Source organism: Python bivittatus, unplaced genomic scaffold (genome assembly GCF_059951505.1).
Source record: "Python bivittatus isolate LINGU-HERP-01145 unplaced genomic scaffold, Pbiv_v1 ctg000190_np1212, whole genome shotgun sequence".
Classification (NCBI taxonomy): Eukaryota; Metazoa; Chordata; class Lepidosauria; order Squamata; family Pythonidae; genus Python; species Python bivittatus.
In genome coordinates, this window is record NW_028277042.1 from 13562745 (window position 1) to 13634833 (window position 72089).

Genomic DNA, 72089 nt, shown 5'->3' on the forward strand with positions numbered 1-72089 from the left:
ATTTCTTTCAAAATGTCCTAGGTTTCATAAATATGCACATATTCAGTAATTAGCACTTGTAAATTTTGGTAATAATCACAATTTCAGTTCTTAAAAGTTTAAATTAACACATCTGGAAGCTGTGTTTGCAACTTGATCATGAAGATGAATCTTAACATTTTCACAGGTGCTTTATCTTTTCCTAGGAATATATTAGAAATACACTGCCTAAATTAGAGGCTAGTTTTGAAGGGGTGGGGTTAGTTCTTGTCCCATAAAACATTGAATTCAATACTGTATATTTATGTTCTGGCATCACTTAATTCCATAATGACGAATCATAACCAAAGACAGCTCCAGTCCTTGACAGATGGAACCATTCATGATCCTCCATCCTAAACAAATGATGTGTACATTGTTGTGTTCCACAAAACAAAATGTAATTAAAAAATTACTGAACATTTGCCATCATGGCTGTTTACAAGTCTCCTTAAAACATATTTTCTTTTAACAGAGTCACCTCTGTAATGCACATTTATTTAAAACGCAACCATCTCTAATATGTTACAGCATTTCGTAAGTTTCTTTACAAACTTACAGTTCCTTTGTGAGAATTTTTGAGCAGGGAAGAACGGACAGAGTAGGCTTCTGGTACAAATCAGGATGTCTGAAATGACAAACGTGCATCGCGACTTTGCTACTTGCATCACGACATTGGGTGCAAAAACGTAAGTCATGTGGCTTGTGTTCCAATGTTGCAACCCACATTTTGTCATTTGCTTCCCTCTTCCTCCCTTTGGGCCTATGATGGGCCCTTGTGGAGATCCATTTTGACAGATTGCACCATTTAATTCCCAATGAAATACACAGTGGATTTCTCTTCTATCCCTAATGTCTGGTAGCTGCTATTGCAGCTGCTTTTAGTACAAGACTTACAATCCAAACCCTTCACAGGTCTCCAATGTCACACTACCAAAAGCTAGTAGAAAATCACTGATCTTGAATGGCATTTTTTCCCATGTTTTAGAAGTAGGGAGGTAGTAAAATAGGTGTGTAAAGACCCTCCCCATTCTCTCCCCCCACTCCAAATACTGGGTGCTCCATCTGGTGATATCTCTGCCTTACCAACCACCAATCCTTGCAGCCTTTATAGGCAAAAAAGGGAAGGGTTGATCCAAACAAAGCATCGTAACATCCACAGAATTTTTTCCATATAATCAGGGTTTTAAATCAATGTCTGGATTATCCCATCAGGTCAATTTGGCATGATGGAAAAAATATATATAAAAATGATTTTTTTTTTCCAGAAAGAGTGTGCCACCATCTTTGAATTGATGTAACAGTGTCAGGAGGTATGTCTTATCTATTATATTAAAAACTCCAAATAATCCAGTTAATTGAAGAGGCTCAGCATAAATGTCCCAAAGGGTCCAGGATGCAGAAGTCATTGTGAACAAAGCCATCCAAAACTTGGTACTAGTCAAAACACATGCATCATGGTATCATTCAACAGTTGGAAACCAAAGCTCCTGCTTTTATACTGACAACTACATCTTTTTCAAAGGTATCTTCAGAGCTGAAATGCTTCAAACTTGGCTCCATCTGGTTCTCAGTGATGGTGTGCTTGCTCCTAATTAACTTTGCTTCAGCATGCTTTTCTTCCTGGTCTACTGAACCCAAGAAACATTTGTAAACCTGGCAAATATGTTCAAATGTCATCCTAGTAGCTAAGGGCATTTGACTGGCAACCAGTTAAGTCTTTCTTCAGTGGGGGAATAATCCCTAAACAAAACTTCTTTGGTGCAGAAAAAAGGGGCAGAAGTCCAAGTTTCCATGTTATACCTGAGGTGTGAATCTTGGAGAAATGGAGACGGCATTCCCGCTCTTCTGTTTCTTGGGCCATCTATTGAAAGTTGAGGTTGGCCATTCCCAATCATTTGATAGCAAACATATTGCATTTGCAAGGGCAATTTAAATCTGCCTTTAGATCCCTCAGCTCTACAGCCTTTGCATTACCCACTTCATTGGACTCCAATTAGGTGGGAATGAGTGGTGTGAAGTGATTTACCAGCGGGAATCATTCATGGCTGTATCACAGTTAATTATTAAGTCAAATGAATTGCAAGGAAAGCTAAACGCTGTCAGTGGGATTGCTCGTGGGTGGGTGAAGGGTGTGTAGGGTTCAAACTCACTATTGACCTAAGGATATTCAGTTGACTGTGGAAAAATAGAAACCCCATTTTTTTGGTTTTTTTCTTTTTTCTTTTGCAGCCTAGGTAGGCATACTTTGTATAAGGGTTAGGTCTTTTCACAACTCTGCTGCGGAGGTGAGCAGATGGCAAGCTTATGAAATCTACTTTCTCTTTTTACTAGAACATGGAGCTTCTGTGACTACAGCCTGCTGCAAAAACTCCATGCTTTGAATTGAAATATGTTGAGCCTAGGAATTGGTTTTGAGGGCTAATATCTGTAGTTCAGTTTTTCTGTAGTTACTTCCAAGCAGTATAATTTATGGGTGGGGGTAGGGAGATGGATGGGAGGAAGGTTGGTAGAACAGAATCATGTTGTTGTTGCAATTTATACAGAATTAGGAGTCTGAAATAATTTCCAGTCTGCAGTCTCCAGTCTGGATTATTCAACCAGAAAATCCAGATTTATCTTCTTCCCCTGCCTGGTCTACTGAAGAAATCCTATTATCATGGATTATTGTCTTGTCTGTGCATTGGATGGTCTAAGAAGACCTATAGCCCTTCTGTTCAGCATTTTTCATATGCCAACCTTCCCCCATCTAGATATGTTGGGTTTCAGCCCCCATCATCCCCTGCCATCATCTCCATTGTATCTGAAGGTCACCAAGCTGGTGCCTTTCTCCTCCCACCAACAAGCTAATTCATGAGCTGTACATGAACACAAAGACTATAATCTCAGCAAGCCCCGTTCAGGGAATGAAGTAATTTCAAATTTCAAGTTTTACTGCATTCTCCCTTCTCGCACACAGCTGTCAAATGTTGTGTGGTGTCCAGGTAAACAACTCCTGTACTCCCAGTGTCATGACTTAATTGGCTTTTGGGTTGTTTGCAACAAATCAGATAGCTCTTTTCTCTCTCTCTGCCTATCTGTAAAAGCCACTGGCAGTGGTGGTAGCAACAGCAGATGATTGCCAAATCGAGCGAGACACGGACTGTGGAACACTTGGCCTTTTCACGGCACTGCGCTTCTGCTGTGGTCTCCACCGCTCCGCACTGCAGTGATGAAGTTTTAAATTATCCCTGGGTAATGATCCCAAAACTTGCTTGAATCACCCATGCACATTTACGATCGTGTTGACAAACCCTGTTTCTGCAGAAGAGGAAACTAATGGAATATGCTTTTCTTTGCTGGAAGTTTTGGGTTTTATGGATTTTGGACTGCCATGAAGGAAAAGAGGAACCCAGCTGTGGATCTTTTAATTTTTTTTTTAATGGATGAATAAAGCCACTGCAGGCTTTTTATATGCAATGTTTGATATTTTGGGGGGAGAACCTAGAATTGCTGCCAGTGATGTCTTTGAAGGCTATAGCTGTACTGATGCCTATTTACTTAGTTGTACACCTCTGTTTAATTTTTAAGAACATTTCCCCCTACATATCTTAAAACAAAACACATCTTGCCTGAAAAATGCATTGAACACTGTGAGATTTACTTTTACTTTGCACCACAATGTGCATGATATCATCATGGCATCTACCGGACACCTGTGACTATCCATCCACCTTAATCCAGCACGGTCCCATCAGAGTGTTATTACACTGTGTTATTGCATTCATAGAGTGTACACCTTCTCTCAGGTTGAGAACTTATTAATTTATACAATTTATAGGCTGCCTGACTCCCAATGACTTTGGATGATTTACAATTAAAAAATGAAAAATCACAAAAGACGAAAAGGAATAATGAACAGCTTCCAAAACAGCATATAACCAAAGAAAATCCCTCCAACAGGGACTCAGCCTTCACTCTGCCCTAGACCCTGGGAGAATAGCCAGGTCCTTAATAGCTTCCTGAATGTCATCAGGGTGGAGCCATCCGGATCTCGGGAGGATGTCATTCCAGAGAGCAGGGGCAGCACAAGAGAAGTTGGGTCTCTTTTCCTCATCTTCCTGGGTCCCACAAGATGAGGAAACGGAAGATGTCTTCATGTGACCAGACATGCCTTGACTGTCATTAAATACTTCTCCATAATAGTCCTCAAAATGTTCATCTGCCCACCCATTTGGACAATGCACTTTGTTACCTAACTGTAAAACACATACATAGCAAAAAGATCTAGAATAAGAGACCATCATGCTGCAGAACATTATATTGCCATATCAAGGGCCAATCTCCACTAGTGTTGGCTGCTTGGAAAGGTTCAAAATGTTGAAATGCTCAGCATGACTCACAATTCCAATCGAGCAATACCTGTTCTCTTCCAACCTCATGTTTTATGGGCATACACCATGTAGGGCATCTTCTAGAGGTTGGTCTTGTACGGTTCTTCTCCATTAGGCCAGATATTTAGCATGGTCTGGCTGTGACTTCTGTCTAATTTACCACCTTATTGTTTTTCTCTGAAGATCTTTTGGGACTTCTTCAGTTTTTGGGTTTTCTCTCTCTTGTACAGGATCCCATGGCTTTGACTACCTGCATAAAAATGGTCACACTCTGAAGAGGGGAAATTGAAAGAATGATGTCTTTTGCTTTCCTTGCTCACATTCTCTTTGGCATCTGAATATGTCTTGTCTCTGCAGAAAGCTTCTGGCCTCCTTGTTTTCCAACAGGGTGATCAATAGTCACTACCAGCACTGCTTGTTCTGGATCATTGCCTGCTTTAGTTATTACTCTGTCTGACTTCAAATTGAGACAAACACACCATGGGCAGAATCTGCTAAGCATTATTTGTCTGCAGTTCTCCATAATCTGAACTGAAATGCTGGCATAAGGGAAGAGCTTCGTTTGCATACTTCTGGATAAGTAGAGGTGGGGGATGTGGAAGAGCTGAGTGTGAATTTGCAATCTGAAGGGGAAAATGCCTTAAAAATTTGAATACCTATGAAAAATTGGGGGTAGGGTTGCAGAGCTTATTATTATAATACATCTATCACTTGCTCTGTCTGCTGGCAGGCAGCTGAGTGAGCTCCTACTGCCTAAGGCGACAATAAAATATGAAAATAATTAAATAATGGGTATTGGTAGTTAACTACTTCTAAAATTGCATCTATACATATAAATGATTGAATAGAAATTTATATAAAGTTGTCTTCTTTCTTGTTACCTTTCTTGATAGTCACTAAGGGCAGTGGGGTCTACTCTGGAGCAAACATGCATAGAACTGTATTCAAAGTTTTACTGATTTCAGTGGGAGAGTGTTAACTGCCTGCTCAGTTCTCCTTCTGCAGTCAGTGGGATAAAAAAGTACTTCAATTTGCTAGAAATGTCCCCATTACTTTTTACCTTGCTGAAGATGGTCTTATAATTTCAAATGTGTGCTCTGCACTTGTGAATTAATATTCCCCCAGTTAAGCTTCACTAATCTGTCTTGGCTAGAAGCATTAATTAAGACATTAACTTTTTTGATCCCATCATATTTTGCAATTTCTGTTTTTTAATTAAATAATAAATCCTGGGAGACTTGCAATAGCAATGCTTGAATTTCTGGGACAGTGAATAATGAACTTTGCCAAATTCTGCTCGCCCCTCTCATTAAAGCAGCCCCTCTATGTCTTTTTTCAAGTTTCCCTGTAATCTTGAAAAAAGACATGGCTGCTTTAATGAGTTGATGTATTTAATTTGACTCTTAAAGCAGCCATGTTTGTTTTTCATTAATACTGCAAAGAAGCTTTTAAATTAATTTTATTTCCACTTTGAAAATGTTCATATGTTATGTGTCTTCAACTGCCGCTTTAGTTTAAATGTAAAGTTGTATTTTTTAAATGAAGGCATGAACGGTGGCATATACATTCTAAAATAATAAAATAAAGTAAAATAAAATAAAATAAAATAATAAAATAAAATAAAATAAGCTTATTGCATTTTGGATGAAATGCTGCATAGAGCTCAGCTAGGTGCCAAAGAGCTGATGTCATGATATTTTAATAATAGTAATACTAATAACAGTAAGTAATTGTAGAAGTTTTCTTGACAACAGTAGAGAAATGGTTCACTGTTGCTTTCTTCTTGGAAATTTTCCAAATTCAGGCCACAGACCTGATATTCCTGGTGGTCTCTCACCTAAGTACTAAGCAGACACAATCCTGCTTAGCTTCTGAGCCCACCTGGCGTTAGCCCAGTGCTGCCATTTTCTGAAACATTATTTTCTTAATACACACCCTTCTTCATCAAGGAAGCTATTGCATGTCCTGTCATGTTCTCTAATCCAGCACTGGGCTCCATGACAGGGCTTCCAATTTCTTCCTACATGGTAGTAATCATTCGTCACCCCCAATGGACTCTTTAAAGATTCCACTACTCCATTGGTAGATTCAAAAGTATTTATGAATGGCAGGTATCATGAGTTGGTCAGTGAGTGGTTTGGTGGTGGTGAGGAGATACCAGAAGACCCAAAGCTCTTTTAAAACCATGCACAGAAGAGAATGTTCAGTTCTAATATTGTGAGACTCTGTAATAATAAGGCCAATTAAATCTTCTGAAGGAGCAAAATTTACCCCAAAGGTCTGACAATTAAAACTGAAAGCAGAAACCCTCTATTTTTTGCCCTTTGTACAAAAGGAAACTTGGATGCTCATAGTTTGTGCCCATGCATGAGTCCAATGAAATGATCCAGTCAAAGATGAAGGGCTATAGGATACAATGGGTGTTTTGCCTGATCCATCAGGGCCTTACATTCTTACCTGCTTTGGCAAGGATTTGATGCTAGGATGACCCAGTATAACATTCAGTGGGATACAGCCATTACAGTCTCTTCCTCCAGTTTGGTACCTATTGGCTGAGAATACTTGGTCTTGCAATCCCAACACACCTGATGGTGCCAGTTTGGAGAAGATTGAGTAAGCATGTCAGATTGGAGCTGAGAGCCTCCAGTCCAGATCCCCTCCACTTGGTCACAAAATTCCATTTTTAACACAGTGGGCAATCTTAGGCCAAGCATTCTGTCTTTATCCTCACCTATCTCATAGAGTTGTTGCATGGATTAAATCTAATATTTTCTAATTTAATATTACCAACATTGATTAGCTGTGGCTCTTCAGAGCTTCAGATAGGAAGCCCTCACCCAATTAATTAGGCCCAATTCTTTAGACTAGACATGTTCAGATAACACCAAGGGTAGAAACCTTCATTGCTTCCACTTTTGCATGGCGCTTCAGCCTTCTCCATGTTCTCTTTTTGACACTGACAATTGTATTCTCCGCATTACTTAGTTGAATTCTGATGTGATTATTGTTGACTTTTTTTCACACACACACACATACACATGTCCGTTCATTGCCTTGGATTTATACCTCCTCATCCTTCTGCTCTACTAATGTGATTAACAGCTGCAGTGGGGGGTGAGGGTAGGAGTGGAATAGAGCCCCCCCCATGATTACATATGGCTTCCTAGCACACACACAAAGCCTTTTAATTGATGTCAAATCCTTATGCAGATAATTGATTCTGTGACTAATATGTGGAACGTAAATGCAGAGAGAAAATAGAAACTCAAGGACAATTTATTCAGTTCATACCATGTGATTCTTTTCAGAAGATGCAGATCAAATCAGTGTTTATCCAGAATCTGTAATTTGGAAGGGTAGAATTGGATGGAGAGGACCAAGGACCTCGGGAGACAGTCCTGTTGCTAGAAATAAATAAATAAACAAATAAAAACCCCAACATCTTTTCTGCTAAGATTTTAAGGACATGGCAAAAGGTTTGCCTTCACATCTCTCCTCACTTTTTGGCTGAAGCACAGGGCTTGCAAGCTAATACTCATTTATAAATAAACCCCATTGAACTTAATGTGGCTTTTCTTGGAGTTGATCCTTGGATGCAAAGACCCATGGGAAGACATCCCAGAGACCTTAAAATAATTGGAACTTCTTTGAAGGATAGAGAGTTCTGGTCTTGGAGATAGATCTCTAAGAGTTCTGGCTTCTGCTTCCTTCCAGCCTAGAAGTCTCAGTCCTACAAGGTAGACTACAACAGGAAATTGACTCCACAGGATTACTAGAACAATACTTTGTGGAGATAGGCTATAGTAACAGAATCTTGAAAGTTGACTTGTGTTTTACCTTCCCTACCTCTTCTACCCCACTGAATCAGGAGGAACCATCCTGAGCCTCTTCCTAATACTTTCTCCTTTCCCAGGGCTTAAGGAATGCTTCTGGCCTTCTTGTTTCTGTAACAGCTTCTGAATCTTCTCTTCAAGGCCATCTCCATGGCTCTAAACCAGAAACTGGTTTTCTTGATGGGGAAAGAGAGTCAAAAGAGGTGCTAGGAAAGGCTATGGACATGCTGAATCCTAGACCACTTCTCCCAACCCCAGGTTTCAACTGTCTCTGACCCTTCCCCCTCAAAGCCAACCTGCACTTGCTATGGTAAGGGGTTTGAAAATAAGAAAAGCATCCAGGAAGGAATAGAGGATCCATGCCTCAAATTCTCTAAAGCAGTGTTTCTCAACCTTGGCAATTTGAAGCCTGGCTGGCTGGGGAATTCTGGGACTCGAAGTCCACACATCTTCAAGTTGCCAAGGTTGAGAAACAGCATTCTAAAGTAACAGCATTCTGAAAAGGGAGCAAGGGTTGTCCTGCTTGATAACAGCAGATGTAGAATAAACTGGGCCCAGGACCAAACTGGAACCTAGTGACTGGAGGCTGGGCTTTTATTAGAATTTGGGGGATGGGGTAGTATTTTTGGGCTCACTCTATTGCAGGGGAGAGATGAAAGATTATTTAATGCTATTATTATTTCCGCTTCTGCAGTCTTCCTGATGTCTTCATTTCTTAATAGGAAACGATTCCATGGAAGGACTTCATTCTCAAGGTCTTTCCTTGGGATTTACTATACATACTGTACACCTTCATCACTTTGTAATTAAAGTACCAGAACCCTGACTGCCCCTCCCATGAGCTATCCTTTTGAAAGTGTTTTTGAAAGCCGCTCTTTTTCACCCAATTGAACAAGAATAATTGAAAAATAAAATTTGGACTGTTTTTGGCCTAGGCTTTCTAAAGTGCAGGACCTTCTTTAGTTTTTCCCATTCTGTTCTGTCATGTACATTGCTGGTAAAGAAGTAAGAGAGCGAAAAATTCCTGTTCCACTTGAAGAGATGGTTCCATGCTGAAGATTACCCACAAAGAAATGCCTAATATTTTGTTCTTACATTCTGCAGCCAAAGCTTTCCAGAGGCAGTTGTCTGGAACACAGGTTGACGAGAGGATGCCGAGCAAGATGGATTGTAATTCTGATGCAACTTCCCAGGTTCTACACATGATCCAAATTCAATGGTTCAGCTCACAATGTGGATCAGTTGGAGCTAGGTCTGTGAGTTCCCTGTGTCTTTTATAGGAGCCAGTACCACAGTAACTGCCACCTTCAAATCACTTTGTTTGTAGCCACAATCCAATAGCTTACCCACTGTAGGGCAGTAGCCCTGAGACTTCCTTAATTAAAGGCATTATCAGGGAATATTAAAGGGATTCAAAAATATAGAAGTGGTTTCTGCCAGTGACTCTTTGGTTTCAAACACGACCTGTTAAAATAGCATTCAGGGATGAATGACTTGATGAGGGTTGGGAGTACTAGGTATCTTTAATAAAAGAGTAAAAATCATGCTTTTGAAACTGAAACCACTCTATCAGCTGGGTAGGATCCATTCATTCTGTTCTCATGATGCAGCAGTCAAATGGGGAACAGTTACATACCTTGTAGGAAGATCAAATACTATTAGCCACAAAGATCCGCATAGTCAAAGCTATGGTTTTTCCAGTAGTAATGTATGGCTGTGAGAGCTGGACCATAAAGAAGGCTGAGCACCGAAGAATTGATGCCTTTGAACTGTGGTGCTGGAGAAGACTCTTAAGAGTCCCCTGGACTGCTAGGAGGTCAAACCAGTCAATCTTAAAGGAAATCAACCCTGATTGCTCATTGGAAGGACTGATAATGAAGCTCAAGCTCAGATACTTTGGTCACCTAATGCGAAGAGAGATCTCTTTGGAGAAGACCCTGATGCTGGGAAAGATTGAAGGCAAAAGGAGAAGAGGACGGCAGAGGATGAGATGGTTAGATAGCATCACCGAAGCAATGAGCATGAAACTGAGCAAACTCAGGGAGGCAGTGAAGAACAGGAAGGCCTGGCGCAATATGGTTCACGGGGTCACGAAGAGTCAGACACGACTTAACGACTGAACAACAACAACAAAAATATGAAAGATAGTCCAAGATAATTTGGAACAGAAAATGCAAATAGCAAGCTACTGCACAGCTCAGTAACTAGTTGTTATGGGTCAAAAACAACCTCCTGAGGGATATCATCTATTTCTACAATGACCAATCCAGATGTTGAACCAAATTCCTGCCTTATTGAGCCATATTCAGCCTGCGCCCTTGGGAGCTCTCCATGGTTCTTACCTCCCATCCCTGATTTATTACACTTTGCCCAAGAATAACTACTCTGTTTTTTCAGATTATTTATTTTATACCCACTGCAACCACCTGTATTTCTCTTTCCTGCCTCCATCCCCTTCTTTATAGCTGCCCTTGGGTTCCTGATACATTAGACAACATGTTTGTTGTCACAGTTATTTTGTTCTAAATAGATACTTAGTTTCTGTTCGCTTTTCATGTGACATTCTTTGAAATAATGGCACCATCAAGCCTATAGTAATAACATGGAACTTGTATATTTAAAGCTCAGTGTTGTTTTGCTGCAGAAAAAAAATAAGTGTGGATTTGTAACTTTGCACATGTCTGACTAGCTGTCTCTGTTACATGCTTTTTTCCCACAAATGAACAAGAAAGAAGGGAGGTTACTACAGTGAGCATCTGTGGGGCTCCCACATACGTTGTTCCCAGGTTCTGACTAAGGCCCTGCCTCCACCATCTCTGGGACTTTCATCTATAGCCCCTCAGTTGCAGGAACCAGATGTTGTAGGCTCAGATCTAGATGCCCCAAAGGAGGGAGACCTATGGCCTTTAGTGGAGGGTTCTATGAGATGGCAGGAAAGGCACAGGGACTGAGTCAGTCACTCAGAAAACATGCAGCTACGTAACCCCAATCTATGAGCAACTAGTAGTCTGAAGTATTGTCGAAGGCTTTCACGGCCGGCATACGATGGCTGGTGTGGGTCTTCCGGGCTGTGTGGCCGTGGTCTTGAAGTCTTGTTTCCTAACGTTTCACCAGGACCTGTGACCGGCATCTTCAGAGTGCAGGAGCACAGACAGGAGCAGTTCTCTCTGTGCCCAGGGTGAAGTGACCCTTCTGTGGGTATTTATAGAGATCTGGGGGAAGGGGGATTGGGGGTGTGGGTGGGGTTGGGTTACTGAGTGGCTGCTTGTTTTGGTGTCAGCATCTGTGTGTATCTTCCTGGGGATTAAAAACCCTGCCTAATCCCCAGGAAGATACACACAGATGCTGACACCAAAACAAGCAGCCACTCAGTAACCCATCCCCCCTTCCCCCCCCCAGATCTCTATAAATACCCACAGAAGGGTCACTTCACCCTGGGCACAGAGAGAACTGCTCCTGTCTGTGCTCCTGCACTCTGAAGATGCCGGTCACAGGTGCTGGCAAAACGTTAGGAAACAAGACTTCAAGACCATGGCCACACAGCCCGGAAGACCCACACCAGCCATAGTAGTCTGAAGCCTTCCTCACTGAGTTCATAGTCACATTGCTGGAAGGAATGCATATGGTGGAATTTGCTCCTTGGCCACCATATAGCATTCCTTCCAGCAATGTGACTATGAACTCAGTAAGGAAGACTTCAGACTACTAGTTGCTCATAGATTGGGGTTACCGTAAAGAGCAATAATCTTTCAGTGAAAGAATCTGGGAATCAGAGGAACTTTCTGACTTTGAGCTATCAGCCAGTGAAACATGTGGCCACATGAAGTAGTCAGTTCTTCTTCACTAGAGGTCTTCAGACAAGTTGGATAGAGACAAACTACAGATGCTGTAGTAGATACAGGAGTGAGCAGGTAGTCCCTTGAAACTTTATGATTCCATGTGCATGAGGACTATAGCAGTCTTCTCCAAGCTAATACCTCCAGATATGTTGGAACTAGGATCCTCAGAATTCCTAGCAGTATGAGCAAGAGTTGTGAATCCCAATGGATCTTTAAAGCAAGATTGGGAAAAGCTGTGAAAGGCACGCACAAAATCTTTCTCTCTTTCTTTCTCTGTGTTTCCATAGAAGGAGGAAAAATCCTGCAGTAATTTTTGTTTTCTAGGAAACCCAATATCACAGGATGAAAAGATGGAATTTCACATCTTGGTAAAAAAACATTATTTCAAAATCTCTTTTTTTTTATTATTCAACTGTTATTCAGCAATATACAATACAGTTTATAAACAAATGTCTTACCTTGTTTCCAATCTTTTATTTTTTTTCTATTTAAAAATAAATATTATTGACAGTGAATATTCATCACGGTAAGATGTGCCTTTTTTTTTTTAAATCAATGTTTTCAAAAGAAATAATTTAATTTAAACGAGGAGAGTGGAGGGAGAGGCAATGATAATAATAATAATAATCCTAACCACAATTATCTACTAAAAAAGGACCTTTCTTTAGAAGAGCTTTGCCCCCTTTCCCACTTTACATGTTGTCATAAAAGCAACTGTTCAACAGTTCGTGCAAAATTAATTATCAGAGGAAAGATTTTAAAAAGGAAACAACTGCAAAAGGGAAAGAGAAAATTATAGCTACCTTGTGTGGAATAGGGCACTGATGCCACAGGGTCTTAAAACTAAATTTATCATGTCAGTGACAAACCTTTTATGTAATGTCCCCAAAAATATGCTTTACCCCTCCCCTGTAGGATGTGGCATGCTTCCTTTCCAGTCTCTCTCTGTCCATCACTTAAGACTGTAGTTCTGGTTGAGAGCTGTTGTCTTCACTTTGTTCTAAACATGGTCTCATCCATTTGGCTGAGGATTATTGGATAAAAAAGTCCATCAGTGGTTTAATAATAAGTGTACAAGCTTATGCAGCATGAAGAGGAACGTACAGAAGAATGAGTGGGTAGCATAAATAGGTTCTGTACCTAGGGGAAAAAAGAGAGAAAGAAGGAAAAGTAAAATATCAGAGAAGGGAGGGATGGAAAAGCAAGGTTTAATTTTGGCAAACATTTGGAAGTCATTGGCATAGCACTTAGGACAGAATTATTGGTCACAGACCTTGTTGTGGTTTAGAAGGGATAGAAACGGAGATGATAGGGATAGAGATATGTAAAATAGTGATGGCGTGTGTAGGAAAAAAACCACACAATAAAAAATAGAGATGGCAAGATAGTGTATTCAGCCTAAAAACAAAGTTATAAAATATATATCTCATAATGTGGAGTCTAGAGATAGAAATGATTCAAAATGAAGAACTGTGCAGCGATCCAGGGAGAGTCAACCGTTTTGGGGACAGAGAGCATAGCTGGAATGGTAAGAATTTGGGATGGGCCCACCCATTCATAAAATGCACGTGTCTGTATGTACAGTATGTACAGGAGCTTTGATTACAGCTCATTTAGCGACCACAATTGGGACCAACTCAGTTGTTAAGTGAAGCGGTCGTTTAATGAAACCACAACTGTGCTTATGATCTGACTTCAGTTTTCCTTTGCTTTACAGACCTGCAAAGATTGTAAATGTGAGAATTGGTTGCAAAGTTATTTTTTCATCACCATTGATACTGCAAATGGTTGCTAAACGAGGCAGTCGCTAAACGAGAACTACCTGTATTCACAAAATTGCTACCTTAGTGGGCAGGACCAGTCAAAAAAATCCATGTGCCAAAAGGCACCAATACTTTCTAAAACATGCCACACATCACAAATTCCTCCTTGTTGTCTCTGTCCTTCCCTCTAGAGAGGAGGGTTTAGTTCCAAACAAAGCCATTTTTATTTCTTGAGAATGCCTCCACGGCAGATGCAGGGCTCAGATGGATTCTTCAAATCAAGATGATGTGAGTGGTGCTTTGCTTTGCAGCATGCCAGCTTCCCCTTTAATTTTTATTTGTTAATTAAAATAATCTTTTCAAAGCAAGAATGGAAGTCAGGTGGGGCAAGCAAAGTCAGGTGATCCAATGTGGACTGCACTGCCTGCCACTACATCCAATAAAAAGAGGTAGGTGAGATCTGAGAAGATCCTCCATACAACCTTCTGAGCTTCTGCAAAAGGGAAGCAGCAGGTCATCTGATGGAGTCAAGGTCTACAATATATAGTCTGCAAAACCATATAGGACCACTAGATGGCAGAAAAGAGACACAAAAACTCCAACTTGGTTGATTCTCCAGATCTTTTTCCAGTCCACACTAGTAAACCCAGTGGGGCAGAAAATCAGTTCCTAAGAGCCTCTGATTCTTACTCCCACCCTTAAAATTTTGAAGGAAAAAAAACCTGGATTTAAAAAAAATAAATATACATAAATAAAATAAAATGAGGGTGAATTCTAACCTTGCCCCCACTCCACAAACCCAACTGATAGGATTGTGGCTTTTTAAAATATATAGGACTGGGTTGGCACTGAGGTTCCAGGAAAATAAAAGACAAAGTGGCTTAATTCCAGCATTTCTTGATTAATAGGATGTGAACCAATGTTGTTTTTGGCCACAGGGAGCAAGATTCACCTTGACACTTTTCATTATAGGACGATAATACATTTTCTGGATAGGCTATACATATACCAAGTTAAAAACAAATAAACTCATATGGGATAAATAAATCTCGACATAGGGCCTTGAGGACAATTAAATAATGTGTGAGTCAGTAAGCACAAAATACAGAATGCTGGACAAGATAAGTCTTTGGCTGATGCAGTACGACTCTTATTTATTGATTACATTCCTTGGGGCAACATACATGGCTCTTTTCCTTTCCAACTTTCATTCTCTGTCCTCCTGTGAAATCAGACTGTGAAAATATGATTAGTCTAAACTGCACCATGAATTTCACTGCTGAGTGAGGATTTGAACCCAGATCTTTCCAGCCTTAATTAGTTCTACAGTACTCCATATTTTCTGCTTCTACATCCCATTCATCTCTTAGATGAAGTGTGCTTAGTGGTTATGTTTGGAAAAGACCTTCTTCCAAGAGCAAGGCATCTTTTCTTTCTTTCTTTTTCGGGGGCCAGACTGGATAGCAAGATTAAACATATCATATGTAGGATGCAAGCATGTAGATCAATGTTTCTCAACTTTGGCAACTTTAAGATGAATGGACTTCAACTCCCAGAATTCCCCAGCCAGCCATGCTGGCTGGGGAATTCTGGGAGTTGAAGTCCACTCATCTTAAAGTTGCTAAGGTTGAGAAACACTGATCTAGATGGCCCCTAGATGCGAGTCAAAGTTTTGAGTTTTTTGAATCTCTTTGCTCTTTGTTCTTGAGATTTTTATAGCCCAGAGGAGGTATGCCTAAAGAAGATGTATCAAAATATTTGATGGACAAAATCTGATGTAGGCAACCCGTGCCTTTTAGATTTTCTGGACTACAACTTGTAGAATCCCTGCTCAATAACTCTGTTGACTGGGGCTTGTGGGATCTGTAGCCTCAAACATCTGGAGCCTTGCCAACCCCTTTGCTGGCTGGTGGCCATTGTTCTGTTCCAGCCCAAAGCAGTTTTCTATATTCCAGGACGTGGATGACTTTAGAATTAAGAAGAAGTCTCGGCTTTTCCTTGGTTCATAGTTCAGCTCAGCTCAAGGGAAAAAAATAGCAAATAATATACTCCCCCTCCTGTTGCTGTCTTTGAAAGTTTTCATTTATAAAAAACATTCTGTCAATCGATATCACTCAGCCCCAAGTCTGCTGCTCCACTATTAGATTTCAGTGCAATCCAATTTGCAGCACTTTGAAAAGTTTTCCAAGAAGCCCCTGGCAAGAATACGACTGACCTCCTTTGCTCATGGGCAATTTTTAATTAAAAGCTTTGCATAATGTTTTGTACCGGCTTGCCCTTCGCTGGCTTGGCTGTGTGTTACCAAGAGAATCAGAGGATTTGTGTGAGCTTCCAGACCTCTTTTCTTGTTTTTCTTGTTTTTTAAAGCAAACCAGCACCAGGGTAGATCCTCACCTATTGCTTCTTTAAACCAGAAGGCCGCAAAGAAAAGACATGGAAAGTAGCTCCAAGTCATCTCTCTTTAACCACCCATTTTTGGTTGCAAGCAATGTCATAAGTCAGGAAATACAGCAGTTTTTTGCACCAGCAGACATTTAAGATGGATTTAGTATTAGGTCTAAAGGGAGAGACTAAGTGAATCTTGACTAGGATGGAAGGAGAGAACATGAAATGACCTCTGAGGTCCTCTTCCTCACCCTTGGCAAACTCAACAACAGCCCCGCTTATTTTAAATAGCTGGGCACTACAGTGAAGATCAACCAGAATCCACAAGGATGGTTAGTTGGCTGTGGTCTAAAGTCATTTCAATGCTTTGCTACAAGTGTCAAGACTATTATGATGGAGATTCATGCTGTACATTGTTGAATACTGGAACATCAGTAAGTGATCTGATTTCCAAGAACCTGTCCAAGCTATTCACTAAATATAAGTCACCTCTAAAAGGCAGATCAAGCGAGAGTACATTTCTACAGAAAGCTATGCGCTGCTTCACACCAGCACTCAGTGACTGCGGCAATATTATGGATTGAGATTCACTAGATGAGCAGTGTAGAGAAACTTTCCTCGCTCGTGTATCAGAGATGGTGCTGCTGTAAAATAGGAAGATGGATATCTGTAATGAGACCCTCCATGCGCTGCTTTACACATCATGAGAAACCATGGTTTGCTTGGAGTTTGGCTTAGGATGCTATATGAACCTAACTATTATGGTTTCTAAACCAGGAGTTATGGCTTCAAATTATGTGTGAATTAAGCAGTTGTGGCTTGCTGAACAACACATGGTTAAGCAAGCCATGGATTAATACAGTATATGTGAACTCAGGAAAAGGGTTTGACTTCCATCCATTTGTGTCCAGTAGAAGCCATAATGATGTCATGCATGTCATGATGATATGAATTGTGTAATTTGCATCAGTCACAGATGACATCCAAGATGTAATTCATATCACTTGTGCAATGGGCATGATGTCAATTCTCTCTCAGGGATCCCCATACTTCTCTCCAAGCCTAAATTCTTGTAGTAATAGTGCTAATGCATCCATACATATTGGGGCTTATGTGCGACTCTAATCCAGCAAGATTCTGGATTGTTGTCTGTACCCAAGCTCTTTTCCCCCTATAAATATCTGCACTGTATGCAAAGATTTCTGTTTTCAAGTAAATGTCTCAGATGTGACACTGGGGGACCATAGAGATTTTAGCAAGAACTGCAGGATTTATTTACTAAATCCAGTTAAAAAATAGGTAATGTGTTCTATCCCGGCGGAATGCCTGCAATACAATGCATCTCAAGTAAATAAGTTAGTAAACAAGTATCATTGTAACCATAATGGCCTAATAGAGCCCTGCAAAGCATACCAAGGAGGTGCTTCAAAGCACATTGCCATGAACAAAGTGCTCATCCCTGAAGTGTCGAGGCATCCGTGTCCTCCACCACAACTGCTCTGAAGATTTCCCCAAGGTGTCTCTGCCTGTTGATGCAAAACCTCTTCAGTTGACTAGCAGTCCCCATGGAAGTGCTGTTGTGCTTGCACTCATATCCACACTGAGAGAAACTGCAAGAACTCGCAAAGCATGTGCCTCTTTCAGTGCTTCAAGGAGAGATGCTTTGCTCATAGCAGCGCACTTTGCAAAACACTGTCCAAAGATTTGTACTAACTGACTGATAAGGCCAGATCTGATGCACGCTTGAGGAACTGCAGTGTTTGCACCAGAATAAGCGTTGGTAGGCATGTGCTGTCAAACCCATTGTGATTAATGGCCCTTGTGTATTGGAATTTGAATAATTTACTATATTTCTTTTGATGAATTGAGCCATCAATTCACCACTCTCAAACAACCTCTCTAACTACTCTGCAGAATTTCACATAGGTAAACAGAAAGCAGTTAGGGCTCCCCTAGGATGACCACAAATAGTCCACAGCTGGGAAAGACTCAGGGCACTGTGGTGGAGCTCATGGCTCTGCTTGTGGGAGGATTCAGGTCTCTTTCTCATCTCTAGGTAGGGCTTGGAAGGATGTAAAAGTCTGGGGGAGCAACTGCCAATCAGTGTTGGCAATAGTGAGATTTCTAGCTCTGCCAAATTAGATAAAGACCAACATTAGCACAAGCATAGTCTCATAAATCCATCATCGTGAACCTTCATTAAATGGTATGTTATAAAGAAATGGACAGAAGAGCATTATACAACCTTTTTTGCTCTTTAAGGACTGATCTAAGTGATGTATTGACTAAGGAGACAGGGAATTGAAGCAATTACCTTTGTCCCATCTGCTCAGTACAATTCTCTCTCTTCTCTCTCTCTGTGGGTACCTTGACATAACAGCTTTAATTAATTATACTTGGATCTAGTTTAAATGACAGCTTCCTGCCCACTTAGTAGTTGACAATATTGTCCATGAAGTGAGAATGGCTCAATAAGATGTTCCAGGCTGTTTTGTTGAACCAAAAGACCTAATCTCCACAGATTTCCCAGCTGTGGTTAGAAACCAGTTCACATTTGCAGTGTGGTTGTATCGTTTTTACTTATCCAGAGATTTCACCAGGATCTGATTAGGATTTACTAACATGAGTAAGGGAGTGGGTTTCAAGCAACATCTCTGATTTTCACTTCTAATGCTTGCTTGAATGTGAAACCATCATGCATTTAGGAATCCTGGCATAGCAGAACTTGTCAAGATGCAGACAATTTATCTGTTCTGATGCAACTCTGTGTGGAATCTGTTACAGACCTCTGTTGACCATCAGAAGGTCAGAGGTATTGGAAATTACAGATTTATTAACAAAAGTAAGAAGGAGAAGCATACAAAGCTCCTTCTTACTTGTGTTAATAAATCTCATGGATGCACAGCATTTTTTTTTCAGATTGAAGGCCTCCCTTGGCTTTTGAGCGGTGTGCTGAGGGCTCCACTCCAAAATATTAGTGGGGCTAGGATGAAGAAATGGCAACCAAGGACAAAACTGTGATTTCCTTTCACTTACATTAAAACATAACCAAAATGAAATCAAATGAATTAGAGGCAGTCTACCTATTTAACGATGTTCTTATCCTGTCACACCACAATGGTATTTGATTCACTAGCAAATTTTAGAAAGATTTGTGAGCTCCATCACAGACAGGTGGACTCTACAGCTTTTGAAGGCTCATCATCACCTCTCTGCATGAACACCAGAATTAAGTGTAAGCATGGAACATCCATCTTTCTATTCTACCAACCTATTCCATCTTCTGATTCAAGATCAACACCTTTCATTAAAGTTTTCTTATATTACTATTCCCTGACCTTGTTTTGTTGTCTTGTTCATGTTCTTCCAGGTTTTCCCCCTCCTCTCCCTCTGCCTGATCTTATCCATCTTGGGAAGGATGATAAACTTACTTCTTGCAGGAAGTATGTCACATCGGTTTTGCACAATCAAACCCTGGGTGTTGCCTGAATGTTAAGTACCTCAAAGTCAGTTAGGATCAGAGGGGCAAATAAGCTCAGTAAAATAAATTTTAAAAATTGGAATGGAAGCATTGGTGCCTTTCACTTGACAATGTGGCCTTTGATGCTGCTTTCATAGTGGGTTTTACTGTAAGTTTATTGTTTGGTGTTTCATGCTTCCTGCAATTATGAGATGATGTTAATTTTGTTTTTAATTGTGTTTTCAATCCATTAATGTGCTTGTTTGGTATTTTATTTTCTTCTGTTGGCAGCTGCACTGAGAACAAATTCTTTGGGGGTAGTAATCATCATCGTCCTCATCATCACCACCACCAGCACCAGCACCAGCACCAGCACCAGCAGCACCACCACCACCACCACCACTCGGCACACCATCACAAAATTTCAGGACTGTAGACCAGACTAGGAAGTTGAAAAACCATCTTGGATGAAACCAAGAACATGTTACATCTGTATTGTTTGCCAGGAAATCTACCCAAGTACATCCTGAGTCAACCCAACTAGAGGGAATTTGGTAATTACACTTCCCAGTGGTTTAGCCCAATATATGTCTGGCCAACATACAAATATTCTGTTTAGAGACAGATCTGATCCCCTAATATTAACCAAGTAACTCTAGAAAACTGGCTATTAGTAGAAGCTCTATCATTATGGAGGGCTACCTTTGATAGGCTGTGTCACCACTCCCCCCCCCCCCAAAAAGCCTTGGATCTTGACTTTTTTTCTGGATCCTAGTAGGAAATCAGTCTTAAGAGGATGCAAGACAATTTTCCAATTTGTCAAAACAACTCTAACCCTCTCATCCAGAGTATGTTCTTCTCCCACCCACGCAGCTACTTTCATGGACTCCATGAAAACTGTAAGTGTTATAAAACATTGGAAAACAAATGTTGGTTCACAACAGATGGCACAAGGAAACTTCAGTAGTATTTCCCCTTCTTGGAGAACAATCTGTTATTTGCCTTGGTGGTACAAAGACAAAGAACTCACTATGTCATTTTTAAATAAGTCAGGTCATGACCTCATTCAGCTTAAAAAACGATTGTATGGAGCATGATAGTTTCAGACAAATTAACTTTTTGGGCCAGTGGCTTGGATTAGAGTTGGACTAGAGGTCTAGATTTAAACTTTATTTGTTTAAATAGCTTTGACCTAATGGAGAAAAACATATGAAGAATTCTGCTGGATTCATTCAAAGCTCTGTTTTGTCCTCTATTCTGTATCCACCACAGCTATCCAAAGCCTTCTTGAAATTCTCTGAACACAACGATGAGACTGTACCCTTCTTTTCAAATACTCCTTTCTGATATATTCCTCCCCAGTGTTCTGTCTCTGATACTGGAAGTAAATATATAGCCATTTTGACTAATGGCTATAGATAACTTTATCCTTCCTAAATTTGTTTAATTACTTTTTGGTCTTTAAATACGGTCTGTGAACTTGCCTATTCTTCAACATGGAATTTGACTAGGCATGTACTATGTTTTCAGATAGTTCACTGTACAGATTTGGAACTTCCTGGACCTATGGGATGATATATATATCAAAGTAAGCATGGTTTGCTTAATCTCAATTTACTAAATGCACCAAGTTGAAGTTGCACAACACACTAAGCCATACTAATATACAAATGGCTGGGTTCACACAACGTGCTATATCAGACTCCAATAAAATATGTTATGGGATTTGCACAGTGTGTGAATCCAGACTATTACTTGGTTCTTCAAGTATAAAAGGGGGCAGGTGAAAAGGTGAAGTTCTTAACAAAAGAACATAAGGAGTGCCCTGCTGGATCAGACCCCTGGCTCATCTAGTCTAGCAGTCTGTTCTCACAGTGGCAAACCCACTGCACAAGTAAGCCCATGAGCCTCTTCTATTATCCAAAGATATCATCATGAAACACAGATGTTAATCTGCTCAAGAGCTTCCCTTCTCAAATGACAACAATTGGCTCCCAGTGAGAAACAGCCCCACCATGCAAAAATAGCAGTAGCTAAGGACTGTTGTGACAATAGCTCCATTGCACTGACACTTTTTCCCCCTTAATCAGTGCAAACTGTACGGGCGTTATTGAAAATAGAAACACACAATTGCTTTGTCACTGCCTCATTTGCAGACATGCAGTGGGATGTATTCATTGTGAACTTCCCACCAAAATCACTCCTTAAATTAAGACCGCATAATCAGCTCATCTTATTTACAATACTGGGCTATCATCGACTTGTAAATAGCGCCCAAGCCATATCTTTTGGAAGCTATCAAAATACCTACTAACTTCCAAAAGGTGCTATACAAATGTTCTACAATCTTATGAATAAAAATGTGAGGAGTGCATAATTTTGCATAAACGTGTACATGATTGCTCAGCTAAACACTTCGAGTTCCAATCTGGAGCTCTATCATCAAGCTTACCTATTGTCAAGGATTAAATACTGGAAACCAACAATTGGTGTTAATTTTCCAGTTTGGGCAATTTTGTAATATGCACATATAGCACCTTTGGTTCGATGGACCACATTAGGATTTAAATATCTCTAGTATCCCTGGAAACAATTATGTCAGTTAGAAAGTAATAGAATGTAATGTCTGATAAAAAAAGATTTGACCCCTTTTCCCACGTGAAATTGACTTTATGGGGAAGCCCAACTTTAAAAATTGGGAAAAAGATGGTGATATGGAAAAATTGGATGGAAGCGGTGATATTGACTTTGGACCAACTGATAGATGATGAAGATGAATTTTTAACATACGCTGTGTTAAGAGACAAATATCATCTATCAGATGTAACCCAATGGCAATATCTACAGCTACAACATTTATTAGCAGCATTTTCAGCTTCTGAGACATCTGAGATGCTAGAATAACTTGTTAAATCTTTTAAAACTAAGAAAAAAAATTATTAGTTTTATAGATATTTGTTATCAATATATCAATTTGATATGCAGATACTAAAAGATGAGTGGAATAAAGAATTAGAGGTTCCTATATTGCCTAGACAATGGGAGAGTGTCTTAGCTTCTATTAACAGAAGTGTCAGTGGACTTCAGATTATGACTTATACAAAAAACATTATTTAGAATTTATTGGACTCCACTATGTTTGTATAGAAAAGGACTGTCAAAAACAGCATTTTGTTGGAGATGTAATAAGGATCATGCTTCTTTAAAACACATGTTTTTACAATGTCCTACACTTATTAAGTTTTGGGAGAAAGTAGTGGACTATATAAATATGACTGTGAGACAAAAGCTAAAATTTTCAGAGGATAATCTTTTTTGAACTATATACCTAGTACATGGAATTTGACAACTGGACAACGTAAATGGATTCTTCGTGCCTTTACTATGGCCAAAAGGCTGATATTGCAGCATTGGAGAGATAAATGTACGGCCTCATTCACTTAATGGATCGAAGACCCGATTGCACTTGCCACCTATGAGTGGATTGCCTACAGATGTAGACTCTGTATGGACAAATATAATGGAATATGGAACCCATAATACTAGGGTAAAGTACTTCATTCTGGTATTCTAGGTTTCCAGGTACAATTCAGAGTGCTGGTTCAGAGGCATCTACAGAAGAGGGGGGGATCCAAAAATCAAGATGGCAGCTGTGACCATGTGATGGAAGCCACAGCCATGTCACATGTGCGTAACTAACTAACTAACTAACTAACTAACTAACTAACTAACTAACGGTTTTGCTCATGTGGTTGCAGCTGTAATCTTGTCTTTTTTACTCCCCTCACTCCCCAAACAAGTCCGCCTGTGTTGGTTTTAACATATGATGGATGTCCTACATGGCTGGGTTCCTAGGTAATACCCATCTACTACATGTTCCCCACTAAAATGTTTTAGTAGCACTCTCCTGCCCCCTGGAATTGAAGGACTGGCAGATGATGCTTTGTTGGTGGTCCCTATGCTTTGGAATAGCCTCCCTCTCAAGGTCAGGTTAGCTCCAGGCCAGGTTATGCGTGCATTTGAAATGATGGCTGTGGTATCTGTCCTTTCCAGCCTCTGGAGCTTTTTACTATTATATTAATAGATAGTTTAAATACTTTTGTTGTCACCATTGTAAGACAGCTTTTGGACCAGTGTTTCTCAACCTTGGCAACTTGAAGATGTGTGGACTTCAACTTGCAGAATTCCCCAGCCAGCAATTCTGGGAGTTGAAGTCCACACATCTTCAAGTTGCCAAGGTTGAGAAACACTGTTTTAGACTGTTTTGTTGGTTTAGATTGGATTGGGTCTGTTTTGTTTCATTTCATGTTTTGAAAGAAGAAATCTTTGGAGGGTACCTCCCACTCCAATCACTGCTATAATTATGTAAGCTATCCTCCACACATCTGGATTAGCAGGAAGGATTCTCAAGTCACTGAGTGACAAGTGCAAAGGGGTAACTGTTATTCTGTAACTGCAAAACTTGAAAAATAGAGTTAGTGAGCATTACAGTTGCCCTCCTGGTGTACGTTTTTATGGATTAGAATCCACTTGGTCTGATGAGTGAAATGTTGTTTTCAGCAATTATCCACCCAACAGGCGCACAGACAAACCTGCAAGGGGAATTTGCAGCAGAAGACTGTGGTTAAAGTGTGTGGAACCAACCACACTCTCTTTTGGTATATTTCATTCTCTCAACTGGCTGCCTCCATCACAATTTTCCGTTTTGACATTCCAAAGATGTTCCCCAGCCTACAAAGCATGTTCACTTCTCAGCAGGTTGGTTTTGGATGGCTTTTCCCCTCTTACTTGAATAATCTTTCTGCACTTCTATACATCCTCTGAACTGATTCTCAGGGGCCTGTTTTGGCAACAATTTCATTGGCATTCATTATTTGAATCTGGAAATAGGGGAGGTTATCTTTCTTCCATTTCATAGCTTTCAAGCTCTACTGCTTAGGCATAAATGGATGTAAAATTATCAACAGTGGGATTCAGACTTTGAAATGCAAGAAGTTCCATCTGTAAAACGCTTTTGCAACCTCACAATTTACAAGGCTTTTCTTTATACCTGTGTTTGTGGGGGTGGGGTGGGGGAGAGGACAAAGAAAGGAAAAAAAGACAGAAATAAATGTGGAGCAATCCCAAAAATGTAAGGAAGAGAAGTCCTTGCTCAATAGATTTAAAGCATCTAAACTCTTTTTCAGGAACAATTCTAGCTGTGTTTTTTTTCAAAGAGAAATCAGAATAGACTTCTAACCCATTTCAAAATAAGGCACTTTGTTTCTCACTGGGAGAACATAATCTGTCTCATCTCCGGGGGGTGGCAGGGGGGTGTGCCTTCAAGTCAGTCTTGATTCCTGGCAACTGCCTGAACAAGTCCCTGCAGTTTTCTTGGCAAGATTTTGGAAATGGTTTGCCATGGCCTCCTACGTAGGGCTGAGAGAGAGTGACTGGCTCAAGTTACCCAGCTGGCTTCGTGCCTAAGGCAAGACTAGAACTCATGGTCTGTCGGTTTCTAGCCTGATGACTTCATCACTACACCAACCTGGCTCTCTTCCGATCTCTGAAGCAGAGTTATAAAATTAAAGGTGTGTTGGACAATAAAAAATCTTACAATTTCATCTTGTTACTGTATGCATCAATGTGTGCCTTTTTACATCAACTGAGAGCAGCATTCCTATGCTAGATGACATCAGTTGCCATTCTCTCTCTCTCTTTTTGGTGTATATAAATTCAAGCCCAGTTAAACCTGTATTTTTCTCATTTTAGGAATTAAGCATTGGTGAACACAATCCCTGATTGGCACTAACTTTCCCAATCAAGAAGTCCTATAGCTAACTCTTTTTTCCTGTAGACTCTAATGACATTTTTATATTCTTCAGTCCAGGAATTAATCAACATCCCATTACAAAAAAACTTGTTCCCTCATTTGACCTTACTGAGATCTAAGGCAGCCCTTAATAGGCCTGGCTTTTAAAACGCTAGTGATGCGTTTAAGAAGTTCCTTTTGCATGTTTATTACCTAGTGACATTTAAAAACCTTATTCTGATTTCATTTATGCTGAATATTCTTTCTGCTATTTTATTACTTAGTGAAAGTAGAATAGCTGCTGGGGCCTTCTATATTGTAAAAATTGCATGGTACCCCTTAGTGTTCTAATTGCCAAAATTAACGAAGTGAATTTTTGTCAAGGTAATGGCTCACCTTCACTAAAGATCAGGGGTGTCTGCAGGGTATGGTCAAAAACATCAAGATGGCAGCCACAACAGCAGGATCAAAGTTCTGCCTATTTTTTTATGTGCGTTTTTGGCCATGCCTTATGGACCCCCCTGCTGAAGACATTGCTATCTTCCTCCACTGAACAGTTGAGTGGGCTAGTTGGCATCCATATATCTTCTTACTGGAACATGCTAAGAGTTGTTCTGCCCGGGCTGTGGAATGTTCTTCAGCTGGGGGGAAGCATGTATGACCTGTGGGTGCCTTCTCTAGCAGTCCTGCAAAAAGTCAGAGATTAAAAATAGGGGATGGGCCAGCTTGAGAGCTAAATGTCATTTAATTGACGTTCCAGTTATTAATTAACTGGATTATTAAATTAATTAATTAACCAGTCCATCCCAGGTGATATCACTGCTTCCCATGCATTTAATGTTCCAGTAATCTTAAACATTTAGAGATGGAATCAGCAGGAGCTATCTTCTCTTTTTACAAGAATTTGAGATGCATTAATCTGAACCTGGTGCAAGAATTCTGAGAGTAGGAACTTTTTGATGGTATCCCTACAACACATACAACATTAATCCCTAATCTTGGGATAACAGAACACAATTTCTGTCTTTGTATAGCATGCTACATGCAAAGAAACACAGCACATTTATACAACATACAAAGGCAATGGCTAGTTTTCCACAACTTTCACACGCTACCCAACCCATTCAAGCCTAGGCAGTTGTACAAACCCAGCCTTTTGGACTATCAAAACTTAGCTCCAGGTTAACTTCAACCCACTCCTGACTACCCATTTTTAATTCTGGGGATATATAATTTGGTCTGGGGTGTAATTTCTGGCTGCTATTGTTAAATAACTGTCTTTACTAATATTTTCAAATTATCCAGAGCTTAGGCCAAGAATTCTGGGTCCAGTTCAGTTCTCTTGATTCAAAAGCCCAATTTCTAAACACCTTAGTTGATTAGAACTAAGGAAATTGGGACTCAGCAATCTTTTGGATTTGATTCCAAAAAGGTCTTTTGAATACTGCTGAGGTGGGACCATAGCACTGGTCTACAAAGGTTTCAAACAGCCAACTCTATTGGCTCTGGAGTTGTTGCAAGATGAATCCCACATAGAACACCAAACTCTAGTCGTCTGGAAAAATTGAACAGCCACTCCTTTGTGTGGAAAACAGATTTTATCACTCGGTGATGGTTCTACCCATTAAAAGGAAGTTGTCTTACAGGTAAGACAATAGCTGGATGGACACCTCATTTTAAGCCTTAATGTGCTTTGTTTGGCTTTGACTCAGTGTAGAAACTCATTTGTAGATTATAGTTTATAGCCTAGCATATTGTCCAAACCCAGGGGATTTTGCTTTATTCTACAAACTATGGTCAACCTAACCATGGGTTAATATGATGTATGAATTCATCCTATTTATCTTTTCGCTCTATAGTGTTCACTATGCCTGGAAAGCATTTTTTCCCATTCACCTATAACTTGATCCTTTTTAAATTAGGAATTTTAGGGTTTGAGGCCTTTTGCACACAAAGCATATTGCTCTGTTTCTAAGCGGAGGTCTCTCTGGCAACATTCAATGGTCGTTCTATAGATTTTGTTTTCAACAATGGGAGACTCCAGGATACATTATGCCATCACACATGCTTCTTCCCTAAAGGATATTAAGTATTCTCTTTTCAAAATCCATAAAAGTAATAAAATTTGGGTTGAATCTAGGTAATGAAACCCACCTTGGACAAATGCATTAAAACAGTTAATGAATTGAATGCTGGGCATATATTTATTGTGCAACTGCCTTTAAATACATTATTCATAGACTTGCTGCTAACAGCATACATTCTGGTAACTCTAAGGGAAAAGGGATAGATAGATAGATATATTTACTAAATCAAATAATTCCCGGGGTGCTCACTGCACTTTAGTGTTTACTGAAGAAACAATATCTATACCAAATTATGCTAATGTATCACAAACTGAAGTGTTTCTGGAAATATAGACCCTTCAAGAAATAATGATGTTACACAAATTCATGCATACCTGTTAAGAGATAATTATATTCTAATTGCTGTCCTGATGAACTACCCTTTCAAATCATGACAAATAGCCATAGAATCAAAGATACAGGAAGCTTCATGTTTAAGCAGAAATGTGAGGTATGATCCTTCTTTCTTTGAGTCACCATCTTCCCATCTTTTGTTTATTTCTTACATTTATACCAGAGCAGCATTTGTGATTGGCCATCAAGACCACAGCCAAACAAGATCTCTAGGGTGGCTGTGCTGATTTCAGAGGTATCTTGAGATCAGTTACATCACAGTGGAACTTAATATCCCATCTAAGGTACCTTCACCTCTTGCAATTCATGAGCTTATGGTCCCAAAAATCCTCTCTGCCATTGGCTGCTTCATTTTTTGCCCAATAGTTAATCCAGGCTTTGTATTAATACAAACTGTGTCCTTTATTTCCAGACAAAAAAACAAAAAACAAAAAACAAAAAACCCACCAGAGATACAGAACAGTGCAGCAGATAGATTAGCTAAAATGAGATTATCTGGGCAGAAGATCTTACCCTAACATGCTATTTTTGCTGCAAATGCTTATGCCCATCTGTTATCTGTTAACATGGCTCTGTGCCGATTACAGTTTGGCTGTTTCATTAAGGCATATGTACTATGTATGTAACCCACAAGCAGTCTGCATAAATAAATCAGTTATGGAGGAAGATGGAGTTTATTGTTATTATCAGCCCTTTAATAATGTCCTGAAAGCTTCTAATGGCCCACACTGTTAAAAACCATGAAGTGCTCCAGTTAAGGTACCAAAGAATATGACAGTGCCACTTTTAGACACCTTAAAATATGTAGCAAAGCTGTCACATGCTTCCATCTTTCAGGCTAGCAAATATGGAGGAAATAGCCAAAAGAGGATAGAAGCTAGACAGATAGTAACAGTGACCTCAAGATTAGTGCTCTGCCTCACGGAAGGTGGTCTAGCAATTGCAGCTGGCCCAGAACGTGGCGAGGCAGGTTATCAATGTTACTTCTTGGTCCTGCCTTATAAACTCTGTGCTGAAATAGTTGTTTGCTTTCTGAAACAAAGCATAAGTAAATAAATAGTTTGAACCCAGGTTACCTGGAGAACCATCTATTCCTCACCCTGTGCTCTCAGATCTTCTACAAGGCATTTCCTGCATGTCTTAGCATGGCTAGGTCTAATATCAACAGCAAATATGGGTTTTGCTTTGTTGGGACTTTCCACTGTTGTGGAATAAACAGTCATCAGGGACTTCCTAATGACAGTTTAAGAAGTGCTTGAAACCTGTTTACCTCTCAGCTCTTTTATTATTTCAGTGTCACTATTTTAGTTAACCTTAGTATGCTTTTAATCTTGTTTTTATAAATGTTTTTATTATCCATTTGAAAGCCATAAAGGATGTCATGGACATCCTGAGGGAGAAGCAAGTGATGTCACATGCCTCAGGATGGCATCGTACAAATGACATAATTGCATAATTCACATCACATCATGGCATGATGACATCTTGAGGCACGTGAGATCATGGCAGCTTCTACTAGATACCCATGGAATGGCTGGTGTATACATTTCCTAAATAAATAAGTAAGAAGCATGGCTTAAGAATTTGGGAACAAAAGACCAGAAACAGAATTTTCAGGATGCAACCACCAAGCAATCAGGTGACTTTGGGGGAGAGTGTCTCAATTCTGCACATCTGCTATAAACTATAGGTGTTTATGTTACTGTCTTCAGAACACACCTCTTCAGCTCCATCTAGAAGCCATCAGAAATTATCTGGCAAAAAGGGCTGCAGGTGAACAAGGAGACATTCCTTGCAGGCAAACACCTCTTGGTTGCCAGCTGAGTTTGAATGTTCATGTGCCATATTGGTCATGGCAAGACTTAACCCAATTGTCCAAGACTCCCTGAATCCTGACTCCAAAGCAGAATTTCTTGAAGGCTGCTACTCATCTAGGATATTTTACCCTGGGAAGTGTGGGCTTCTGCAGAGGAGGCAAGTGACATGATGCCTATCATGACATCATCATGCCTGATGTTCCATATGCCATGTGTGTCAGGATGTGACTGATGCAAATTACTAAATCTACATCATTCTGGCAATAATGTTACGATGCCTGTGATGTTACCATGGCTTCTACCAGATGCCTATATTGAGGAGTCTATTTCAACTTTTACAAATATTTTTCCAATGGAGGTATTACAGTTATGGTTTTGCCTGTGGTCTATCAAGTTACTGGAAATCCTACTTCTACTGTTCAACCACAACGTGTTCTCATACTCTGCATATAGCTTCTATTTTCAACTGCCCACCACACTTCATGATAGAAAAATCTCCTTCAAGAATTGTCAGTGACGCATATTGATGCCTCCTAGTACTGAAATGGCAGACCTGGCTTTGGCTGAGTTAGGGTAGATGGAACAATAAAAACAGATGTGATAATACCAAAAGGAAGGTAACAGATCAATGATCAAACATTTATTTTGGGTATTAAAAACCTCAGTTTAAATGCTTGGCATCTCCAGGTTAGGCTAGGCTGTAAAACATGTAAGTCTTTGGGGGAGAGTGTCTCAAGTTGCTCACTTCTACTTTACAAAAATATTTATTTATTTATTTGTAAAAATGTATACACTACTTACTAGATTCAAGGTGGCTTGCAATAATCTAAATAGGTACACGTCAGGAGATCAGATAAAAGAACAGATCACATTTGCTGTATTTGCAGAAGAGAACCATTTCCACACCCTTTGGGAAAGACAAAATGGTGGGCTCATTCAGACCTTAGGGAGCTGAGTATTGCAAAGAGAGGAAGCTGTTGTTGGGAAGGTCATCCTAAGAGACCCTACTCCCATGATATCTCAGGGAGTAGGTATGCATAGCACCCCCTTTCAGCTAAATTGCTTTGGGCGAGCAGATTCTACATGGAGTAGACAGTCCTGAAGGCTTAGGCCATATAGGGCTTTATAGGTCATGGTTTATATGCCATTTACTTCCAAACTTCCTCCCCCCACCCAAAAAAGTGTTTTCTTCACCTGCAAGATGATGGTCCATCCCTGCTCTGAACACTTTGTGCTGACTCTGATTGTGGACCAAGGCAGACTGAACTCAGAAGAGTGTTGCATTATGAAATACTCAAGAAACTATTTGTTCTATTTTCTTGGAAGTCTAGTAGATGATGATGATGATATATGCAGACTTCTCTGATTGATCAAACAGCTGTGCCTATGTTATCCAAGCCATCTTTAAAAACAACACTATAGAAAAGACAGCATTGCTATACCCATTTCACACATGAGATCTGAGTAGGTGGTGGCACCTAGCTGACTATCTCTGGGGTCAGAAGCTTAGCAGTGTAAGCCTATAAGTGGGCCTGTAAGTGCTTGGATGGGAGATCACCAGGGCTATAGGCTAGACTGGTGTCAAGAAGGTAAAGGCATACCAGTTCCAGGAAAACCTCTTGGAAGTTTCCATGAAGCTGAGGAAACAAATTGAGGGAGTCGTCTCTGCACAGATGAAGCCTAAAAGTGTATAGTCACTTAAGGTGTTTCCATTGTTAGGACTTGCTATTACAAAGTTCACACTTTTATCAGCCATTACATAATGCTACCTCTTGTGAGGGAAATAAAGAGATGACCTGATATTTACAATTCTCAGTTTTGATTTTTAGAGTATGTCAACTAGGGATATAGATCCAACTCAGTGTACAGCCCCTTCAAGGATGTTTTCCTTTGTAAACATTTCCATGTTGTGCCTACTTCTTTTCTATTATTGTGAAATCTCAGTCTAAACTTTACATTCCAATCCTAATCATACTTGAAAATGTACCTCTTTGAAAACTGTTGGAGCTTATTTCCCCAGATGAAATATGCTTATCATTAGAAGCATAGCTAAAAGGATGCCATGAGGGAACATTTTCTTCCTAGCAATATTTGCAGTGGGCCTAAAGTATAACATTACCCAAATATATAAATATAAATAAATAATATGGAGGCAGGAAAGAGCGAGAAATACACATACATACACATACATACATTCAGATGGAGTGATATTATGTAATTATGATCTTGCTGATATTTGAAAATCAATAGAACTGTTGCAACAGCTTCTATGAGACAACAAACTGGCTTCTCTGCTGTTATTACTACTACTGGTTAATGCTATATAGTGCTTTGGAGGAATGCTTCATATAATAATTTGTAATAGATTTTCCTTTGTACGATGAGTCTATGTTGTTTCTATAGTCCTAGTGAGGCAAGTACTCAACTGACCTTTTAAGGTATTATGTTCATCTACTGTCCAGCTGGGAGAAATACAAAGCTCTCTCTTGGACCAATTAAGGGCTTTTCTATGGCACTATTCATGGCATGAGAACATCATTGAAAGAAACACCTGAAAATATACCTGAAGTCTTAAAACACCATCCAATCACATAGAAACATTTTCATTCCTCAAGGAACAATTATTCCTCAAAGATAACATTTCTCTACGTGACCCAAACACAATTTATCAGAAGCAATACCCAATTTTTTCTTTTTTAGTTTAAACATTTTCTCTCTACATCAGGCTAAATTATTTGAAATTTAGCAAAATGCAATCTGGGGAGGAAAAAGTGCTTTGAGAATTCTTTTAAAAGGATTCCTATTTGCATGGGAGGCTTTTGGGAAAATATATTGAAAATACGTTGAGGGCCAAGGTGTGTACTGGTTACAGTGTTGGACTAGAAGACCCAGATGCTCGCCCACCCAAAGTCACCAAAACTCACAGGTGACTTGAGGCTAGTTGCTCTCTCCCAGCTTAACCCATTTCACAGGGTTGGTGTTGTGGGCAACGCCACCGTGTCTTCCACTGTGCTTCGATATAAGTGCACACCAAATAAAAATAATGTGAATATTCAGCTGAACCACCAAAGGGGGATTTTACACATCGCAAAAGATGAGCCAAAGTAGAAATCCAACGGAGCGGCAGAGGAGTGGGCCTGCCAACTCAACTGCTGGAGCAAGTCCAGCCGGCGCTCAGCACCACGGACAGCTCCCTGCGCTTCCACCGGTGCCCGTCGGGTGTCGCTGCGCCTCCACCTACCTGATTCGCGCTGCTGCGGGAGGATGGTCGCCGAACCCGGTGGAGGCGAAGCTGCGGAGGCCGCTGCTGCCGCCGCCGCCGCCGCCACAGTCGCGGGGCTGGAAGAAGTGGCGGAGGAAGAGGCGGCGGAGGACGCCGAAGACGCCGAGGAAGAAGAGGAGGAGGCGGCGGCGGCGGCGGCGGCGAGGGAGGAGGAAGCGGCGGCCGCGGCGGCTTCGCCCTGCGCTGGCAGCAGGCGCTTGTCTCCCAGGCCCGGCTCGGCGGTGGCTCGCCCGGGCGGGCTGCTTCTCCGCGGGCCGCTGCTCTGGATGTGCGAGACGGCCTCGGCCGCCTGCACGTCGGGAGGCGAGAAGCGCGCCAGGACGCGCAACACCGCCTGAGCTTTATGCTCCTGAGTGTCTTCGTCGCTGTAGTCCGACACCCGGCACTCGTAGACCCCCTCGTCCTGCCGCCGGACCCCTGACAGCCGCAGCCGGTGCGAAATGTCATTGCCCTGGACGCGCACCGTCTGGAGAGGGGAGAAAGAAGAGGTTACTTAGGCGCGGCGGGCCCGCCGTGGGGCAGGGCAGGGCAGGGCAGGGCAGGGGGATGTTGGGGGGCGGGGGAGGCGGCAATGCAAGGGCATCAAGCAAGGTGCAGTCTCTGCAGCGATCGGACGGCAATGAGGGCAGAGATAAAGCCCTGGGATATCTCAGCCTTGGGGTTTTTCTCCCCTCTCCTGCTCAGCTTGCCCATTGGGAAGGACGGGTTAGGAAGAGGGAGGAAATGAGAGGGAGGGTCTCAGGCAACTCTCGTCCCCTCTAGGGTCTCCGTCCCCTCTAGGGTCTCCGTCTTTAAGCCAAGGGGAAGTAAAGTGAGGCCCACTGATGTTCATTCCAGATGCTCAAAGGTGCTCTCACCCATCCCTGCTTGAACTCAAGGGGATTCGCTTCGGAGTAGACACGTTCTGCTCCTGTTCTGAGAGCAGATAAAAACACCTCTTTTATGGAGAGGCAGAAGGAAGCCTCATGAAGCCTGCAGGATGTGGAAAGTAAGCTCACCCTCCCATCAGGGCAACAAGGAAAGGGAAGGAAGGAGAAAAGCAGCTTCTGCCCACTCATTCCATGAGCTTACATGATACACTTCTAACCATGATCCCCACCTCCTCATCCAGTGCTCTCCAGATATTTTAGACTGTGCAAATAGACAAGGACATTGACTGGGGCTTATGGATCTTTGAGTCCAAAGCATGCTAGAGGGAACCACACTGATGGTCTTCTGACTGCTGATCTTCCATTGGTCACTGTATCTTTATGAAGCTATCATGTGTTGAGCATTAGACCTTCTGTGTGCAAAACCAGAACTCTGCCTTTTAGTCATGGAACCTCCCATGAGAGACACATTGTATGAAGTTGTCACTAGCTCCTCCTCTTCCATGCTGTGACCCCACCCCTGGCCAAAGGCTGAATCCACCGTTCTTTTGAAGCTAATCCCACAATGCATTTGTCCTGGTATAAATTGTATTTTTGTTGTTGAGAGGGTGAGATGACCTTATTTCCCCATATAGTTCCCATAGCTTTCTCTTAGCTATAAATTGCTCTGTGCGGTCAAATCTTAGGAAGATTTAATGAGGCAAGACAATTAAGCAGTCAGGCAATATGTTGTGCAATTCAAAGTCCATTTCATGGACCAAAGCTCTACTAATCATATAATAGTATGGTCTCAAGAGCTGGAAGAGCTGGAAGGAGTAAAGTTAGTCTTGCCAATATGGTAGATTTCTACATGCGCAATACCTTCACAATGGCATGCCTCCTTCTATTTCCACCTTCTTGCCTTCTAGATTTATTGGCACTATAATTCCCAAATTCCCAGCCATTTTATGGAGTGATATGATAAATCCCTCTGCAAAATCCACATTCTGATCCACATCCTGTAATCACATGATTTGAAAATATGGTAGCTTCTGGTAGTGTATCACAAGTCATGCTAATAGCCTTTCTGGCATTCTGCACATATAATCCAATTCAATGTATGAGTCTCTCCAAGAAACCTGATTGAAAATTTTACCATCCTTTCTACTTAATTACAGATTTTTCAGTTCTTAAAATTTCCATCTTCATACTGCATTAAATATCTGCTCCTCAATTTTAAAGCTTCTCTTCCTCCTTCTCCTGACAACAATAAGCAATTATGGTTTCATGGAGGTTGGTTTTCAGTGGATGAAGATCTATATCCACCTTCCTGGATGGATAAATCAGAGAAGGTTTTGTAGAATTAACCTGAATTTCATTAAAAGCTATAACAAATAGCTTTGCAATCTCGGAATCTGTTTTAGTATCAGAAATGTTGGAAACTCTAATACATTCTATGAGAATCCTCTGTTCTTGTGCAAAAGCTCTTTTTTTCCCCTTCACAGGACCATAAATAGTCCTAGCACATGAAAGATCAGGACTTCCAAGGGAGAAGATATAGTTTCTCAAGGAGCTTGAATCTTACTTCTCTTTGTTACATTTTGGGTTTACATATTGTGCTAAGTCATGGCTTGTTTAGCTGTGATTTATGAAACAGTTGACAATCAGATTCCCACATTGCCTTAAGCCACAAATCAAAATCTGAAAATTGCGAAGACTGGTTTGCAGAACATGCTAGGCCAAAACCAAGCAATGTTCATGATGGGTAGCTCTTTGCTATATATGTGGTTTCTAGAACAATGACTTGAAAAATCAAATCATTCTTTGATTCTCCTTTAAACTAACATATGATGCCTTTTGGTGGTGCTCTTCATCTTCCAAATTGAATCACCGTTCTCCCAAATGAAATGTCTCACTATTGTTAGTCTTTGCTTATGTCCAGTTCTATTTCTCCAGCCCACAGTGAATATTTCTAAGCACTGATTCCCTCATCCAGAATCAGCTACTAATTCCATTTCCTTCTTCCCTTAATTAAATGCATCTCTATACTACAGTCAACAGCAGGCTGTTAATCCTAGCCATTACCCTTTCCAGCAACAATGCATTTAAAATATATCACCTGTCAAAATATCAACCCCAATGTGCTGGGCTTCCTTAATCCTGCCTTCATCCTTTTACAGAAAGAAATGGATCCAATTGCATCTGGACACTCATTCTGTGCTTCTGCTCGCTAGGCTAAACCCAGTGCTCCTTTCTCCTCATCAAAGCACAAACACAGTTTCCACATTTAATCCCCTGCAAAGCTCACAAAAATCTCAGCCAGCCAACCCCCACACAACAATTCTTCTTTTTCTCCTCCACAAAAAGAAAAAAGAAAAGGGAAAAAAAAGAGAGAGAGAGAGAAAGAGAGGAAAGAAAGAAAGAAAGAGAAAAAGAAAGAAAGAAAGAAAGAAAGAAAGAAAGAAAGAAAGAAAGAAAGAAAGAAAGAAAGAAAGAAAGAAGGATGTGTTGGGTCTTCTAATGTTGAACCCAACTATGTTGCCATGAACAGTTCCCATCCTCTTCCAAAAATAGATACAACCTTCTCAACTTCATTTTTCTCCCTTTCCTTTTTTGGACCCATTTGCATGGAAGGCCAACATATCTGCTTCTGAAATTCAGTCCTCAGACAGTAATCACCGTTCATAAGCCTAGCACAGATTTTATCCCTAATTTCATGTTATTTAATTTCAAATCGGCCCGTGTTCTTAAAGATATGTAAAATTTCTACTTTTTGAATTCTCAGTTCTTTTTGCTCACTAGGAATGACGGCAGGAGATTCTAGGTTTGGAAAACATCAACTCAGACACCCTGAGACCTTAAGGTTGCTATGACCTCTGGCAACTCTGACTGTGGTCCCAGGCTGATCCAAAAGTTGCCACCAATTTGTAATTTTTAATGAGAAAGAAAGGAAAGGAAAAAAGAAAGAAAATAAAATTATGAAATACCTTGGGAAAAATCACAGAATTATAGTGTCACACAGGTAGAAGGGACCACTTCAGCCATCAGGTCTTAGCGCCTGTTCAATGTATAACATATGAACTCTACTTGGTTAATTTAATTTAATGAAATATAAATGTAAAATAAAATAAAATCTACTTTTTCTCTCTACTTAAACCTGGACCCTGCATAGTTTCTGTTGTGTTGTCTTCAGATGGAAAAAAATTGCATACCTCTGTTTTGAGAGCATTATTTTATCATCATCATCATCATCATCATCATCATCATCATCATCATCATCATCCCTGTATTTGAATAGCTCTTAACTTCACAAGCAGGGTCTGGAAGGGTTTAGCTAGCATGACTACACTGCACCTAAGAGTAGGGACAAAGAGGAGGCTATATAACAGAAAGGTGCTTCAAATCAACAAGCACAGTTCCATTGTAATATAGTCTAAATGAACTTGACAGAGGTGAGTGAATGATGGATTAGCCCCTGAAGTCTAAGATGCAATCAGCCCAAAGACAAACCCATACTAGTTCACCCAGCAGGCAAAAAAGAGTATGTGATCATTTTGTTAGAAATGAAACCAGTTTGGAAGATTTTCCACACCATGACACACCCCGCAAACTTAAAGTTGGCATTACATCAATTATTTAGCTGTCATGCTAAAAAAGAGAGAGAGAGAGAGAGAGAGAGAGAGAAAGTGAGAAAGAGGGAGAAAGAATAAAAGAATTGTTTGATCCATTAAGCATATTCCCTCCAAACGATAGATCCTTGCATTCTTTGGGAGTAGGCTAACTCTATGGTGTTCCATATCTGTACTGTCACCTCTCCAACCATGCACTTCAGACTTTAATACAAGATGACACATCAACATACAATAGAATGCCTTTGGATGTTTGTAAAAACAAGCAGAACAATGGGAACATTTCTCCCAAATGTATTCCTTGGAGTCTTCTTTTCTCCAATAATGGTGGGATATTTTTTCCATTGAAGAAAACAAGAGTTTTCTTCCAAGCATGTAGAATTCCCACCTGCATCTTGAAGTGGTACAAGCTTAGAAAAGAGGGAGTATTTCATTCCTCTGCATGTATAAATAAGCTGCTCCTTAGGGCAGGAGGTAGGCAGCCTGGGGCCCTACTTCTACATGAACTCCTTGGCCTAAATTCATATGGTCCTTGGCTCAGTTTCAAAAGCTCTCTGCAAGTCATTAGTGTAGATTTACGGCAAAATGATCGTTTTCCTGCTGGCTGGAGAGGAAGAGAGGATGAAGATATCCATGCTTTCTTTTGACCCTGGTTCCTCCCAGCAGTGGCTTATCTCCACCTCCCACCTGCCTCCAACAGAACATCTCTTGGAGGATGTGGCCTCCTGGTCTATTGGGTTAGCATATCATGGGCTGAGATTAAAAAGGATTTGAGGAGATGAGATACACTGAGACAAATCTATGTCTCTTCTAGCTGAAAACCAACAGGACTCAAGGAGAAAGGTGGACTTTTCGAAACCTGTCACCTATCTATGTGCCAAAGATAGACTGTTCTCTACCAGCAGTGCAGTTAGCTAATTTAAGAATGGCCTTACCACCCTGTTAACTGATAGTGAGCGTGCAATGAATTGATAGAAATGCATCCATTTTCTAAATATGTTAAACCACTTCTGCTGCATTTGGGAGCCTCTTTGTACATTTCCAGGGAGATAGAAATCTGACCCTGAGGGACCCTCTGCAGTATTATAGGCCCTTCCCCATGCAGACAACCACATACGTGCATTCAGAGATATACTTACGCTGATCTTAGTTGCATCGTTATTGGTTGCCTGAAAAAGGAAAAAAAAAGGGAGGAGAAAAATGAAACGAGAGACTTCTAAAGATCAGGAACAACATTTCTTTCCCTCCCCAACAAGATGGTATGGATAGATTTTCTCAGAATCCTTTGATGTGGTGCTGTAACAAGGTTAAGGGAGACTACCTTATTTTGGCTGGGAACACACTCCTAACTCTCTGGGTAGGTGGTCTGGGTGAACTACAGTTGGCTTCGGGAGATGCCTGTTATGTAGATATGGTTTTGCTACCAGACATCAGCAGCTGAGGGCAAGAATAGCTAGAAGTCACTTTATTATATTGCAAGAATATATTATATTCTTTTATATTCCAACAGGAATGTGAAATTGCAGAGGCACGAGCTGGGGAAGAACCAGCATTCAAATACCGGCTTTTGAAAATCAGTTCTCCGACCACGCGATCATTTCAGTGTCTTTATATCCTCAGTTACATTATTTAGCTTTCTTTCCCACCCTGCAGGTCTGTTGTCAAACTAACTGAAAATACGCTCTTTAAAATGCTGTACCCACACATCAAAATAAGCTTTAAAAATGCGGTGCTGTGAAGGCAGCATCAGCATCAACCACAAAACAACGAAAGCGATGGTTGCAGAGGGTTGGAAAGGGTGTTTCCTTTTGGAGCAGCTGCAGGGGGGTGGTAAAAATCAGAATGGCTGTTGTGACCATGTGACTGAGGGCTCGCCCCTTGTCACACGCGGCACATGTAAAAAAGGCACAAGGCTTCAATCACACAGTCTCAGATGCCCTTGTTTTCTCCAATGCCAACCAACCGTTGTGTTGAGACATGCCAGCAGAAGCTCTGATTGGGGTCCCATCTTGATTCTGGCCCACAGGGTGTGAATCAAGATAGGTCCTTCTCAGTGGTGATGCCTCAATTATGGAATTGCCTCCTGAGATCAGAACAATCGTTCCCCCATTGTCAAATGACAAGATAAAGCCTGTTTCAAAGCAAACTCATCTCCTGGGGACTTCATGGACACTTCCAGGCAGTGGGGTCCACAGAGAGGCCAAGGAGAATCAAACTGAGGAAAGTAACATTGTGGTATCATAACGCAAGACCTGGCCCTTTTCTACACGTGTTGCGAAATCACCCACCCACCACTCCTGTGGTTGATGTCACAACATTGTTTTTGTCACGCTGACAGAGGAAACAAGATCCAGAGGATACTGATGCTTTCAGGTGTCTCTCTTGGAAAATTGTCCCACAGCTTTCTTTTAGGATGTTTTTCGACTTTCCAATCAGCCTGGGTACTTCCTAGTGGTCTCCCATCTAAGTCCTAATGAGGTGCAACCCCACTTAGCTTCCAAGTTCAGACAAGGTCGGCCAGTGGCTGGCCTGATTAAACAGAGTTTGTGGAGTAATACAACCCTAAGATGAAAAGGCACCTAGAACTGATGCTTGAAGTGTTTTAGTTGCCAGTTGATAGATGAGTTCTCCTTTGAGCCTTTTATTGGATTTTTAAAAATTATTGTACAGTGACGCTATACATTTATAGTTTTGTACACCACCTTGGGATCTTTTAAGGGGATGGGCAGTATATTAAACAAACACAGAGATAAACAGTAATAAGTTAGTACCGAAACCCATCCACCATGAAATGTAAACTGTAAAACATGGGCACACTTAATCTACAGCAGTGTGAGTCTCTGCTTTTTTAAAGGAGGGGGGGAGAAAGGAACCAATGTAATGAGATTCTGCAATGAGAAAAGCATGAACGCTGTAGAAATTATGCAAAAATACCTGCCATTGAGCTATTCTGCACCAGTTAATAGAGTTGTACCTACTTTTGGAGAGATCATTTTGACCTGAAAAACGTTGCCACCGCTTTGGCATAAGATTTTCCTTGATCACAACTGGCTATGCTACAGCTGTATTGGCAGACAGCAACGTCAACCCAGAATAATAGGATTGCTCTCAGGGAAGTCAGTTCTGATCGGCTGCAAGTGGGTGACAGCGTTTCTTAAAAAAATAAAGGGTTCTCAGCAGCACCCAAGTACAAACAGCTTATATGTTTCTTGTAATTTTCCAAGAAAAGAAATCTGTCATGATATGTTTTCTGCTTGAAATAGTGTGGAAATTTGGAGCAGGACCATGGCTTGAGAGTGTCTAGCTTGTCCAATTTCATCAGGAGCAGGGTCAAAAAGGTCAAGGTGGCAGCTGCAACTCTGAGATCAATGCTTAAGTGGTTTGGGTATCAATTTTTCTCTCCCCTTGAGATGCTGCAAGAACCTTGATATGATCTACCTTCGCTTCTAACACTCCAGAGTTGCAACAGAGAAAAAAAAATTGCTTTCCTCCCTTCTCTCCTTCATGGCTGGTGCTTTAAGAAGGTACCTCTGGACTGTGCCACAGATATGGACAACAAGCTGTACCCCTCCCCAGTTCAATACAACCTTAATTCGATAATCCTTTTATATACTGTAGCTGCTTTTAGCTCTTAACATTTAGGATACCCTTTTCCAATCTGATGCCTTCCAGATGGGTTGGGAATATAACTCCCATGATTTCCATCAGAGTTGGGGGACCTTGGTTTTTGGGATAGAAAAGGAGATCCCATCACAGTCAGACTTGACTCTGGAGAGATCCAATCAAGCTTGACTTGACTTGATATATTCCATGTATCTATAGAAGGCCTCTCAAATGTGGAATCGTTATTTTCCTTGCCGATTCCATCCTCTTAACATGCCATCCCACTCAAAGAACAGCTGGTGGTTGGGTGCTTGTATGCTTTGCAAATCAATTCAAGCAGAACTGGAATCTCAAGGGAGGTTGAAGACTCCAGAGGATCACCTTTCAGTCTGTGACTCTGTAGTTGCATGGGGTTTCAGATTTTAAACACTCATTCATACTCATTCACATTCTGACCTACCCTGCATCAACTTTACATCCTGTGCTGATACAGCAGCATTATATAGCAATCTCTCTATTTCTCATGTTCAGGCTGCCATCCCATTGCTGAAGTAGACAAAAGTAGTATGACCATGCACAACTGGGAGGAATTAGCAGGGCTGGTGGAACCCCAAGTTTGCAGAAGATGGCAGGCACCCAAAAAACAGCCCAGTAAGGGCTGTGTATCTCCACTGCAGTGAAACATTGTTGACCGTCTGGTAGGAGAGAGGTGGAAAGCATAGAGTGGCAGGATTATGGGGAGAGGAATAGAGTGGAATTCTCAGCCAAGTGCTCCATGCTGCAACTTGATTTGCAAGACCAGATCCTCGCATTCTACTATGACCAAGGAATAGATTCCAGGGTGGAGCTATGCAAATTAAGTGCAATTGCCTTTACATATTCAATAATGTAAACTCATGACATTTTACAGAGGCATGGATGCTGGGTGCAATTTTCTGAGAGCCAGCGGGAGGGAGGTAAATTTGTATATCAGTCACAAAGATGAGTACAAATTCCCACCTCTGCAAATTTTCTTTTTCCTTCATCCAATGTAGATGAACAGTGACCATTTCCTTTGAATGCATCTTGGGGTTTGGGTAGGTGCAAAACTTCCCATTATTCTAATATTGGGTGATCTAAAGGATTGATATATTTTTGTTCAGAGATCTTTTGAAATCCCTTCCACGGAGGCTCTTGGCTGCAGCCATGTGGGCAGGGCTGAAAAAAGTCAAGATGGTGGCTGCAATTGTGCATTCACAGCCATCTTTACTTTTCTGACACTTCCCTCCTCCCACCCATGTAGAAATCCCTATCTGGCTACCTATAGATCAGTCTCTTACGAGTGGATCTTCTGGTGGTTTTCATTCAGCTAATGGGTGATTTTGCTTGGTCAACCCTTGATGTGACTCCTGAACATGCATTAAAGTCAAGCCAGACATTTGAAACCATACCAGACTCAGAGCCTTGCTTCCAAATGCTGCTTGGAAAAGATCTCTGAAGACTTCACCTGCTTTCCTTTGACTACATTTAATTATCACATGTCAAGAGAAGAGATAAATCATCCCTCTGCAGAGATCTCCTGCAATGTCTCCAGGGGGTGGACATACATAGTCGCAGCTGAGTTTAGAATGGGGGAAAAACACCCCTCCCCCTCAACATCCAGCAGGAATCATCTGTATGTTGAAATCTATTCTGTCAAACAATCCACGAATCCTTGAGGCATTATTTATTGAAAGAAGAAAGAAAGAAAGAAAGAAAGAAAGAAAGAAAGAAAGAAAGAAAGAAAGAAAGAAAGAAAGAAAGAAAGAAAGAAAGAAGGAAAGAGAAAGAAAGAAAGAAAGCACTAAATGCACACTTAACAGCAATACAGTTTTAAGATTTCAACAGGACTTGGTTACTGACTTTGCAAAGAAGACAAGATCTGCTTCAGACACTAGAGAGCAGCATGTAGGGGTGAGTTTGAGAACCAACTGCTCAGCAAATGAGATTCTCACAAATTGCTGCTTTGATACAAATGTTGCAGACAGGGATGGATGGATGGATGGATGGATGGATAGATAGATAGATAGATAGATAGATAGATAGATAGATAGATAGATAGATAGATAGATAGATATTGCTAAATAGGTAGACAGATCACTAGCAGTGGTTAAATACACCCAATATGAGACCCCACCCAAACATCATCTTAAAAAAAAAATAAAACCCTCCCTCTCTGTCTTTCACTGAAGCCTCACCATTTGATTATTACTAGCCAACTTTATGTAGGTTTCATCACAAACAAAAGATCAGTTTGACTCCTTTTGGTAGTGAGAGTAATAAAGTTACAAGGGCTGTAATATTCAGTTGATCATAATAAAGTCCGTCTGTCTATCTGTCTCTATCCAATTGATTAGAACTTTCAAAATTGTTTCTGAAAAGGTTCTCTCTAAAGAATTAGGTGGAAGATTTTACACACACACACACACACACACACACTTTTAAAGATGTTTGTATATACAACTATTAGAAAGGCAAGCTCTGAAAAAGAAGCATATTTCTTTTAAGATAATGACTACTTTTCAGAGCCTTTTAGTCAGACTTTATTATTTGGATTTCATGGCAACAATTTTGTATTGGCCATGGTGACTATTCACATCTGCGCTCAGTTCAAAATGCTGCTGTTAACCTTTAACGCTACTGACAGTTTGAGATAAAATTAATACCTTGGCCTGAAAAAGGAGGAAAATTTGGCTGCAGAGGTATCCATGGTGTGTGTGTGTCTGTGTGTGTCTCTCTGTGTGTGAAACTAGTAAAGATAAGGGCCATGCCAATTTGGTGATTGAAGGCCTTCCCCCTTTTTGTGTCACCATTTTGTCTTTTTTGACACCCTGTAGATGCTCTTCCAACCAATCTTTGGTTGGAAGATTATGAGACAGGATCTTTTAAGGGGTAGCCCTTTATTTATGCAACTCCCCCTTTAGGAAAGAAAACCAGCTCCTTCTCTGTTTGATTACTTGATTTACAGATAGGCCCAAAATACATGTTTGTTCTGCACCCTTTCTACTGAAAGAATACACCATATATGAATTTGTTCTTAGTTTTATATCTTGACTGGCTGAACCTGAATGAAATTATTTATTTCTGAAGGTCTTCCTCTTCAACTTTGTGCTGTTAATTTTATACTGTTTTACAACTTCAGCTGATTTCACGGTCCAAAGATCGCTGTCTTGGGGAAACAACATCCTCTTGAAAAGACCCAGGACATTTATTAAATCATTTTTATTTATTAATTTTGTTAGGTTTATATCCTGCCTTTCCTCCAGGAGCAAAAGGTGATATACATTGTAGATCTTCCTCCTTTTCCTGCAACAACTGTGTGGGTTAGGTTGGGCTGAGGGATATTAGCTGGGCCTAAGTCACCCAGGGAATTTTCATGGACGAGAGTCTGACTTGAACCTGGATCTCTCCAGTCCTAGTCCAACATTTGAACCACTACAATAAGGAAAATGTATAAGCCAATTTGGATTACTGTATCTCTCTCCCTTCCAACTGTACTGATTTAATTCCCATTCTATGAATGAATGAAGATCAGCACAATCAAGGGACTGCTCACTTTTATTATATTTTTATGATTCAAAGGGCTGTTTGTAACCAAATGGAGGTCTCCAGTCCCACCTTATCACCCTAGCCTAGTTCATTGCAATCATATTTTTCTTACTCCTGTTGTATGTTCAGTTGTGATTGAACTTGTTCCCAAGTAGTTATGTCATATAAAAAAACAAAGATAATCATGTTGGTCAGATGAAAGGCAAGGAAATCTATAACTAGGCAGTAGGACCAACTAAAATGTCACCAAAACATTTTCTCTAAAACTTTTCTTAGTAAGGGTGTACAAAATCTTCAAGAGAGCAAGGAAGGTAAAAAATGCTGGAGGAAGCAATACTGTAATGAGAATTTTTGGAATTCCAGCTTTCTGGAACATAGTACCCAGCATGGGATCATGTTCCAAGCATGTTCCAAGCAATCCATGTTTCCATCCTGAAGTTGAGTATGGAGGGAAATCAATGTTTATGTTGTGGTGCATGGAATTCATATTATTCTCCATCTGTTCTCAGTTTAGTAGTGATCTGAGTGGGGTCCCACTGAATTTTAATTGAGGGCATCACATTCACTGAGACAGATTGCTTGCATCTCACTTTATGCGGTGTCTGTTTGCGAGATGGCTGGACAACCTCTCTCCTAACCAGAACTGCACTGAAATGACATTGGTTGTCAGTAGCATGATCGATATTTGCCATCCCATTCAATCTCTAGTAGCTTACCTATTTACCATGTTAGTACAGAAGATGTTTAAATAGTGGGCTGGGTCAATTTTGCTGTCAGTCTATCTCATCTTCCTTTCCCTTCTACATTGGAGAGGGTTCAGACAACCAGGGAGGATGCTGAAGACACCTTGCAGTGATTTTTATCTGGGTGGCAAACTTTCCTATAGATGCTGCAAAGCATCGAGGTCAGAGCGCTAGAATACGGCTCACCTTCTCTTAGAACTCTTTTGAAAACTGAAACCATGAATCTCAGGTTGACAGATTGCAAATGCAATGTGAAAAGGCAGTTCACCCAAGGATGCAAATCATTGGTTTCCTAACACAGTGCATGTATATGGTTCCCTAGCTATCTCTAGCTATCGGGAACAATAGCATACAGAATATACAGAAATGTGTGAATATACAGCCAAATGCATACAAGAGTCTATGTGGTGTCATCCATGTCCTGGATAAGGTCTCTGAACTTTGATATCTCATGAATGTATGCACATCACCCTTGACCCTTCAGATACTAATAAACATATGAACTAGACACAGATCCAAAATGGTTTTGAACACTGATGCAAATGATTGTGTAAATGGTCCCTCTGGGTAGGTTCTGTGCTTCACCTGTGAGTCTGAATCAGCTCTTGGGATAGAAAGAACCCTGGAAATGCAATTTTCCCCTTATATGTCTCTAAACTGCTGCTTGAAGTCTTCCTTCTCTGTTCCTACCAACCTTGCAGACTGTAGCAAATCATGTTAATTAATGGTGGGAGAATGTAATGCATCATTGGGAGGTGGATTTTTTTAATTACCTTGCTTCTGCTGCCAGGACCACTGATGGCTAATTCGTGTGCAAGCTCTCGTGCTGGTTCCTTAAGGTACCACCATTGGATTTCCAAGGAGTAAGAGGCAGATCCACTGGCCCGGAAAGCACAAGGCATCTCAATATCATCTCCCTCCCTAACAGTCACATCTTTAGGAACTTCGGTAAATGTAGCTGAAGATAAAAAGAATTACAAGGAAACAAGAGGGTAGCAAAGCGGAAGGAAGGAAGGAAGGAAGGAATGAAGGAAGGAAGGAAGGAAGGAAGGAAGGAAGGAAGGAAGGAAGGAAGGAGAGATGGACGGTCCTAGGTTCTTTTGCTAAAATCAGAAATGCAAGGCAAAACATTGCAACAAAGGAGTTTCTCAGCATCCCTGAACCCTTGGAGAAACTATAGATGCTGCCTCAAACAGTTTCCCTGGACATAAGAATCACAAACACTGAAAAAAAGGAAATCTGAAGGCTATCTAGGCAAACCCTCTGAACGCAGAAGACCTTAGTGAAGTCATTCTTACAATTCTGAACAGAGCACATCACCATGGGCGCTAGCAAGTAAGTTCGCCAGTCATCCCTCCGTGTGAATGAGAGATTGGGATCCCCCCCAATACCAGGTACACCTCCCTCCTGTTCACTGCAGTCTCGGCACCAATCCATGTCAGACAAGTGGCTAAGGAGAGCACAAAAGTTTGCAGAAATGCCTCCCTTCCTCCATTCAGATGCTCATTTTCTCTGCTCCCCAGGTGCCCAGCTTTGCACATTTCATCAGCTGTGGCTTTGGGGATGTGGTCCTTGTTACCCACCATTTTCCATGTCTCCTTTTAGCTCTGAATCCTGACTCTCTGCAGCAGAGTGCAGCTGTCCCCCAATCCTGCAGCCTTGGCTGTGTTCTCTGCATGCACCCTTTTGCTTCACCGTCATTCTCAGAACCTTACATTTGCAACAATGTGGGCTCATTTCAACCCATAGACGTCCCTAACAGTGAATCATTTCTCTGCCTATTTCTCTCTCTCTCTCTGATCATCTGTCTAAAAATGGTGCATAGCAATTTAGTATTAGGCTTTTAGAAAACACATGCATTAATAAACATCGCACTGATTTTTTAAAGGAACTGTTGCAACATACAGAAGGATAGGTTCTCAGACACTAGCCCCGCTCCCCTTGCTATCAATGTTCAACTGGCTGCCTCATTTTGCTATATAGAGAAAAAAAGGTTAGAAGTTTGCGACTTACCCTGTACTATGAGCAGCAAGGGAGCATTAAGCATCAAGTAACACAGGGCACTGAATAGCCCTCGATTTTCCATCTCATAAATGTAGCCTTTCAGGTGCAAGTCAACAGAGAGAAAATTGGAGGAATGGCCACCAGAACCAGAAATCTAAGAAATCTTCAATCCCATGGCAAACAGTAGCTCTAGACAGAGTTGGCAACTGGTCCAGGATTAGGTTAAATAATAATCATTTGAAAACAAATCAAAACAGGGGACCGCTTCTAAAAAATAAGACCACTCCAAGTCCAGCAAACTCAACAATGTGGTTTTTTCCCCCTCCTTTGCTTCTGGAAGCCCGTATTAAATCCACATCCAGGTGGTCCCAAGGAAATCCAATGGTCATGAGGTCTGGAAGCCCGGATCCTGAGAACAGAATTATAAATCTGGTGGGGTCTCCCCTTCCTTAAAGAAGTGTGTGGCAATGCCCCCCCCCTTCAACTTCCTTGAGTTGGATGGGATTTTCTGGAGTCCAAAGAGAAGGTACAAAATCTCCAGAATCTCCTGCCCAGACCCATCTGGGTATGTATCTTCAAGGGAGACCTAAGGAAAACCAGAGAAGACTTGGCTGTTTTTCTCTTAAGGGGTTATTTTCCAAAGGAGATACGTGATACAGGCACATTCCTCCTTCTTTTCCGCTTCTGTCTGCTTTCCTCCTGCCACAGTCAGATCTGAAATCTTTTCCCCCCCCTTCTTAGCGATGTAGGGTCCGAATTAAACGCAGGAATCCAAGGGCTGGATTTCTTTTTCTTTTTTAACCCCCTCTCTTCGACTCTCAAATGAACACACCGCTCAACCTATACGAGGAACTTCGCCATCTGACGTTGAGCCAGGCATTGGCGCGGCCAGTTCCGAAAAGGAGACGGCGGGGGTGGGGTTACGAGGGAGGGAGGGAGGGAGGGAGGGAGAGAGAAAAATTAAATTGTGTTTCCCTGAAATCAAAGGGTTGCATTTTAAAGCGACACGCCCCCCCCCCCACCCCGACATCCCATCGCGCCATCCAAGCTGGGGGGGAAGGCAGACCCAGATTGTCCGCCTTGGAGGCGTTTGCTTGTCTGCCCGCTCGTCTGCTCGTAATGGTTTAGAGGAAGCCGGAGGGAACCGGCGGGTGGGGGGGGGGGGCGCGCGAAGGGGGGAACCAGGAGGGGATAGCCGGTGGGAAAGCGCCTTCCGCGAGAAACCAGTGTCCCAAAAGTGCGGTTTCCCACGTTCCTCTCACGCAGTCTTGCCCCGACCGGGGAACAAGGCGCTGAGGAGGGGGAGGTGTCGGCTGCAGAGAAGCCCCCTTCTTTTTTGCAAAGCAGTCGCCTTCCAAAGCGATCCGTGCTAACATCCTAGCGGGGTGGTCTCTGGGTGGATCCCCTCCTTTTCTCGCAAAGCGCAACTGTGCTTCAAGTTTCAGCAAAAAAAAAAAAAAAAAGGAGGGGGGTATCCTCAAGCTAAGACCCTTCTCTCAAATCCCGCCCCCTTTTACATTCCAGGGATCCTCCGACGCGTGAACCCCTCCTTCCAAACGCACTGGGATCCTGGCTGCATCGGAATGGGAGCCGACCACCCAACTCCTCCCCGCTCCCTCGTCCCCCAGCCACACTGACCGTCACTTTCCCTTTCTCTTACCTGCTGTTTCAAGCCATCGATGACCCAGAGAGATCCAAGTGGGGATTTTAAAAGGAGAGGAAAATGAACCGGGGGTGGAGTGGGGTGGGGGAGAAAGGAAGGAGATTTAGGTGGTCAGGGAGGTCAATCAGATGCCGCCCCGCCCTCCGCAATACAAAAAACTGTCCCCAAGAATCCCTTGGGTTCAAACAGGAGAGAGGTGTTCCTCTGGAGGAGCTGATGGAGCAAGAAAGCTGGAGGGGGGGGGAACAGAGAGAGAGGGGGGAGTTCTTCCCCTCCCCGCCTCCCCTTAGCTCGAAGTCTGCATTGGAAAGGAGAAGAAGCGAACTAGAGGCCGAGAAGACGCGGCGGTGGTGAGTGACGCGCGGGTGGGGGGGGGGGGGGGATGGCGGGGCGGAGCGGGGAGCGAACTGGAGAAAGACCAGTTGATTCAGTTCGAGATCGATTTCCGGCTTGGGATGAGGGGCTGCGGCTGGGGCGGGGGAGCGAAGAGGGGTGTTTGCGTCTCTGTTTTCCCATCCTCCAGGAAGGGAATTTGGAGAGGGGAAAACGAGGCACTCCCCCGGTGCCCCCATCTTGAATTGCTGAAGGTGGGAGGGGGGATGAGAAGCTCTTTTTCTTCTTTCCCAGATAACTAACTCGTCCCATCTCCCCACTCCCATTGCTGCTCAATCCCTGTGGATACTTGAAGCGGGGGGGGGGGGATTATAGCAGTCGAAAGAAAGAAAGAAAGAAAGAAAGAAAGAAAGAAAGAAAGAAAGAAAGAAAGAAAGAAAGAAAGAAAGAAAGAAAGAAAGAAAGAAAGTAGCTGTATCAGGACAAGCCAAAATGGCTCAAAAACTCACAACCTCTCTTGTTTTGCTGGCTTGGTTGCTTCTAAGAAGGACATCACAAGACTGTGGGTTTGGCATTTGGAGGAAAAAAACTGCTTTCCCAACATACTGAAAGAGGTCAGTTAAACTCCTTCTAGTCACAGTTCCACAATATGCCAGGCTTGGTTAAGTTTGACCTTGGTTATCAGTTCTTGTGTCTCTGTATATTTTAGCATGTGGTACAAACCAGTATATTGAGTTTCTTGAACGTTCTGTATGTTGTTTGAACCCAGAAACCCGATGAATCCCCTTGCTAATTGAAGAGTGTTGCACAAATTCACTCTATACATGGAAGGGAATTTAAACTCTACCTGTGTCCTGGAAAACTGTAGATCTTGGAAGTTAATCCATCAGGCATAGCTGGCCATCTCTTTAACAAATAAGCCGCACATTTGGTGGTTTTGGGGGACAAGGGGATAGAGGATAGGTCACTGCTACATATTGGGTTGGACATACAGTTTCTGGAAATGGGTGGGGGCTTTTTAAAACTGCATTGAAGATACTCTTTTAGATGTACAGTTCCCCATCACAAAATAGCAGGAAAATAAAATCTTGCAATGCAGAAGGAAGGGATGATGGGTTAGGGAGAAAACAGGCTCTAATCTGGACTGGAAAGGGACTCCAAAATGCCCTTTCACTGTGGTCCAACCACACTGACTCTAACAGACATGCCAGCATCTTGAATTCCTCCACCCACAAGGTCCACATTTAGTTGCTGACGTTGTCTCAGCCCTTCTTAAGGCTGGAACCAGCAGCAAAGTTCATCTCTGGAGGCTCTGGGGGCAGTCAGAGGTCCATGTGAACTCACTGGTACCATGATGCCGTTTCCTTCTAGCAGCTCTCATTCCACCTGAAGAAACAGCTATTGCTTTTCAAACTTCTCGGAAAGGCAAAGAGAAATGAGTGGAAAATAGCGTTCTTGCAGGGATTTAGTTGCAAGAGGCCAAAGGCTGTGTGTGAATGGCTTTTTTCTTTTTTTATTGTACCATCATCTCTCCAGTGGTCTGCCTGCTCTCTGCATTAATTAAATCACAAAGCAACAGATCTCAAGGGAATTCTCCCTGGGGGACGTTTTCAGATCTGGAAGTGTAGGCAGCTAGAGAGGCTACAGAAAGCGTGTTACAGAAAATAGCAGCACGAGGGGTAGTATCTGCCACTTCTAACAATAAAGGAAGCTAAAAAAAGCCATGAAGGAAAGTTTAAGCGCCCAAAGAATAGAGAAGAAAAACAGATGCCTGTTTTCATGGGGAAAAAACTTCTAGGAAAGTTGCAGATTTTGGTCTGCCCTTCTGTCTGCCATTAATTCTGCACCCAGGCTTCTTGTGGTGGTGGCTGAGGCTGAGAATAGTATTGCTAATTGTAGGACTGTTAAAAATGTCCTACACTTAGCAATACTAATTTGTGGCGAGATGCAGTCTTTAAAATGGGTGCAGTCACTTCCTTTGTATCATGGCAGAACTGCTACCCTACAGCTTACCAGTTGGGAGATAAACCTTGGGACAGCAGCAGTCGGGTGGAGAACTCCTCCCTTCTACTCTTGAAAGGAAGATGGTCCAACGTGGAGCTGTGTCTGACTTTTGCAACCATCAGTGAGATCAGCCCCATTACTGCCTTACAATGGCTGAGTGTCTTTTATTGAGGCTGCTTTTGACTTTCTGGGCCCTGAGATGGCCTGACTGTTAGAACAACCTAGTCATAGCTCAGGCAGAAAAGGATTGGAGAAAGGAAAAACCTATGTCTGCCATGCAGCTATGCTTTCAGCTGTGATGTAGGTGCTCTCTCATCCCTAGTGCTGAAGAAAGAATCAGCTGTGGATGCAGTTAGCTTTTGTAGGTAGAAGAAGAAACTGTGGCAACTCGACTTGGGTTAATCCTACCTGGGGAACATGTAATTCTTCAAGGATTATGCAGCATCAGATTGTGAGGTTGGAAGACTATTATGCTGCAAAATATTGGTAGCTCTCCCCATGATTCCTCTTCACCTGGAATCAGCAGAGCTACCTGGCTTATTCTGACCCCCTTTAGAGAAGGATCTTTCCAACTGTTTCAGGGGAACCTTGGGGGTTTCCAGAAACTGATTATCAGTTGCATGACTTTTATAGTGAGGCCTTGTCTTTTCTCTCACATGCTACTTTCCTGTGGTTAGGATGTGCACTACATGTATTCTGTATGTGTTTTATAATGAGATTTCTCTGATAGGCTGAGCACTACAGCTCTCAGGTTGGCTATCTAATGAAATCAGGCCTTAGGCACAGCCTGCATTATCACAGCACAAACTTTTCATTCCTTTCTATTTAATAGTAACATTGCATGATGACCCAAGATTTTGCATGACTGATCCGTCCCAAAGATTTTGTCTACCATGTTCAAATGCTTGGAGAAATCTATCTTCAATGGTGAATAGTCTGTGCAAGAACCATGAATGATGGGGTCAAGGAGTTCACATGGTCTCATGTCTTCTTTTGGGAGGAAGGGAGGGAGGGAGGGAGGGAGGGAGGGAGGAAGGAAGGAAGGAAGGAAGGAAGGAAGGAAGGAAGGAAGGAAGGAAGGAAGGAAGGAAGGAAGGAAGGAGATAGTTAAAGCATGCCAAACGTGGTTTCTGCAATTCCTTTCAATCCCTTAATAATAGCTGTAATAGTTCTACTCTGGTCATGTGACCAGGAGGGAGAGGGGCTTAGCCTGTAGCAATTAGTAGCATTTTGAGCCACTGTCCATGGGGATGCATTGGGGGATTTTTTTTTCTGTAGCCCCCAGATGGATCTGACCCATTTTTGAACTTTCTTTAGCTGTCTGCTCTTCCCACACCAAATTTAATCTTGTTCCATTCAGTTTTCAGAGAGTTAGCCAACCAGATGGATTCCTAAGCCCCCTTATTTAATTTCTTTCCAGCATTCTATTGGATTGGAAATAATTAAGAAAGTGTATTTTCTGGAGGGTGGCTTTTTTTCTCTTTCTTTCCCCAGTTCTCAGAAAGAAGCAGGTCTCTCGTGTGAATGTGCTGTACTTTTCTTCCACTGCTTACAAGTAATGGATCACTGTCGGAGCTGAGCCAGCAGCAAAAAGAAGAACTGCCTCTGACTGTTTGGGAATCTGAAAAGAAATGGTCCTGCTGATGCAAGGCTGGACCTGAGTGGGAGTTTTCATTAACTCTCAGAGAGGATGGCTCTTCACATGGAGGAAATACACTCTTGGTAGCTTTTCCTCCAGTGGTTCCCCTATGACCCATCATGTCATGTCCAGTATCTACATTGCCAGTACCCTAAGCACATCTTTGTGCACAAGCTGTATTTCACTGGCTCGGGGCAGATAAATTAAAACATGAGATGCTGATGATGGGGAACTGAAAATCTTGCTTTTAATCAAGTACAGCCTCCTCCCGCTGCCTTTTATTGGGTGTTAGTTATGTTTCAGCAACTATACATCCTCCAGGTGCAGAAATGGAGACAGGAGGCCTTTATAGATGAGTGGTTGAGGGGCAGACAAATCATATTTCATGTTGCAGATTTTCCCAGGGAGGGGTTTCCTTCCTTCCTGTTTTGGATAATATTTTGTAGCTGTAATAGCTTGTGAGTCCTGCTTCCTTAAACCCTGTACCTTTGGGGAAGGGGAAGAAAAACAAGGGCTTTCACCTCCAAGTTGATAGCTGACAGTCAGGGAGTCTCAAATGACAAATGGCCCATCGTGAATCAGGACAGACCCCATGCATCTATGCCATGCATCTTTGTTTCCCTTCCCCAAGCCCAGGTTTGTGTTACTGTGTCACATCAGCCAGTTGTTTAGTTGGTAACACTCTGACCATTGTGATGTGTCACAGCTGTTTGACAAGGGTGAGAGAAAGACAATCACCTTCTGCTCCTGTACAATGCTTGGAATATTTTTTAAGCATCACAAATACAACATGGCTTCTAGTAGACAAATGACTTGGGCCATGATTAGGTATTACAACTACATAGTCATTCTGTGCTCATTACAGTATCAGGACGTATTTTACTTGTGTGAATGGACCATCTCAGATGTAACTTCAGGAGGATAGCCTCCACATGATTTCAGATTCAGTGATTTTGACTGCAACCTTCAGCAGGCAATCATACAACGTACATCTGCATGTACTCTGCTAAGTTCTCTGGACATCAGCAAGGTCTTTGTCCTAAAGCAGAGCCAGAATACCTTGGGTTAATGGTTATAGCAATGCTCAAGATCCCTAATTGCCAGCAGAAAAGCAATGCATGAGGTAGCAGTGAGCTACATGAAATAAAATAGTAGAGGACACTCTCTTCAGAAGGCTAGGGTGCTTTATCAGAAGCATCTAGGTTTATGAGAGATTTGGGGGAGGCTGGAGAATAATGGGAGGAATGTTAAACAATCAAGAGATAAGAGGAGTTTCAGAGTGGTTTATCTTCTAAAGCTATCCAGTCCAGGCTGGAAAGAAGAGATTCAAATAATTCAATGCATTAATGAACTCACTAATAAATGAGGGTTGGAAATTCTCTCGGTTTCCAAGATTCTGTACTTTATGCTTAATGTATGCATTAAAAATCTGTATAATTCCTATTTCCTTGTTCAAGTCCAGTTGAGAGGGGCTTGACAAAAGTGTCAAGGAGTGCGTGTGGAATGCTGCACTGTATTTATAATAATGCTGTGCCAAAAAGGTATTTTGGATTTTTTCCAACCATTCTTGTTCAACCTGATGGAAACAAAACAGCTGGCAAATATGTTTTCAAAAGAGAAGAAACATTTGGTGTGTGTGATCCTTGTATTTATCTTAGTTGGCTCAGGGGCGCCTATCAGTGTTACTTTTGGCTGTACAACTGTCTCTTTTTCAATCTGTAGTCTCCTTGGGTTCTCACACTTTCACTGAACAACAACTCCCATGAAATTTTCCATGATCAGGAAGCCAAGTCAGCCAGGGAGGCTGCAAAGTGGGGCGGATTTGCATCACAAAAAACCCTGCCACCAGTAGTAGCCCCCTCTGGCATGACCAGTGTAAGAGATTGAAGGGAAGTTGGGAAAATAATAGAAAGGAGAGTAAATCTAAACAGTCAAGAGATGGAAGGCAGATCTGCTGGCAGCTGATCTTCTAAATGGCGGCTCAGCCTGGGTAGCAAAATAACTGGGGAGAAACGTTTCAAACCCAACAGCCTCCATCTTAACAAACTCACAATAAATGAAGGCTGGGAACTTCTTTTGTAGTTTCCAAGAGTCTGTATTTACCCCAAGACTAGGTTTGAAGAAGGCTGTGGAGTTCTTGTCTCCTTTCTTGCCCAGCTGTTGGGGTGGGATGGGATGTTGATACCCAACCATTAGATGTCTTTCCTTTTAAGAGTAGGAGATATTCATTCATTCATTCATTCATTCATTCATTCATTCATTCATTCATTCATTCATTCATTCATTCATTCAGGATGCCACCTGACTCCAACCAATTCTGGGCAGCTCATGGCAATAGAGTAACATAAAAACAACAATATCATCATCATCATCATCATCATCATCCTCCTCCTCCTCCTCCTCCTCCAATTAACCAGAACAAGTATAAAAGTAACTACACAATAATCACAATGTGACAGGCCAAGCCACAAAGCAAATATAAAACATCACCAATAGAGGAGTTGCACGCACCGTACCTCAAGGCCTGAGTAAATAGGTAGGTTTTCCAGACTTTCTGGAAAGTCATCAGGGTTGGAGCCACACAGATCTCATTCCAGAAGGCAGGCACTACAACAGGCAACCAGGTAGGCTGCAGAGGGATGGCTGCTGTTTCTCAACCTTGGCAGTTTTGAAATATGTGGACTTCAACTCCCAGATTTCCCCAGCCAGCATGGGGAATCCTAGGAGCTGAAGTTCACTTATCTTGAAGTTGCCAAGGTTGAGAAATACTGCTCTAGCAAACTGAGGCTATAAAGCTGGCTTGCAAGAATAGCAAAGGAATCCTAAGGCAGCTGGAGAATGATAACTTGGTGGCTCCTTTTTGGCACCCTCCTAATTCAGAGAAAGGCACAACTGGAGAATCTTTCCTTCACAGTGATAATGTGAAACAAATGCAGAAAGTGGAAGGAGGCTCAAAGGGGTCATTTACACTTTCCTTGCAAAACTCAGACCCAGAATGAGCCTCATTCTGATGGGAAGAACTGGAAAGTGAAATTTGGAAGACTCCTGTATTGTGAGGCTTAGCGTGCTCCTCTGAACAGTATTATTTCTGTAACCTGTCTTTGCCGAGGTCATCTCTTTCTGCTACCAGCAATTTAATTAGAAATGTGGATGTGAGCTCCAGACCCTGGCAAATCTATGTGCCCCCCCCTCGCCTTTTGTTATGATTAAGCAATAAGCTCCAGGCCCAAAGTGTTTTTTTTTTTTTAAGCCGACAATATTGTTATTACCCAAGTTATTACAGAAACTTGCCTGCAGTTATTTGCTTCCTAATACTTACTATATCACCAAAGGGAAACATATTGACTAGCTGCTATGCAAAAATAACCATCCAAGCATACTGCAGCAGGGGGGAACATAGCCAGGGAAGAATCTCTTCATAAATATCAGAGCCTGGCTGTCAAGTGAGAAAATGCTGAGATACGGGTTTGTGGCCAGCAATGTTGCTTCATTGGTTCTAAAAGGTGAGGTGCTTCTGTGCTCAAGTGGGAGTCAGCATACAAGCAGCAGCCGCCGATGAAGGCATGCTCTGGGTTGTAAAGTTTGCTAGGTTGGAAGTTCTCAGACCAGAACGTTGGCTTGGAAAATTGGAGATAGGGAAAGTTCAAGATAAAACTCTGGAGAAATGGCAAGCAGGCTCAGCCAGTCTTTTAAAATATTGGTGATGCTGCTTCTTTCCCTCCCCTCCCCTCCCCTCCCCTCCCCTCCCCTCCCCTCCCCTCCCACAGAAAGCAACCTCAGGAAGATAATCTGAACCAGTTCTCATCAACCTGAGAAATAGAAAAACTGAATCCTCTACAAGAGGGGAAGCAAACTCTTAACGTGGGAAGAGTCAGAATCTGACTGTCCTGTCCATCTCTTCCCTTCCAATTCCCTTCCAATTCCATTAGATACATCAGTCTTCATACTGAACTTGGAAGTATGATGCAAAGACACCATCTCAGTGATCTGTTGGCGTGTCTTGGAATATACAAAAGTATTCCAAAAGAGACCCTTCGTTTCCCTCTTACCAACAACAGCCTGTCAGGTGTTGCAAAAAATGCTTCCAGTGCATTGACCTTCACCGAGGAGTTTCTGCTTCAGTGTAATTCACAACAAAATAGACTGACAACTGCCAGTTTGGTTCTTTTTCAAATGTCAGTGGTTTAACATGAACTGAGGAGGTTCCATTTCATTCTCTTCCCCACCCTCCAGTGGGATTTCAATTCCAATCAAGCCCAAACTGATGTGATGGGATATTTATATTCCCATTAGAAGTCTGTAAAAGGTCAATAATGCAGAAAGTTCAACAGGTCAACACAGTTTCTGATATAAACTGTTTTTATTATGATTATTATAATATCCTCTCTTCTCTGCATTTATGAGCATTAAATGGAATTGTATCTGATGGCTGAGAAGAGAAGCAAAAGGTCCCACAAAGTGATCAGTTGCCTTTTGAAGCAACGTGATGAAAATCTGATACTGATATGTTTTTATCTGTGTTTTACAGGGGCTGTGCAAAAATTCATTTCAGAGATTCTGTCTGAAGGCAGTTCAGTCCAAACTCAGTACCCAAATGACTTTCCAAATCAGTTAGAATCATCGAAGCAGATTGATTTTCCAGTTTAATTTAAGGAAATCAGATCAATTGGTTTTCTCAATGAAATTAATTATTCAAATAAGATTTTGCCCGATTTGCACTCCTCAGCTATTTAATATGGACATTTTCAGGTCAGCTATAAAATAAAAAAGAAATTGAAAAACAAACACAAAATAAGTTGTCCTACATTCATGAAGGATCTGGTGGGATTTATTGGCCTCTGGTCAACTTGTGGGGCTTTTTTAGTATTTTAATGGAGCTTTTTTCAGGTGTCTGAGATGATAATTTCCATAGTCTGTAGTTAATGGGAGTTGGGATCTAAAGCATGTGAACGCTTGTTTTGACATAATACTCACTCTAAGAGCGAAAGGGGCTTTATGGATTTGACTTCTGACCAGGAAGACCCCTTTCCCGATCCCTAATGAGCTTTACATTTACCCGACTGGGTAACATTGAGCCTATTTGTGTTTTTTGGACTGACCTACCTCATAGATGTTCTGCAAGGATTAAGCAGAGTATGGGGTTCTGCTATGCATGCGATTTTGTGAAAATTGGCCATTTTAATGTTTAAACATTAGACTATATATATTTTTCTTCTGGGGCATCTCATCCTCATGTGAAATCAGGCAGTGGTATATACCACCTGAAAAGTTTGTTGATCCTTGGGGTATGGCAAGAAAGAGAGCGAGAGAGAGAGACAGAAATATGTACATTTTCCTTTCACACTGGTGAAAAAGTTGGCTGTAGAAAGAGAATAAATAAACATAATAGCATCTAATGTTAGATGAGTTCCATCTTTATTTTCAGGAGAGAGTGGTTTCCTCCCCATCGATTTCTTTCCCTTGCCTTTTGGTCCCAAGAAAACTGATGAAGGTGCAGTTTTTGTTTTAATGAGACAGTTTGTGATTTGATTCAACAAATGCTTATATGATCTCTACTTGACTTTCAGAATATATTGCCAAAAGTTATACCAATGATCTTGGCTATGGGTGGTTCTAGACAAATTCAAGTAGGAATGGGTAGTCAATGACTATTGGCTCTTGCTTCTCTGTCTGTGTGCAAAGGCAGACAGCCTCTGAATCCTATCTGTGATGGACAAGCCATGGGAGCAAGCTATGTTGTTCGTGCCATGCTCCTGAGATTCTGAGAAATGTTTGAATGACCACTGGTAAGGGACTGCTAGACTTAAGGATAAACAGTATTCTCACAGAAATAAACTATTGAAGGCTACTAGGCATGACAGTGGTGGTGGTGAAGCAGAGTTGGGTGGAGATATCCATTCTATCTCTAGCACTCTGTTTTTTCCTCATTATTCCATTCTTGTTATCCTTTTTGATGTCTGCTGTAGAAACATCAAGTTGCTGAAGAAACACCATTTTATTTATTTAAAAGATTTATAGGGCCACCCATCTTAAGCAACTCTGGGCAGCTCACAACAACAACAAAGCCAATAAATAAAGCAATCAAAAAACAGTAAAAACAGTAAAACGATAAAACAGAAACCCTGTGCCTTAATCATCCCCTTGGGAAGGCCCACAGCAGGCTCAGCTGCCCTCCTTTCATACTATTTACCTATACAATCCTATCCCAGCCCCTCAATAAAACGCCAGGTCTTAACGGCCTTCCAAAAAGCTAGAAGGATGGGGGCCTGTCAAAGCGCCAGCAGGAGGGTGTTTCACAAGGTGGGGCAGCCACGCACCTTCCAAGGTCCCACTAGATGGCAAGATTTCAGAGAAGGGACCTGGAGAATACCCACCCTATCTGATCTAGTGGGATGGGCAGGTACTACTTTTGTTAGAGACTTGATTGTAACTTGCAAATTAATATTGAAATGAAGCTGAGGCCAGCAAGTTATCCACGCCTGGACTACGTCCACATAGGGTCAATTCCAAAGATTCTTGTTATGCTCTTCAGTTACTGTAGTGTAGTCTTCCAAGACTCAGCTGTTTTTTATTCCACTTCTTTCCCTCCCCTCTTTCCATCTACCTGCAGAGTTTGGATTGCAGTGTTCAATGTATATGAAACACTTATGGAATAAAACAGCAGGTGTACATTTTACCTGAAGGGAGTCATAATATTTTGCACTGAACTATATATAGTCACACTAAACACTTCTGGCTCTGGATTTGTTTCTATTAATCCATTCATCCAGCCATCATTCATGAAAGAAAAGCACAGTTCAAGCCATGCTGAATTCTGTTTGATGTGGGACCTCCCTGGTATATTGGCCGTGTCATAAACTTCATTGTAAAGGAAAGTAAGAGGATTTTTTTCTGGTTCATAAATGGGATGAGATACTGGAGAAAGGTCCAGGAAGGGAGGATACAGAAGTATGGACTCATCCATTGCAATTTAGGATTTCTGAAATGAGATACAAAGAATCTCAATAGGCTCTGTGCCCCCTTCTGTGCCTTGAACCAAAATGGACTATTTAAAAAACAAAACAGAAGCAAAGGACTATGAATGCAGATCTCTTCTACTTCTAGTTTGCAATTTACTAGATATTAGAAGACCTGGACCACTTTGAGACAGTAGGAGACTCAAGCCCTCTGATTTTATTCCTATTTAATCACATACCTTTGATTTCTGAGCTACAGGGGACTTTTTCGGTCAGCTGTCAAAGGTCTACCTTCTCTAGTGACATGGATGTTTTCCTTGCATTAAAAAAAAAAGCATTATTTTCCTGGAACATACCTTAAATTATGGCCATGTAAGTGCTGATAATGGGAAGAGAACTGCTTGGAAAGACATCATGTAAATGCATGGAAATTTTTGCAACTGCTTATCTATTTTGGGAATTGAATATATAGTGAAGCCTGTGGGTGAGCATTAAGATTGTGATGTCTTAATTAACGGCACTGCTTGTCTCTGGGGTAGTGGCAGTGGCAGCAGCCGAAGGAGGAAAATAACTTAGAGAAGAGACATTAAGCACTCCTGCTATCCAGCTGGAACATGGCTCAGGGTTGGGGCAATTAGAAACCAGCACTGCATTGTACAACACTTGATTGCTGATTGACAGGAAAATAAATGAGGCCTTATTATTTTTTGATGTTCTGCTCTTTCTTGAACAAGGTTTATACTGAACTCCTATACAGATTCCCATCCTTACTCTGAGCAGCTTATCCCTCACTCAGCCCAGCCTTCCCCGTCTGGGAGATCTCCTGGAACAATAGGTCCCAGAAATCATAGCCGGTACATCTATTGGGCTTCCAACACTACTAAAGGACCCTTGGCTGATGATAACTGGGTCAATTTCAGTAATGTAATAGGCTCACATATCTGCCTGATATCAGTGTATAGATATTAAAAATATGAATTTATGGAAGAGAAACACGGACACACAAAGGACACAGCCCTGCCTACTCTGCTCCTAACAGTTGAGTGGGAATCTCTGTAGCAATAATACATTTATTATGTCATGCTTGGAGATGGAGATGGAGATGGTGTGCCTTTTACTATCAGTTCCTGGAGAATATGATAGGAGGGGGTTATTGTATTTCATAAGCACCTTGTTTGCCTAGGGTTAGAACAGGCTGGGCTAAATAGGCCTTTGACCTGCAGCAGCATAACTCTCCCATTCTTATTTTCTTAAGTTGTTTTTTTTATTTAAAACAAGCAGTAGGCAAGCTTTTGGGAGACACAGGCCATATGTTGTAGTTTGGAAGGCTAAAGACTACCATGGAAGTGTGAAAGATTCAGAAGGAATGGAGACATATTAGAGATGTAGGCAAAACAGGGACTTTCTGTGTTTCATCTTTGGTCATCAAAGGATTAGATAGGATTCTCTTTCAGAACTGATAAGCCTATCTTGGGATTATGCATAGTTTTCATGTGATTCCTCCTGAAGTAGAAAAACTATAGTATCCTATTTCTGGCAAATGTACCACTAAACAATAGCATAGTCAGAAAGTGTTACAAGGGGTGTGCAAAGGAGCTTGGAGACAAAATGCAGTTCAAGGGTTGTAGGTAACTTTTCATAATTTAAATGAAGCCTGGAAACCTGGAGATCCCAATGTTGCAGCAGATCCACACATTATATTAGGGTAATTCCAATTCTCCATCTCTTATCTGCTTCTAACAAAGTTCTCAAAACACCTCTTCTCTTCTCCTGGTTATAGGTGAAAATAACACATGAAGGCAAAGCTACATGGAAACATTATTTACAGACATTACTTGATTTGGTAGTTTGAAACCTCCAGTACGTACTTCAGATTATGTAATATTTAAATTGGTTTGCCCTTTGTGTCAAGAATTTAGGTCAAGTAGAAACTATCAACATAGGATGTTGTTTCAGAGTTTAAAACTAAAAGGCCAGATTATTAGTAGTCAGTCAGAGCAGATCGCAGTACCTGGCTGATCTTGTCTGAATGTGGAAAAATTGGGCATAGTTAGTATTTGGATAAGAGACCACCAGGGAACCCCAGGGCTATAGGATGCTCTGGGAAGTTGAAAAAAAATGGAAAAATGCAGTGGCAAACTGCTTCTATACTGTTGCCAAAGAAATTGCATGGGATATCCATGTAGTCAACAAGAATTGCACTTGACTTGAGGGTGCATTTACTCTACTCTTGTTTCCCATCAGCTATACTGAATCAAATCAGTGGTCCATCAAACTCAGTAGGGAACTTGATGAACCATTGATTTGATTCAGTATAACTGATGGGGGAATCTATGTGGAGAAGGGAGTAAAATTGCATATGTTAGTCATAGCTTCAGTGTCCTATACAGGTCACTTCTGAACCTGACCTTCCTTTACTCAGCAGAAGTCTGAAAGGAGATTCTTTACTGAACAATCGTAGATTTCCTTCTGTGATTGGGAATCTTGATGGAGCAAGATACCCAATCATAGAGGGAAATCCTACTATAGCCTTTCCTGCTCAGTTAATTGTGGGTCAAGCTAGTTGAGGGGCAAGCCAGTTTGCATAGGCCCTTGGATGCTGAGGCTAATGTATGTAATGCTTCTCCTCCCGCCGTGCATTAGGGGTCATAATGCCTGAATAGATGTGCTATACCTCTATATATGTATATGTATATATCTTCTGATATATTGAGAATAAAGCTAATTTATATGACTGAGCAATTTATAAATTCCAACAGTATTTAAAGCAAATCCATTTCCTCAAATTGAATGGAACATTAATAAAACAAAGCACTGATCTTTGTACATTATCACTGAATGGGTTGCCAAGAGATTTTTTTCTCTACAAAAGTGCCTTTTATTTGGTGTATTCACAAAAATAAACCTGTTAACTGTATACAACTTGATTGAAGTAAGGGTTCCTCCTTTTAAGCCATTGACACATAGACATTATCCCAATGCTACTTGATGGTAGATCCTGTCGCAATCATGGTTCAAGGGTCAAGACGAGAAGGAGAAATCCACAGATATTTGATGGAAGCACTGACAGGTCTGATAACCAGAATTAATCCAGTGATTGCAACATTATTCAGCAGGTGAACTCAACATGCAGAAATTGAAAGAGGCAAGTTATCAAAGGTTTCTGACTGTGCAAAATGAGTACTTGTGTTATCGCTGTGGAGAACTCGGCTTCTTCTCCAGCAACATTCACTGCTATCAATTTGCACAGAAGCCCAAACAGAAAGCATGTTATTGAATATTACCCCAGGAAGGACCAACATGTCCATGACGCAGTCTGTAAAAGCAAGCTTTGCTTCCAGTCAAGGTTTCAAACTATGCTTTTGATGGTTTGAAACCAAGCAGTATAAAGGGTCAGTGCACTCATACTGACCTTCTCAACCATTCAGATCTTCATCAGAGGTGCTTCTCTCTGTTCCATCAGGAAAGCTGTCAAACTAGTGAGCATCATAAAAAGAAGTCTTAAAAAACAAGACAAAACACTAAATCCACATCCCTGGAATATCCTTAAGAACAATTATAAAACATCTGGTCTTCACCATAAAGGATTTTAGCAAGTGCTTTATATGCTGTACATTGAATGCTCTGTTTTATTCTTCTTACATTTCTCAATGATTTAAGCATATCGCTCTTGGTTAGCTGTAGACTGTCAACTTCCTCATTAAGGTGGGCAACCTGTTAAGAGAGGTTTAAAATAAATAAATCTCTAAGTCTGCACGGTTTGAGAGTTTTAGCAAGGTGATTGATAATGGTGAACAAACTTCCTTACTTCTCTTTGCAGCCTTCCTCTGAAATACTCAGGTTCAGAAACTAAAAGACTAGTCCTTTGCTCTCCAGCATATTTTGCCTTCTTAAAAAGAAAGAAAGAAAAAAAAGCAATTCAGTTTTGCCTGTTGTTCTGTTACAAAGGTATAATTTAGTACCATTCTAAACATTCACTTGAGATTCCAGTCCACCATCTCAAAATGTCAGTTGCAGAAGAAATGCAAGTCATTCCAATCAGTGACATGGCCTTACTCTTTTTCTGCCTCCAAATGATCTGATTAATATTGTTGCATTTCTATTTCTCCCTTTTCTTCCCTGGCTCCCTGCTTCCTTTTCAAAATCCCTCTTGTTTCTCAGTGGATTTTCTAGCCTTGGCCATGGAACTCAGCAAGAAGAGAATTCAATCTTTTTTGGCAGCTCTTGACCTTTTCTCAGACCATAGCTGATGATTTTCCAGACTCATTCTTTAATGGTCAGGGTTAAGCAAGGGGCAAAATGTTCATCTGATTTCTTATGTATCAAATAGCCAGATTTCTTGGGTCTTGGGTCTCAGTTCCATCTGATAATCCCGCTACATGTTTGATTTCTGCCAAAGTTTGTCTACAAAGAGATAGAAAGTCACCTTTGCTATGGCATTTCATCAGACATGGAACATGATGCCTTTTGGGAAATGCACAATTAGGAATGACAATCTTGGGGGAAATATTTCTATTTATAAAATTGGACTCATCGAAATGAAGAACTGGAGCAAAATACTTCATTTCATCCTTCCAGTGAAGTCAGTTTATTCCTCCCTCCTTCCATGCAAATTGAGATCTGTAAATGAGAGGTTTTAATATATTACTGATAATGCGCAAAAGCACATTATGTGAGTGGATGTTTTCTGTTATGATGAGTCCACTGCTTATTTCACAAAGGCCCTTTTAAAATCTATGATACCATCTGTCCTTGAATTATCTTTCTGAAGGCTGTATGTCTCCGTAGTTTACATCTCTACACTGCTCCTACAGTGGAGGAGCTAAATAAAAAAAATAAAACAGTGGTATTCTTTAACCAACAAATGATGAATTACTAAAGGCTGTCTGAACAGATGACTCAGTCTTATTTTTTTTTTAATGAAGTCAGAAAGACATCATTTTTCTCTACAGTCTCTTCGGCTGGTTCCTTGATTCACCACAGTGTTGTTTTACCATTCGTATCACACAGCCTGAGTGAGTTACTGAAACCCCGGTGTATGGTTTCTTTGGCAAAAGCAGATTATACAAATACAGGAATTGTAGTTCATAAGCCCATGTTTAATGTGTTGTCAGAACTCAGCTATTTTCTCAGGCAACAGTACTTGCCAGAAAGCTAGCTAAATTGTGAGCATGAACTGAAATCCCTCTTGCTCATGGCCTGACATGGTCATTTTACACATTGTGTTATGATTCAGTTTAGGGATTCAAGCACCATCTTGGAGAAGAAGGCTTTTACAACCTTAGCATGAAGCTCTGATTTCCGATATTGCTTTCTCTTGCTGGTGCCACCTTTAACTTTCATAAATAAAATAAATAAGCCTATTTAAACTAGGGCCCTGCCCATGCTTCTTAACAGAGTGATATCCAGGAACTGCAAGTAAATGAGCGTAGCCCAGAACTGCAGATGGATAAACTGTTGGAAAAAGTTCTAACTCTCCAAGGCAAGCAAACAGATGATAAAACAGGAGAAACACATCCAACAGACTGTCAGAGAGCTGAGCAAACAAAGACCAGCTTGAAAACACAAAACAGTGTGGACTTTTGTTGTACAGCATGATCCGGATTTTCCAATAGGTTAGTTTAATACTCCTAGCAGCCCACTGGACAATAACTAAGTTGTGAGGATGAAAAGTGTAGGACAAACAGGACTAGAAAATCCAGCTCAGAGACCCAAAGTTTTTTTTTCTAAAAAAAAAAAAAAGAAAGAAAGAAAAAAAAGAAAAGTAGTAGTTTTGAGTCATAACTCAGTTTTGGGTCATAATTATTGTATGTTATGGTTATGGTTATGGTTATGGTTAACCCCACCTTCTCCATTCAGCATGATAATCAAGGTGGCCAAGAAAAGTAAAATAAAACAATCAAAACATAATTAGTATATCAAAAATGTCCCTTGAAAAAAGTATGGTTGAACAGATGATCCTTAACTCTTTTTTTTTAATGATGGGGAGTGAGCGGGCCAAGCAAAACCCCAAGGAAATGCATTCCATCACGGGGGACATTTAAGAGATGGGTTCTTCTTCTGTGCTGGAAAACAGGTTTATGGAAGCATCTTTAGGAAGTCGTCTCCTGCAGATCTTCATGTTCAGATACGTGCATAACATGCCCTCAGTCATGTCATCGGACCTTTAGGGCCTTAAAGATTAGAATCAGCACCTTGAATTAAATAGATACAAAGGTATCTGCAGGGGTTTGTGAGTATGTGGGTATCAAAAAAAGTCAGTGTGATGGCCAATACCATGAATTTGGTGCCCCTTCCTGATCAAAGTCCCCTGCAGACACCCCCATAAATATATAATCCACTGAATTAATCTATAATTCCCGTAGCACCTTTCTGACATAACTTTACATTTATGTATTTAAACCATTTAATACACCAACCCAAAATAAAAAAAGATCAAAGCCAACATAAGGCTCATATGCTGACAAGGGAGAGCCATAAATGTTAAGTTGCACCAAGTTTGTGGTTGCCAGTAGACTTCTGTGTATAATAGAAAGGGTTCATTTTGACATTTAAGGGCCTAGATCAGTGCTTTTCAACCACAGCAACTTCAAGATGTGTGGACTTCAACTCCCAGAATGCCCCCAGCCAGCATGCTGGGTGGGGGCATTCTGGGAGTTGAAGTCTCCACATCTTGAAGTTGCTGAGGTTGAGAAACACTGGTCTAGATGCACTTGTACAAAATAGGAATGTCATAATTTCTGTTCTATATTACTTCAGAATGGAGGGGGGGCAGTGACAATGTTTTTTAGGGGTAGCTCTACCCTATGGAACAAGGTGTCTCCCCATCACGTTGAAGGGAGATCAGTAAAAATCCTGCTTTCAGTTTGAAAGGCAATCGAGACAGAGTCTTGATTGCCTCTATGATAGGGCTGATCTGATACAGATGGTATTATCTGTTTTTATTTTTTACAGTATTTATCGTATTTTTTTAAAAAAATAATTTCTATTGCTTTATGCTCTTATTCTTATAAATGGCCAGAAGTGTTTCGATTTGAGCTGTATAAATATGAAAAGCGTTTAAAAGTACTAAATCTTATTAAGAGATAGCTTGAAAAGATAGAATTCTATGCTCCTCTTGAAGGCCTCTGAAGTAGGCCGTCCTTTCCTATCTATAAGGAGTGCCTTCCACCCAGCGGCATCCATTGAAGGGTGTCAAAAAAGTCAAGATGGTGGTTATGGCAGTGAGGTCATGGCAAACCTACTGCCTGATCCATAACCTAGAAGGCCTCATCCCCTAGGTCACCACTAGGTGACATCCAAAGTAAGATGTTCCCTGATTATCTTAATGAGCAGTGTGGATCATGCAGAGAAAGGTGTTCTCTCAAGTAACCTGGGTTTAAACTATTTAGGGTTTTAAACCAGCATTTAATATTTTACCTGGAAACCTATGGGCAGCAAGTACACAGACATAATGTGGTATCTTTGAGTCACCCCAGAAACCAATCTACTGCCTTTGAACTAATTGAAGTTTCCTAACAAGATACTCTTTATAGAGAACACATTGCAGTAGTCCGATCCAGTGGTTATCAGCAAATGCACTGCTGTTTTGATATTGATATTATATTAGACACATGCATGTCTATGTGTCTAATAGTCTAGCCCACACGTTCTTGGCCAGAGACTCAACACGGAGCACCAGTTCTCAGCAAATGGGCCTGCATACCTGTCAGAACATAGGCATGCAATCATTCTGAGCATTGTTTAGCAACCTGGCCGGCACATTTAGTCCTGATGGAAACTCCAAGGGAGAGAACTTTGGACTGACTAGATCAATCCAGGTTCAGACTGAAAACTTAGTGAAGTTAGTCACTGTGACTGCTTCCAAAAGTTTATGGTGTGTAGTCACTCCACCTCATTCATATCATTGGAGGGCTGGTTTTGTTTTGGTTTTTGGGTTCTGCTTGTTGCTGACAATGCACATTTCCCTCTGGCCCTTACACATTTGACACATTACAAGTGTAAATGTAAAGCTGTTTTCTCTCAAGTTGCATATTTGGCAACTTTACTAAGAGGAAAGAAAAACCCCAGCTTTAAAGCAGCATGAAAAGTAATGAATCTATTGTTTACACAGCTGGTTGTTAACTGTGATTCATCTTTTAGACACCAAATGTTACTTGACAATTTTTAGCACAGTCTGAAAAGGATATAAAGATGCAACATAAAAAAAACAACAACTTTATTTTGTTCTCTATTATTTGGCACCCTTTGGGACCTTTGCAACACAGTCCTTCCCATCTTGTATTTTTCATCTTCTTCCATCTCCAATTCTATATAACAGTTATATGCATACGTTATATAGAATTTTTTATTTTACATGTATTTCTTCCCATTTTTCAAAATGGTTCAGCTATCCCGGGTAGACTGTGAGTGGAAAGCGGGATTGAGGGAGAAACCTTAACTGTACCCTAAGCTCAGTATTACCATCACTCAGTTTGAAGAGCAGAGTTGTAGTGTACTAAACAGATTAATTTGCCAGGTTATTTTGAACTAGGAGAAAATTCTGGGATGGGTGGTAAGTAGATTCTCACTCATCTGTTCTGTTCTGGATTGTTCCAGAAAACAATAGAGCTATGCACACATAACTCACTTGTTGAGCCACACTGGTGTGGTGCCCTGTTCAGCTCAAAGCTGTGCCTGATCAGCAGAAAGAAGATCCAGCCAAGAACACTTAGTCTAAAAATATAATAGGCGTTGTTTGGTTAAGACAAACAATGACCTTCTAATCAGATGTTCTAGCAGTTTATAACTGAAATCTTTTGACCTCTCAGAGCTCCACTTAAGGTGCAGTTGCAGGCTATCAGAAGTTGCAGAACTTTATAAGAATTGCTATTACTTCTTTATATGGCTCTCAACTGTACACTTTGCTGTCTATACTTTCAAGGCCTGAGTTGTGGTTCCTTTGATGGAGCTAAGAAGCACCAACTCAAGACTGCTGTTGCTTAGACAATGTCCCAGCTAAATACCCAACTTGGATGTCCAGAACCATCTGCAGCAAGGAAATACTTCACCACCAATATTCTCCCTATGATTCTGAGATCTGGGTTCTGGGTTCTATCTTGACTGGATCCTGATATTCATATTTGCACCCTTAGGATCCCTGTTTTCTAAGCATGTACAGGCATCTAATTAACTAGAGGAGACTCAAGTCTGAAAGAATATTAATGTAATATTGTTTGTAAATGCCTTAGAACCCATACATTATGCATTCTGCTGTAATCATATGCCTGTTATGTTTTGCTCTGTGGTCATCAGCTGAGAATATTTTTATTCCCTATTAAAATGCATAAAAATATGATGTCTAATTCAACCAAACATCTTAGTAAAGATTGAGAATTCTCTCTCTCTCTCTCTCTTGCTATTTCTCATGTACATTCATTTTGCTGTTAACTTCTTTTCTGCCCTTGGATCCTTCATTCTGAATGCATATTTGTGGGTATACAATAACAATCTGATTTTGAGCGTGGGGGAATCTGAGCAGACTTCCCTGAGAAATGCTCTTTTTATTATGATGCACACATCTCACTTGCAATGAATTTTTTACATTGCACTTTGATCACAAATGAAAGGGTAGGAATTAATCCTATTCATATTTCTTTGTCTTGACTGCATGAAAAAAAAAATTATTCTAATGCTCCTGGAGCAAGTTTTCTATTTAATACATTGCTCTTGTCTCCCCCTTATTTTTTCCCCATTTTCAAAATAGACTGCGAGTTCTTGAGGGCAGAAAATTGTCTTTTTGTTTTTGGGTTGCTTAGTATATTTTGGAAAGAGAAACGTACATTGTTAGCATGGTTTATGTGATTTTTTTTTTAAATGCAACATTCCATTTCTCCTATTTCATTTAAAAACCAGGAAGCAAGCCGACATAAACCATGATTCATGTTTGACAGTTTTGTATATTGTATCCCAGAAAATATAGATGGACAGTTGTGGAACTTAAATATCATTGTATATGAAGTTTAAACAGCCATTGCATGTTAAAAGAAATCTGCTTATATTAAAATATGGTATCTGATTGAAAACATATTATATGCTCCTGCAATAAAGAAAATGGCTCAATACTAGGAAAGGTTCTCTTAGAAAGCATGATTTTGGTCCATGTGCTCAGTTGGCTGACCCTTGATCTCCAAGATGCTGGAACAACTGTTCTCATTTGCCTGTATGATTTTTACCAAGTGCTCAGAGGGTAATTAATTTAGAGATTCTCCCTCTGCTTCCTCTTGCTTTACCATGGAGCCCAAAACCTTTAGACTTTCAGCATATCTACTTACTGGTATATTTTTTTGTTTGGATGACAGTTAAAGATGGGAAACAATATTCTGTATTTGGCAGAATAACAATGCCCCACTTAATTTCATTTCCTTTGCTTGCCAAGGCCAACATTTATTTCTTCCTAAAAAAGGAAGGATCTAAAAATATATATTTATATTTTTTAAACAAGCTACTTCAGAGTTTTCTTCTTGTCTTTTATAAATAGCAGCACTTGTTAGCTCCTCCTCAGCCTTTTGGATCTGTTTGATCAGCCAAGATTTTGGAATAGAAATGTTCTTTGTCCATTTCGGTTGATGCTCATTTATGTAGGATCTGAAGGCATTCCTAGTTTGACCAATGAATGTTGCATCCATTGCATGGAACAGAATAAACATGCACTAAGATGAAAAGAAAAGTGTTTTTGGATAAGGAGCACCAGCCCCTCCCAGCTCGCTTTTCCATCGCAATCAGAGAAGTAGATCCCTTTCCCAAAAGCCATGGTTTGTTCACATGATTGAATAAGACAAGATTGTTTGAGCTTTCACAGCTCAGTAACCTATTAACCAGAGCTTACAAACCACAATAGCTGGGTTTATACAACACAGTAAACTAAACCCATATACATTATTTTATGGCTTAGCATGTTGCATGAACCCAGATCTTGGTTTCCACATATTCTATTTCTTTGGGAATTATCTTTCTTCCTAGCAGTTCTTCTCTACAACCAAAGGAGGACCTAGTTTTCCTCACTCATTTCAATGTTCTTTCTCATTTCTCTCTCTGCCCTAATTGATCCCCCAGTTTTTGAATTCCAGTTCAACTTGAAGCATGTCTAAAATGAATTCTCAGCTCAGAGAATATGTAGCGCAGGCCTTCCTTAATTTCCCATAATGCCAGGCCAGAGTATCCCTCTGGGATGTGGGAAATTAAAAAGGCCACTGATGAGATGCCTAAGCTCAATCTCATCAGGAACAATGCTTTTAACTGTGAGCCCTCATAGTTGGAAGATAAAGAGGATAGAAGTGCTTTAATAAATAAATGAACATAAGGCTACGGCAATTCATGCCCTTGTCAGCTGACTGTTAAATTACTGTAAAGTGTTGTACATGGGGATGCTTTGGAAGATGACCCAGAAGCTACCATCAATCCAAAGGAGCACATGTGCACCTAACCAGAAGGAGCACATTCAGCAATGTGGTCTACTGTGGTTGCTGCACTAGATTCCCATTTGCTTCCAGGGCCAGTTCAAAGTGCTGGGGGTCACCCTTAAAGGTCTTCATGGCTTGGCTGTCAGATACCTACAGGACCATCTCTTGTACCAAGATCTGGCCCACCTTGTATGTTCCTGCAGGGAGGGATTACTGAGGGTCCCCCAGAAAGAAAAAGGTGTGGAGGTCCAAAATGTGCCTCCTTGATAGCTGCCACCATGCTGTGGGATGTTTTGCCTCCCCGAATGTAGAATGCCCCAAACCTCCTTGTTTTTTTGCAAATCATTTAAGAGCATTTGCAGTCTAATCTTACATGGGCTGCTTTTTAGATAAATACCATTTGTTTGCCCCTGTTTCATTATATGTATCTCCTTGTTTTGGTAAACCACCTTGGGTCCCATTGAAATGGATATAAAACCGCATGATAATAAATAAATAAAGGCAGTAGTATAATCAGGGGCATCACTCAACCTCCCAGCCTGTGCATTTTGCACCCGCTTCAGTTTCCAGACCCAAATTATAAAGCTAAAGGCCATTGGAAACGTATTATACTGGTC

The 72089-nt window shown here is 41.1% G+C and overlaps 1 protein-coding gene across 2 annotated transcripts; it reads right to left on the bottom strand.

The window, feature by feature from the left end:
- Window positions 1-12493: 12493 nt before the first annotated feature.
- On the bottom strand, window positions 12494-49428 carry VSTM2B (V-set and transmembrane domain containing 2B). Of its 2 annotated transcripts, XR_015795277.1 has the most exons (7): window positions 49097-49428; window positions 47446-48297; window positions 46206-46390; window positions 38659-38688; window positions 33001-33508; window positions 25859-26148; window positions 13149-13203 (listed from the first exon to the last, which is right to left on the bottom strand). XR_015795277.1 is itself a non-coding variant. In XM_088136095.1 (6 exons), the coding sequence occupies exons 2-6, from the start codon at window positions 47516-47518 to the stop codon at window positions 13115-13117; spliced, it is 885 nt and encodes a 294-aa protein (XP_087992221.1). In that variant the 5' UTR covers window positions 47519-48297; window positions 49097-49428; the 3' UTR covers window positions 12494-13114. The 2 variants fall into 2 exon arrangements, 1 of the variants encoding a protein (XP_087992221.1); XM_088136095.1 differs by lacking the exon at window positions 25859-26148 and having other exon boundaries at window positions 12494-13203.
- Between the last annotated feature and the right edge of the window lie 22661 nt (window positions 49429-72089).

Coding starts and splice junctions, on each gene's coding strand:
- VSTM2B (XM_088136095.1), bottom strand. CDS start 47,518: ATGGAAAATCGAGGGCTATTCAGTGCCCTGTGTTACTTGATGCTTAAT. Junction 38,689..46,205: donor GTCCTGGCAGCAGAAGCAAG/GTAATTAAAAAA, acceptor TTCCTTTTTCAG/GCAACCAATAACGATGCAAC. Junction 13,204..33,000: donor CCCGCAGCAGCGCGAATCAG/GTAGGTGGAGGC, acceptor TTTTTCCCCTAG/GTACAGAACCTATTTATGCT.